Genomic DNA, 72,089 nt, shown 5'->3' on the forward strand with positions numbered 1-72,089 from the left:
TACCAACCGACTCACGTCGACCCGTCAGACTGCCTAGTCTGACCCAGTCGAACTCGTTCGGCTGTACGACACGCTCGAGGCTCCCAAATCGTCTTCCGCGAATTTCCATCCATCACCTGATAATTCCATCTTAGCTGACATGACTTCCTGCAACTTCTTCATGTTGGTAAACGTAGTAATTTCAAAAAAATTCCTACGCACACGCAAGATCATGGTGATGCATACCAACGAGAGGGAAGAGTGTTGTCCACGTACCCTCGTAGACCGAAACCGGAAGCGTCAGCACAACGCGGTCGATGTAGTCGTGCGTCTTCACGATCCGACCGATCAAGTACCGAGCGCACGGCACCACCGAGTTCAGCACACGTTCAGCTCAATGACGTCTCTCGAACTCCGATCCAGCCGAGCTTTGAGGGAGAGTTCCGTCAGCACGACGGCGTGGTGACGATGATGATGTTCTACCGACGCAGGGCTTCGCCTAAGCGTATATTCCAACTCCGAGATGCTTGCACCAGTCCATAGATGGATCGCTGGAGCTTGCACATTTTGTTAGCACCTTTAGTATCGATAAAACCTTCTGGTTGCATCATATACAACTCTTCTTTAAGAAATCTATTAATGAATGTAGTTTTGACATCCATTTGCCAGATTTCATAAAATGTGGCAATTTGCTAACATGATTCGGACAGACTTAAGCATCACTACGGGTGAGAAAATCTCATCGTAGTCAACACCTTGAACTTTGTCAAAACCTTTTTCGACAAGTCTAGCTTTGTAGATAGTAACACTACTATCAGTGTCCGTCTTCCTCTTGAAGATCCATTCATTTTCTATGGCTTGCCGATCATCGGGCAAGTCAACCAAAGTCCACACTTTGTTCCCATACATGGATTCCATCTCAGATTTCATGGCCTCAAGCCATTTCGCGGAATCTCGGCTCATCATCGCTTCCTCATAGTTCGTAGGTTCATCATGGTCAAGTAACATGACCACCAGAACAGGATTACCGTACCACTCTGGTGCGGATCTCGCTCTGGTTGACCTACGAGGTTCGGTAGTAGCTTGATCTGAAGTTACATGATCATCATCATTAGCTTCCTCACTAATTGGTGTAGGAGTCACATGAACAGATTTCTGTGATGAACTACTTTCCAATAAGGGAGCAGGTATAGTTACCTCATCAAGTTCTACTTTCCTCCCACCCACTTCTTTCGAGAGAAACTCCTTCTCTATAAAGGATCCATTCTTAGCAACAAATGTCTTGCCTTCGGATCTGTGATAGAAGGTGTACCCAACTAGGGATGGCAATTTTATCCATGGATATGGATACCCACGGATATCCGACCCGGTTGGGCAAGGGTATGGAGAGCATTTCTGCCCATGGGTACATGGGTTTGGATAGCCGCGATCACTTGGGTTGGACATGGTTATAATTTCTCCTCCTTGGATATCCAACAGATACCCATATGACATGTAGGCACGTATGTTAGTGTGACTAGACTAACCCCAACACGCCTCACAAGAGCACAAAGGCTAGCCCGTCACATGTTCCCTGATCCTCCCCATGTTCTCTAAATAATGTACTTGTTGCCAACTTATGCTTGTAGCTTATGTTGTGATTTGTGAATGAACGGAGATGGATTAATTTGATCTTTGTTAAGTCCTTTCATGGCAATTTTTTGTTCCCATGGAGCTCCATGTGTACCGGATATCCAATGGGTTTGGGCATGGACACAAGATGTGCCCATGGATACTTTAGTGGATGGTCAAATGGTAGGAGATTGGGTCATGGGTTGGATTTGGACCATCTCCACCCGGTCCAAACCCGACCCATTGCCATCCCTATACCCAACTGTCTCCTTTGGGTATCCTATGAAGACACATTTCTCCGATTTGGGTTTGAGCTTATCAGGATGAAACTTTTTCACATAAGCATCGCAACCCCAAACTTTAAGAAACGACAACTTTGGTTTTTGCCAAACCAAAGTTCATATGGTGTCCTCTCAACGGATTTAGATGGTGCCCTATTTAACATGAATGCAACTGTCTCTAATGCATAACCCCAAAATGATAGTGGCAAATCGGTAAGAGACATCATAGATTGCACCATATCTAATAAAGTACGGTTACGATGTTCGAACACACCATTACGCTGTGGTGTTCCAGGTGGCGTGAGTTGTGAAACTATTCCGCATTGTATCAAATGAAGACCAAACTCGTAACTCAAATATTCTCCTCCACGATCAGATCGTAGAAACTTTATTTTCTTGTTACGATGATTTTCCACTTCACTCTGAAATTATATGAACTTTTCAAATCTTTCAGGCCTATGTTTCATCAAGTAGATATACCCATATCTGCTCAAATCATCTGTGAAGGTCAGAAAATAACGATACCCGCCGCGAGCCTGAACATTCATCAGACCACATACATCAGTATGTATGATTTCCAACAAATCTGTTGCTCGCTCCATTGTTCCGGAGAACGGAGTTTTAGTCATCTTGCCCATGAGGCATGGTTTGCAAGTACCAAGTGATTCATAATCAAGTGATTCCAAAAGCCCATCAGCATGGAGTTTCTTGATGCGCTTTACACCAATATGACCTAAACGGTAGTGCCACAAATAAGTTGCACTATCATTATTAACTTTGCATTTTTTGGCTTCAATATTATGAATATGTGTATCACTACGATCGAGATTCAATAAACCATTTATATTGAGTGTATGACCATAGAAGGTTTTACTCATGTAAATAGAACAACAATTATTCTTTGACGTAAATGAATAACCGTATCGCAATAAACATGATCCAATCATATTTATGCTCAACACAAACACCAAATAACATTTGTTTTAGGTTCAACACTAATCCCGAAAGTATAGAGAGTGTGTGATGATGATTATATCAATCTTGGAACCACTTCCAACACACATCGTCACTTCATCCTTAACTAATTTCTGTTCGTTCTGCAACTCCCCTTTCGAGTTACTACTCTTAGCAACTGAACCAGTGTCAAATACCGAGGGGTTGCTATAAACACTAGTAAAGTACACATCAATAACATGTATATCCAATATACTTTTGTTCACTTTGCCATCCTTCTTATCCGCCAAATACTTAGGGCAGTTCCACTTCCAGTGACCATTTCCTTTGCAGTAGAAGCACTCACTTTCAGGCTTGGGTCTAGCTTTGGGCTTTTTCACGGAAGCAGCAACTTGCTTGCCGTTCTTTTTGAAGTTCCCCTTCTTCCCTTTGCCCTTTTCTTGAAACTAGTGGTCTTGTCAACCATCCACACTTGATGCTTTTCTTGATTTTTACCTTCGTCGATTTCAACATCACGAAGAGCCTCGGAATCGTTTCCGTTATCCCTTGCATATTATAGTTCATCACGAAGTTCTAGTAACTTGGTGATAGTGACTAGATAACTCTGTCAATCACTATCTTATCTGGAAGATTAACTCCCACTTGATTCAAGTGATTGTAGTACTCAAACATTCTGAGCACATGCTCACTAGCTGAGCTATTCTCCTCCATCTTGTAGGCAAAGTACTTGTCAAAGGTCTCATACCTTTCGACATGGGCATGAGTCTGAAATACTAATTTCAACTCTTGGAACATCTCATATGCTCCGTGGCGTTTCAAAAACGTCTTTGAAGCCCCGATTCTATGCCGTAAAGCATGGTGCACTAAACTATCAAGTAGTCATCATATCGAGCTTGCCAAACGTTCATAACGTCTGCATTTGCTCCTGCAACCGGTCTGTGTCACCTAGTAGTGCATCAAGGACATAATTCTTCTGTGCAACAATGAGGATAATTCTCAGATCACGGATCCAATCCGCATCATTGCTACTAACATCTTTCAACTTAGTTTTCTCTAGGAACATATCAGAAAATAAAACAGGGGGGCTGAAGGCGAGCTATTGATCTACAACATAGATATGCTAATACTACCAGGACTAAGTTCATGATAAATTAAAGTTCAATTAATCATATTACTTAAGAACTCCCACTTAGATAGACATCCCTCTAATCATCTAAGTGATCACGTGACCCATATCAACTAAACCATGTCCGATCATCACGTGAGATGGAGAAGTTTTCAATGGTGAACATCACTATGTTGATCATATCTTCTATATGATTAACGCTCAAGCTTTCGGTCTCAGTGTTCCGAGGCCATATCTGCATATGCTAGGCTCGTCAAGTTTAACCCGAGTATTCTGCGTGTGCAAAACTGGTTTGCACCCGTTGTATGTGAACGTAGAGCTTATCTCACCCGATCATCACATGGTGTCTCGGCACGACGAACTGTAGCAACGGTGCATACTCAGGGAGAATACTTGTACCTTGAAATTTAGTGAGACATCATCTTATAATGCTACCGCCGAACTAAGAAAAATAAGATGCATAAAAGATAAACATCACATGCAATCAATATAAGTGATATGATATGGCCATCATCATCTTGTGCCTTTGATCTCCATCTCCAAAGCACCGTCATGATCACCATCGTCACTGGCGCGACACCTTGATCTCCATCGTAGCATCGTTGTCATCTCGCCAACTATTGCTTCTACGACTATTGCTACCACTTAGTGATAAAGTAAAGCAATTACATGGCGATTGCATTTCATACAATAAAGCGACAACCATATGGCTCCTGCCAGTTGCCGATAACTCCGTTACAAAACATGATCATCTCATACAATAAAATTTAGCATCATGTCTTGACCATATCACATCACAACATGCCCTGCAAAAACAAGTTAGACGTCCTCTATTTTGTTGTTGCAAGTTTTACGTGGCTGCTACGGGCTGAGCAAGAACCGTTCTTACCTACGTATCAAAACCACAACGATATTTCGTCAAGTATGTGCTGTTTTAACCTTCAACAAGGACCGGGCGTAGCCACACTCGATTCAACTAAAGTTGGAGAAACTGACACCCGCCAGCCACCTGTGTGCGAAGCACGTCGGTAGAACCAGTCTCGCGTAAGCGTACGCGTAATGTCGGTCCGGGCCGCTCCATCCAACAATATCGCCGAATCAAAGTACGACATGCTGGTAAGCAGTATGACTAGTATCGCCCACAACTCACTTGTGTTCTACTTGTGCATATAACATCTACGCATAAACCTGGCTCGGATGCCACTGTTGGGGAACGTAGTAATTTCAAAAAATTTCCTACGCACACGCAAGATCATGGTGATGCATAGCAACGAGCGGGAGAGTGTTGTCTACCCTTGTAGACCGTAAGTAGAAGCGTTATGACAACGCGGTTGATGTAGTCGTACGTCTTCACGATCCGACCGATCCAAGTAGCGAACGCACGGCACCTCCGAGTTCAGCAGACGTTCAGCTCGATGACGTCCCACGAACTCACGATGCAGCAGAGTGTCGAGGGAGAGTTTCGTCAGCACGACGGCGTGATGACAGTGATGATGAAGCTACCGGCGCAGGGCTTCGCCTAAGCACTGCAACGATATGACCAAGGTGGATTATGGTGGAGGGGGGCACCGCACACGGCTAAGAGATCAATGAACAACTTGTGTGGCTATGGGGTGCCCCCTTCCCCCGTATATAAAGGAGTGGAGGAGGGGGAGGGCCGGCCCTCTACTATGGCGCGCCCTGGGGAGTCCTACTCCCACCGGGAGTAGGATTCCACCCCTTCCAAGTAGTAGGAGGAGGAGAGAAGGAAGGGGAAGAGAGAAGAGAAGGAAGGAGGGGGCGCCGCCCCTCCCCCTAGTCCAATTCAGACTAGGCCTTGGGGGCGCGCGGCCTGCCATAGGCAGCCCCTCTCTAACTCCTCTAAAGCCCAATAAGGCCCATATACTCCCCGGCGAATTCCCGTAACTCTCCGGTACTCCAATAAATACCCGAACCACTCAGAACCTTTCCGGTGTCCGAATATAGCCTTTCAATATATCGATCTTTACGTCTCGAACATTTCGGGACTCCTCGTCATGTCCCTGATCTCATCCGAGACTCCGAACAACCTTCGATACATCAAAACACATAAACTCAAAATACCGATCGTCACCGAACGTTAAGCGTGCGGACCCTATGGGTTCGATAACTATGTAGACATGACCGAGGCTCATCTCCGTTCAATAACCAACAGCGGAACCTGGAAGCTCATATTGGCTCCTACATATTCTACGAAGATCTTTATCGGTCAAACCGCATAACAACATACTATGTTCCCTTTGTCATCGGTATGTTACTTGCCTGAGATTCGATCGTCGGTATCTCAATACCTAGTTCAATCTCGTTATTGGCAAGACTCTTTACTCGTTCCGTAATGCATCATCCCGCAACTAACTCATTAGTTACATTGCTTGCAAGGCTTATAGTGATGTGCATTACCGAGAGGGCCCAGAGATACCTCTCCGATACTCGGAGTGACAAATCCTAATCTTGATCTATGCCAACCCAATAAACACATTTGAAGACACCTGTAGAGCATCTTCATAATCACCCAGTTACGTTGTGACGTTTGATAGCACACAAGGTGTTCCTCCGGTATTTGGGAGTTGCATAATCTCATAGTCATAGGAACATGTATAAGTCATGAAGAAAGCAATAGCAACATACTAAACGATCAAGTGCTAAGCTAAGGGAATGGGTCAAGTCAATCACATCATTCTCTAATGATGTGATCCCGTTAATCAAATGACAACTCATGTCTATGGCTAGGAAACTTAACCATCTTTGATTCAACGAGCTAGTCAAGTAGAGGCATACTAGTGACACTCTGTTTGTCTATGTATTCACACATGTACTAAGTTTCCGGTTAATACAATTCTAGCATGAATAATAAACATTTATCATGATATAAAGAAATATAAATAACAACTTTATTATTGCCTCTAGGGCATATTTCCTTCAAGTACATTCAATAATGAATCTAATGGTATTGATTTATTATTGTATATGTTAATATTTTTGTTTATAAACTTTGTCAAAGTTTACAAAGCTTGACTTTGACAAAAACTAATACGGGCAGTAAATAAAAACGGAGGGAGTACTAGCTAGTGCGACTGGTACTAACTGAGTCTACATCCGGCAAAAAAAAAACACTGGCATGCAGGATACCCGGTGAAGCATGACAAGGAGCAAGCGGTCCGTTTGGGTTAGCGGCGGGCGCGCGGACCCAGCAGTGGCCCCTCCACTTGGACACGTGGTTGGCAGTGGAGGCGGCTGATTCACGCGCGTTACCTATCATCCGGAGGAAAGTAAGCGTTTTCCTTGAAATTTGCAAGGACGTGTGAACCCATGGGACTCAGCTTGCAAGCAGAGCCCGCAACGCTTGTCGCTTGGCACACCACAGGACGCCCAACGGCAGCGCAGGCGCGCGTGTGAACCCACGGGACTGCTGCTCTCCTCTCCCTCGTTGCCCACTGGCCACAGGATTGGCAGCGCGGGCGGATGGGCGACGTCACCATTGGCCAGCGTCACGGCTATGCTTGTCACCTAACTAAGCAATAGGAGTACACGTACCTGTGTTGGTGTTGAGCTAGCTTGCAGTTCCGGCCCGGGCTATAAATACGAGTAGACGCACCTGTGTTTCATCAGCTTCCGTAGACAATTAAGTTGAGTCGAGTAGCACCACCACCAGCTAGCTAGCAATGGCCTGCACACCCACCGATGGCCCCACCATGGAGATCAGCTGCGACGGCTCATCCGAACCCACCATGGACGTCCCCATGGTGCACAGAAGCTGCCCGCCCAGAGGCAGCGACGTCTCCACCGATTTCAAGGTGACTTGCGACTTCGGTGGAACCGTGGAGAACGCCAAGGTGAACGTCGGCAATCTGTATCTGCGCCAAATCTTTGCGGGCTGCAACACGAATCAGTCAGACGTGATACAGCCCAATGCTGCGACAGGGCTAGGTAAAACTGTTGTGAACAATTGGGGGATCTATGACGGCACTTGCTCCGAGGCGAAACTGGTTGCCCAAACGCACGGCATGCACACACTTGCCGGCAAATGGAGCAATTGGTTCACCCTGGTGTTTGTGGTCGGAAGGTATGTTGCTTATCTCTTTGTTCCACGGTTTTTATTGTTTTACCTCTAAGGCCAATAATACATGGGAGTCTTTATTAGGGCATGAAACCACTGCTGATGAGACAGGCCTAATTATTATATTGGAACAAAATTGACTAGATTATATTTAATATTGTGCATGCAGGTTCAAAGGGTCCACTCTTCAGGTTATGGGAGCTAATGATGATTGTGAAGAAAGTGAGTGGGCCATTGTAGGTGGGACCGGTGAATTCACAATGGCACGTGGTATCATCAACAGAAGAGTACATAGTGTTATAGGCAATACAACAACACAGGAGCTTACTATTGAATTTTTCTGCCGCATGAAGGAGGTAAGCGTACGTGTAACTAATTTCAGGTTCTCCACTTTGCATTATATATTCTGGTGGTCTCGGTGGTCACTTTGTATTATTATATGTGGTAAAATACTTATCATTTCTTTTCCGTTATTATTTCGAATCGAGCTTAGTAGGGCTCGCAAAATAATATTTGGAGTTTCATTTGTAGCCTTTAGTGGCATTTTTTTATACAAACTGCACCAGGGGTCCAATTGTAGCCCACAGTGGTAAATATAAACCCCACCGTGGGGCATAAACAGAACCCATCTCCTACCACCCATATAAAATGGGGAGAGCTAGGGAGAAGTAGAGGACTCTCCTTTTTTGGCCAATGACTCGTTTGGCTCTCTCATTTATTATTCCTTTGCTCTCACATTTTGTTGGCCTAAACCAACACTCAAAATGCTTGTTCCTTCATATTCAGGTCGTCGTCTGTCCACCTACACAGATCGCACCACCTGCACAGATCGCTCCACCTACAGAGATCATTGCACCTACAAAGATCCCTGCACCTATAAAGCAAGGACCATGGGGTGGAATGACTGGAGGCTCCCTTCATGAGATGGGAGGCAAATCACGTCGTCTGGAAAGTGTAACAATCTACCATCATGGTGTAGTTGAAGGGTTACAGTTTTCCTATGTTGACGAAGACGGGCAAATCCACACCACTGATACTTGGGGTGTCAATCGGGGTCTATTCACAAACGAAGTGAGTAGATTTCATACTTTACCATGCATCCGCGTGCGGTTGTTTTGCAAATCATGTTGGTTCATGCCTGCCTTCATCATAGAAAAGACGATGCAGTTCTTTGTTTGGTTAAAGTCAAACTAACTTAATTGGTTTTCTTGAAAATAGTAACAAACAGTAAGACTCCAAACATAGGTATATATATAGTATAATGAAAATATATATTATAATCCATAAAAATTCGTACTCACTAAGTTTTTTACTTGTCGTATTAGTTTTGTTCTAAGTCAAGCATTTGTATCTTTGACTATATATAGATTCATAACATAAGATTTATGTTTTTAGATTTACTATGGGAAATACTTTTATAGTATATAATTCATATATATGTTGCAAAACTATAAGGATGTTTTGAAATTGATTAGATGATTAAAGATAGTAACGTTTGACTTAAAGCACTGCGACCTATATATATGAATAAAAGTCTGTATAACAGAGAGTGTACGCATACTTGCTTATTTAGCAGTATGATATAAGGTAATATCTTTTTATGTAAATTAAGATAATTTGACCTAACACTATTTTAGAATTATATCTTTTTGGGAGCGATGGAGTTAGTAGCTATATATACATACGCCATCTAATAAATACTTTATGATACATCTAATTTTCCTCTTCACTAATTCTGCGCTGTTTTACAGATAAAGTTTGGCCCATCAGAGTTTGTGAAGCAGATCACTGGGGGTGGGACATTGGGATCCTGGCTGACACAATTTAAGATCGTCACCAACACCAATACGTATGGTCCTTTTGGAACTATCCCCAGCCAACCATTCAGCTATACCGTGCCGGAGAATGCGACCGTGGTGGGCTTCTTTGCAGAAACTCTAAATGTTTTCATCACAAGGATTGGTGTTTACACCATTCCTAAATAATTCAGTATTCGACCCTGCTGCAGCCTGCAGCTACCTGCATGTTCCTCTTAATCATCAGAGTGTTTGATTTCCTACCTTTTCCGCTGTTCCAGCAATAAGATGGCTAGCTAACAAGGGTGTCCCCTTGTCTATGCCTGTTTTGTGGCTCTTCATAAATCAAATCGATCGTGTAACATTTTTATGTTGCTTGCCCTTTGCAATGTTCAATGATGTAATTTTCAGAGTTTGTTTTCCTCAGAATAAAACAGATCTGTGGAACGGTTCATGTGTAAATCCATATCTTGGTATATATAGCATCCACGTCTTCAAGCGTCCCTTTTGCTGTTTACGTATGGCCGCCCCAACGGTGCTACACCGTGTGCGGCTCTACCACTATATCACTGCTATTGTTGACTAAGCCTGGTCTCGTGAGCCCGCGCAGCCTCCTGCTGCACTCATGAAGAGTTTCTGCGAACATCGACCGCAGCTCTATAGCCACTTGCCAATGCCCGCCGGCCGCGTACTTGCTGCTCCAACCTTCGGTTCGCATCTTGCGTGTCCCACCGTGATTTTTGACGCAAGAGATAGAACCAGTCCAAAGTATGCTGACACGCCAATTAAGTATCCCATTGTGTGTTTCCTGCACTCATGGCAGACCTCTCCGTCGACGCGTTCCTCTTCTCCCAGATCTATGCAACCACATGAGATATACTATAGAACATTAACATGCCTGGCGATCCGCGTGCTCTGGCCTGAGGATCGACAGCAAAACCGTTGAGCCACTTGTAGTAGGGCACCCTGAAATTATATAGGGATATGTTGACGTCGTCACTGTCAAGCACAAACACGTCTCTAATTTTGCGGCCATAGACCTGCTTGTTCGGCGGAGGCGGCCGGTAGGTCCGCCGGTGGGCAGTTGGCTTTCCTAGTTATTGCTCCAACATCCACTGGTACCTCAAGCCTTTCCAAGTGAAATGTGAAACATTCACTAATTGCTTGCAACGACCTGCTGATCTCATGCCATATTCCTTATTGTTTCACCATTTTTGTTTCCGCTTTTATCTAGCTTCTTTTTTTTTTGCAAAAATAAATGCTTGAGATGGAATATAGTACGCCAGATATGGTGGCTTCATTATTTTAATTATAATCTGCTCATGATGCGTGAGATGGAACATAGTACGCCAGCTGGTTCATCGGTAATTAGTGCTTAGCTAATGTTTTAAACTCTATTCTGAATATGCTGCTTAGATAATTGTTTCTAATCTGCTCATGATTCGTGAGATGGAATATGCTAGTACGCCAGGCTCGATGAGCTGACCCTCTTCCTTTTCTATCGCTGCAACAGAAGTACAACATCAATCAACGGTCAACACTGACAAATCATGTCGCATGACCTCGATCTCACAGCGTGCTAATCATGTGAGATTCTTCCCCATGCATGCCCAATAGACCTGTCGTAGCTTCCGGATCCACTGGCATCGTCGAGACTGGTCTGATCCAGCACATTATCCCAAGTGACTGGAGATCGGATGACCTTCCAAGATGCCTGCTCATCGTTTTCTTTTTTGAACCAAGGGGCACATGTTGTGCACCATTTTTGTTAATAAAGGAGGTAATAATTACAAGCAATCAATCCTTAGAGGTCAAATAGAGAGAGAGAGAGAGAGAGAGAGAGAGAGAGAGAGAGAGAGAGAGAAACTTGATGAAAAGGCAACTGTTCTCAAACAAAGCGCATGTCCTCCTACGAAACGGCCAGTCTCAATGGGGGTTTCAAAAGACTATCATTCTCATTTAATGCAGTGATACATCAGCGAATTTGCTGACTTGGCAGGCTATTTATGAAGAGAGAGATAGAGAGAGTTTCATCAGTGGCATAGTTACCTACACAAAGCTGATGCTCGTTGTTTATCTTCTTATCTTTTGATGAACAAGTATAATTATTTATATTTAGTTCCTCCATTTTGCTATGCATCTAGATGTAACGTATATCTATATACATAACAGCTATAATTAATATGTTGCTGAAGGTTTATATTAGTTTCTCGAGCATCTTAGCGACCTCAAATGTAAAAAAACATAAAACTACAACTTTGGTATAAAAAGTATGCTGCTGAAGTTGTAGATGTCATTGAGAGCTACAACTTTGGTATAAAAAGTATCTTCATTTGACTCCATATAAAAAAAGAGAATTCTTTTCTAATATGGCGAGCGCTAGTACGCGATTATTATGGTGCTAATTTTTTTGAGCACCTTAATGCCCTCAAATGAAAAAAAAAACTAAAAACCAGAAAGCTGTAGATCACACGTCGTGATTTACAATTTCTGTATAAAAAGCATCTTCATCCGACGTCGTATTGAAGAGTTATGATTTTTTGAAAGTTCAATCTTGTCACGACATTCCCAGTGGCGCAACAAAACAATAGTGTCACGTCTGTGGTAAGTCCATGTCGAAAACACCGTCCGACATGGTAGATCTTGCCATGCCAGATGCATTGACGCGACATCGTTATTTGGTCGTGTCTGCGAGAGTGGCACGACCAACAGGATCAGATCTATAAATATTTTTTGGAGGGGTTATTATTAAATTATTGAATAAAAATGATTAAAAATATATGAAAATCAGATTGGTACCGCCCGGATCCACCGGGAGAGACCGGCGTCCGCTTGCAGGAGTGGACTCCTCCTCGGGTGGCTCTACCTCCACCGAATGGACTCCGATGCTCCCCTACGGGAGCAGGAGCGGGCGGGTGGCTATGCAAAAAGATAGGTATTCCAAGTGATTTTATTTGAGGGCTTTTGCCGGAGCTGCTCTTATGCACCATAAAAATTAATATTTTCTTATATGTGCTTGTTCAAAATTTAAATGTTTGATTTTTCATAAAGTGAGAATGACACTGTGTAATTGGGGGTATGTTGGTTCTGAGATACACTGAAGTCCAATAAGGCGCCTTTAGTCAGCTGATAGAAAATAAACTATTTTCCCTGTGCGTATCATAAAAACTGACAGTGAAATGATTTACCTTGTCGATATGTAACACACTGGAAAATTCATTATTTTTTTCTATCAGTTTTCTTATTCTGACGATAGATCTTCTAGTGTTGGCATGTCCACGGGTCGCAGACGACGAAGTTTGGCACGGAGGGTATAAAGTTCACGTACCACATTTCATCGCAGCATAGTATACGAAAGAAATGCTAAAGCTATCCTATAAAATTGTGAGATGAAACTGTGCATTGAGACATCCTATTTCATTCTTAGTGTTACGTATGAGGTGAAACTTTACGCTGAGACTGGTCTAAAGGCATGGTTGCCAAGCAGCGGCTAAATTAATTGGCAGGCCATTAAGTCCTTCCAAGCAGTAATTGGTTTTTCTTTTTTTTTTAGAAATGGAGGAGGACCCCGGCCTCTGCATCTGGATGATGCATGCAGCCACTTTATTAATTGTTCACACAAGACATTACAAAGTAATACAACAGCAAGACTAAAGCCACCGTCTAGGCAACATATGTCGCTATTCCTATCCAAATGATGAAGAGATGTTGATAGTCTGGGCCTAATACCAAACAGACCTCGCAGCCAAACTTAACATCTAAGACCAGAGGTCCCATCCAGGACGCCTGCCGGGTATGGGGCACCCACCGGTCCGGCGCACTCTTCAACCAGGACGCCTGCCGGGTATGAGGTCGCCGCAGCCACCTGCCACCAATCCATCTTCAGAGCTGTACTGTTGCATCTACCTTGCAAGGTCTAGCTGCCGTTGACGCCACCACGACGCCAGACAGCTTCCTCCTCCTGCGTGAGTCCATCTCCGCGCATCGGACGCCGAGTCTCCACTGCGCCATGCCGCCAAGACCCACCGTCGATGATACTGTTGATGCCACACCGCTCCACCTACATGCCATCTCGCGTCGACTCCGAACTACCAGCAACTCCACCACCCTGAGCAGTCCTCGGCCGACGCCTTCAGGAAGGAACACGACACCAAAGTGCCATCGTCGCCCAAATAGAGGAACAGAGGCTTTCGCCTGCGCTCATGGCAGAGGTGGGGGCGTAGGATCCACATCGAAGCCTCCAAGAAGGGAATCGGCGCGGAGGGCGTCGACTTTGGTGCAGCCGCCACGCCGGCCTGGAGTTTCTCCCGGATCCATGCCCACCCACCAGATCTGTCTAGCCAGCACTGGGTTGGTATTGGAACTACCACGAACCAGAGCAGATCGAGTCGGAGATGACGCTACCGGGATTCATAGCCGGCCGCCGCCTGCCAGATTCCCACCGCCGCGCACGTCCGAGCCGACTCCGAGCGATGCCGGCCTCACGCACACACCTCCGGCCACCCCCAACCACGCCGGTGAGTGGGGGTAACCTCGGCGCACACCGGCACCATCTGGAGGGGAACCGATCTGGGGTGGGGGCCCCAGATCCGCCGCCGCCAGCCGCCATGGCCAGCCCCACGCTGCCCCTGCAGACAACCGCTGCCGGAATCTGATCGGGCCGCCGCCCCATCACGCCCACTCCGCCTCCACGCCGGGCGACCAGGTTCGCCATCAAGTCTCGGCCAGAGGATCCCCTCGTGAGGAGAGGAGGAAGGTCCGCCGTCCGACGGGCGAGCTGCGCTCGCCGGCCTCCTCCGGCGGTGGCGGAGAATCAGGGGGGAGGGAGGGCCTAGAGGCGGCGGCGGCTAGGGCGCCCGAGCCGCCCCCCTGGAGGCGATGCGAGCGCAACTCCTTTTGCGATCTCAGGGAGCAGTAATTGGTTGTCATTGGGATACTGTCATGTTGCCGATGCTGGTTTTGGTTATCAAGCAGTGACAGTATTGGTAAGGCCATTGTCTACACTACATCGACCGGAGTATCAACCTCTATTCAAGACGGTGTGTACGCGGTTGAAGCGGGTGGCCAGGGAGGTCTTCACTTAGCATGGTGGCAGCATAATCTACGGATAGCCGCACCAACTCCTTCGACATAGGCGGACTGTCGGTCCTATATGATCCTACTATTGCTGATATGTCGCCTTTTTTATATTCTTTCAATTTGTTTTTGTTTGGCTATGTGCATCTTAGTTATTCAGAAGCCGGGTGATGCTCATTATGTTTTGTATCCGCTTGATGCTACATTTTGAGTCAATAAAAATGCCCTTTATCGAAAAAAGTTGAAGTTCCATGTGTCATAGTACAGTAGAAATAGTTGTAAATGTGAGCTTGTAAAGTCAAGTGCCAGAATGTCTGAAACATATTAAGAAATCACGAGTTCAGTGGCAATAGGATATGAATGTAATACTGACTTTGCAAATACTCTACTGTAAAACCATAAATATGTACTTACCAACAAATGTAAGTTCAATATTAGGACATGATTAGTCATCCTAAGATAAATGACATGATTAAGGTAAGGTATATTTGTTCTGCAGTTCTAAAAGATACACATCGCGTCGTTATCTTGATGAAGACATCGCAACTGCAGCTACCGTCGACTCGCTTGCGCTGTTCCGGGTGAAAACCTAGACCGGGGTTCCCGGATCGGACGATGGCGGCGCTTTAGGCGTCGTTCTCCCTCATGGGGGCATTGTATTTGGAGCAGCGGATGGATGGAGGAGACAAGTGGTGGCGTGGTTTTTCATTTACCGCATCAAAGACGGCGGATCTCGGCGGCGTGGTGCAGTGGAGATTCGGCGTCCGATGCACGAAGATGGACTCGCGTAGGAGGAGGACGCTGTCTGGCGTCATGGTGGCATCGATGGCAGAGAGGTCTGGCAAGGTCGGTGCATTATTTTCTGCTTTGAAGATGGATTGGCGGAACATGGCGGCGACGACACATGAGAGTGCGTCGTACTGGTTTGTGCTCCAAACCTAGTATGTGGCTTGCTTGGGGCCTCCCGCTTTAGATGTTAGGCTTTTGTGCGATGTCTGTTTGGTATTAGACTCGGACTATCGGCACACCTTCATCGAGTGGATAGAAGTAGCGACAGCTATTGCTAAGATGGTGGCTTCAGACTACATGATGTACTACTTTGTAAGGTCTTGATGAATAATTAGTAAAATGGATGCATGCATCGTCCAGATGCAGAGGCTAGGGGTAATCATCCTTTTCAAAAAACAAGTTCTAAAAGAAAAGGACTATTTGTTCAGTTTACTACTTTTCACACTTGGAAGTGTCAACACTAACTTAGAAATTAGGAAATGAAAAGGCTATTTCTGTTCCTCAGTTGGAAAATTTCAGACAAGTATGGGAAAACAAACAAAATAGTAAGACAATCTACTAATCACGCACAGGATTGATGAGAATAACTGGACAGATAACATATTCTTGTTTCTTCTCTCAACAAAGAATAAAAGTACATCTATCTTTGTTTTCTCATAGGGATTAATCAAGGAGACAAGCACCAAATAAGTAAAAAGCACATGTTCAAATTGTTGCGGCGAGGAAAACTAACAATCTGTGGTCTTGTTCATATTAATTCTTCCTCTCCATATCCTGATATCGTTAGCATGCATGGTCACAAAAGCATCTACACTGTCCCTATAGAGTGAAGCAGTTACTCGGAAAAAGGGCCGTCGTGTTCAAGGTTCATGAGCGAGGATGCTTTCAAATTTTCACAAGACCCTTGAGCAACTTACAGACGTAGAGCAGAAAGGTTACTTCTTTTGTACTTGCTGATTGGCAGGCCATTAAGTCCTTCCAAGCGAGCAGGCCTGCGGTCAAATTTCTGCTGCCGTTCCTTCTGCACCTCCTTTCCATTGTTCATCTTGAAATGGAACGAGAGAATTAATTTGTAAAGCTCCTCAAAAAAGCAGTTACATCTGCAAATGAAGTGTTAATCTCTTTCCTTCTTAAAGTGTCACATCAGATTCCCGTCTATATATATATGGCAAGGCTAAGAGATGGTACAGTCTCATGCTGTAGCTGTAGCTGTAGCTGTCGGACTGGCCTAACTCACGTACAAGCATTACCAGTATGCCAAGATTTACTAGCTTTGAATGAGGAAAAACGTGGAAATCACTCCATGGCTTTTACTCAGCTGCACCCATCTATCTATACCTCTATACCTATACTAATTAGGCACTTCCTACAAATTTCCACGTTAATCTATCTATTTAGGCGGCTGCTACAAATCATCCGACTTATTTCCAGTGAAAATCAGTCGGGTGTGTATCCGTCCGATCTGCCCCGTGAAGCCGTTAGATGGGTCAACACACAATCACTTCCTTCTCTTCCACATTCAGCATAACGCAAACATCATGCACAGAAGCCGCCGTAGCACCGTCGTTCCGTCGCAGCACCCAGCTCGGCACCGACCGATTTGTTGCTCCTGCCTACATCACCGCCCTGCCGCGCAGCACCGCCAAACTTGCCGCCATCGAGTGCAGCGTTGAAGCAAGGGTGGCCACCGGCGACGGTTGTGTTGCAGCACGGGCGGCCGTCGTCGAGTGCTGCGTTGAAGCAAGGGCGGCCGCCGGCGAGTGATGCGTTGAAGCACGGGCGGCCACCGACGAGTGTTGCGTTGAAGCAAGGGCTGCCGCGGCGAGTGCTGCGTTGAAGCAAGGGCTGCCGCCGGCGAGTGCTGTCTTGAAGCAAGGGCTGCCGCCGGCGAGTGTTGCGTTGCAGCAAGAATACGTCGCTGCCGCCGCCGAGATCCAGTGGTTGCATCGACTTGCTCGGCAACTCCAACCGCAGTAGACGGTACTAACGATGCGGCCGCTCCCACCTTTGCAGCGCCGGTCACGGCTGCATCGCCGGCAAGCTGTGCGGTTGCAACGTCGGCAACATCAGACGCCGTTTCGCGCGAATGCAGCAGGCCACGGTGTGTTGCGGCCGCCAGTTGCAGCACCCCCGGTGAGTTTCTCCGGCCACGAGCGGCTCACCCGGAGGCCTTGTAAGCGACGACGGGATTCAAGAGATAAGTCTGGAGCGGTTTGTGGTCAAGCGTGTGGTGTACAGGAAGAAAAGAGTTGTGTGATGCGCGGGCCCGCAAGGACGCCTGGCGAGCGTTAGACGCGGCTTACGATCGTAATAGATCAGCCGGATGATTTCAACACTTCTCCATCTATTTATCTATACCTATACCTATACCTATACCTATACCTATACCTACCTACCTACCTATACTAATTAGGCACTTCCTACAAATTCCCACGTTAATTAGAATTTACGGACCGTTAATCTGGTGGGACCAAATTATAGCGGTGTAGATTAACCCATGTAATTCTGGTGCTGAAAAAAAACACTCAGTTTGGTCAACAAATAAAAATAATGTATCTCCACTTTGAACTCTCTTCTAACAAATAATTAGTGCGGCCCCAAGTTAAACTGTTAGTAAAGAAACAGGACTCCTCATTTATATTAAAATAATAGAAGAAATAACAAGCCGCTTGGGGCCCTGGATAAAAAATGGGTTGGGCAAATAGAAGCAAAGCCCGTCTCAAACTCTCAATCTATCTAAAAAATTCTATCTACAAGTTACAGCGTTCCTTTTCTCTCACCATTGAAAATTCTTTCATCTAGCGATCTTCCTCCATGGAATCTCCATTGCCATTCTGTCTCCCTGTAGAAAACAAGCCCACTGATCTCTCACAAAGTGAAGTCTACAAGTTCGGGGCATGGCGACCCAGGTGCTCTCAAACCCAAACTGAATCCAGAAGGTTGGTGGATGGATCCAGTGTGCTCAAAGAACTTATTACATCAAAATTCTCTTCCTAATTAATCTAAATCTGATTCGTCTCTCACAATAATTTGATTCCAATTTGTCTTCATGATGGTGTATTTTGAATTGACTGTATCTTTAATATTGGATGTGGAATCGACTTCTTAATCTGGATCGAGGCGCCGTTTCCTCACTGCTGGTGCGTGCAATTTGGTTCAGCAGTCATAATTCTTCTCTCCTTCGGCGCGCGAGTAAGAACTGGCTTGATTTCTCCTGAGTAAATCAACATTGCAGAGAGTTCTCTTTTATTTTATTTCCTCTCTCATACCCAATCTTGCAACGCGTGACTCGCCGAGTGCTTTCCTGCCATGTATGCACGTCACGGGTAGGTAGTGACTTATTTGGGTATTTTTTTTTCTAAGCCGATCGACGTTACAGAGAAACGGAAGTATTCAGCGAGGCACATTTCTACCTAAGCAAGCAGGTGGATCGACTCTTCCCTGAGCAAAAACATGTACGTGGAAAACTAGGTGCTGCCGGCTAGCGTAATTGATCCGGATTAGCATAACCTGGAACATGCACACATGCAACATGGCACAGCCACGTGCCTGTTAATTTTTTTCCACCCAATCGGATGATCCTCATATGTTCTATTTCCTCCTTCTCAAACAAAGCTAAGATACCTATTGGCACAAATTTCTGTAAAGAGCCTGGCAACCTTGCACGGAAGCTCTGCCATGGGCTCACGGTCGAACGTGATGAGCCAGTCACTCCATGAACTCAACGTAGACATGTATCACCAAGCCTATACATGCACGTCAAGCACTGATGCAATCAGTTAGCACGTATGCACGAACCCGTGTAAATTAATCTCAACAACCACGACCGGATGCACCAGTGGATCTCACATCTATAGATATGTTCTTTCTCTTGGAACACTTGGTCACGTGTCAAAAGTTTTATATGCTTCTCTAATTTTTAGAAAGAAAACTAAGATTTCTTAACAGGGGTGAACCTATTGGACATATATATCTTGAATTATTTTGAGGTTCAACAACAATTATTTTTTTCAAGCACAAAACTCTTGACAACTATTCTTTTCAAACAGGCGTTGGCGAGGCCATGTTGTGGTCACATGTACTATTTACCGATATGAAGAATGAATTATTGAGGACATGATGAAGTAGAAGTTTGACATTGTCACTACCAGAATAACTGGCGATGCCGACGGCCGAACCTATGCCGACGGCCCCCGTCGGCATAGATTGGCCTATCCTGACGGCCCAGCCCCAGCCGTCGGCATAGAAAAGCCGTCGGCGTATATCCATCTATGCCGACGGCCCCCGTCGGCAAAGCTCAGTCGTCGGCGTCGCGAGAAATATGCCTATGGCGGCTGTCGGCATAGATAAGCCCGTCGGCATAGAACGTGGGCCCGGCTACCCGGACGGAAACGGTCTTTTGACGGCGTCAGTCTACGCCGACGGGCTAACGGCGGCCGTCGGCATAGCCCCCACGTCATCGATCCGCGTCGCCCGCCACGTCATCGATCTGCGTCGCTCGCCAGTCCGTTGGGTGGCAAATCTATGCCGACGGCCTGGCCGTCGGCATAGGCCTGGCCCATGGATGTTGCCACGTCATCGATCCCCGCCCTTTGCCACGTCATCGATCCGTGGCCGTGTGCGCAAGGCCGTCGGCATACCTCTTTTTTTTATTTTTTTATTTATATTATTTACTTTTTCCTGTTTTTTTTTCACAACATAAATGTGCCTTGTCTAACAAAAAAACATACCCCGATGGTATATCGATTGCCCCCCTCACGGACGTTGCTGCCGCCCTGACTCACAACGGCGCCGGTGAGGGGGGCACACCCCGGAGCTGTGTGCCGGGTGCCTGCGCCAGCCACCACGCTTCCACAACCGTAGAAGGGCCCAAAGCAACACCTAGCGGCATTGCTACCCCCCCCCAGGTACACCGTCCCGTCTAATCGGGCCCTCATACATGCGGGGCGGTGTGGTGCCATGTCTGAAGAGGCGGGACGGGGGCCCTGGGGGGATAGCAATACCACCGGAGCGTCGGACCGGGCCCTCATACAGGCAGGGTGGTGTGGTGCCATGTCCAAAGAGGCCGCGCGCATCTCCGGGGTGTGCCCCCCCTCACGGACAGCACGCCGCCGGCACCTGGAGGGGGGAAACGGACGCGTCGGGTCTACACGGAGGGGATCTTGCTGTGGGTCTGGCCCGGATGTTGCTCCAAAGTGTTCCTATGGGCTGACCTAACACAACCGGGTGGAGAGTTCCACTGGTCAAAGCCCGTCCGTGTAAAGTCAAAGGGCTAGATCTCGTGGTCTAACGCTACATGGTTAGGCGGGACGGGGGCCCTTGGGGGATAGCAATGCCACCGGAGCGTCGCACCGGGCCCTCATATATACATGCAGGGTGGTGTCGTGGCATGTCTGAAGAGGCGGCACGCGTCTCCGGGGTGTGGCCCCCTCACGGACGGCGCCGCCGCCGGCACCTGGAGGGGTGAAACAGACGCGTAGGGTCTCCACGGAGGGGATCTTGCTGTGGGTATGGCCCGGATGTTGCTCCAAAGTGTTCCTATGGGCTGACCTAACACAACCGGGGGGAGAGTTCCACTGGTCAAAGCCCGTCCGTGTAAATTCAAAGGGCTAGATCTCGTGGTCTAACGCTACAGGGTTAGGCGGGACGGGGGCCCTGGGGGGTAGCAATGCTACCGGAGCGTCGCACCGGGCCCTCATACATGCGGGGTGGTGTGGTGGCATGTCCGAAGAGGCGGCACGCGTCTTCGGGGTGTGGCCCCCCTCACGGACGGCGCCGCCGCCGGCACCTGGAGGGGTGAAACAGACGCGTCGGGTCTACACGGAGGGGATCTTGCTGTGGGTTTGGCCCGGATGTTGCTCCAAAGTGTTCCTATGCCGACGGCTAAGCTCCAGTGGCATTGCTACCCCCCACGGCCCCCGTACCGCCTAATCCCTAGGGTCCCGGTGTCACAGGCGTCGCACCGGGTACCGGGTCCCATACAGACGGTAAACTAAGAATCTAAAAATGTAATAATTGAATTGATTAAAAACTCTGGTATTCATCATTGAAAATGTACTATCACTGTGAAACCTTTAGTGCTCGGGCACCGGGCCGGCTGCCCGGGCACTGAAAATTTCACAGTAATTGTCCATTTTCTTCATATAAGTCTAATGAATACCGGAGCTTATAACGTATGGATTAGTGAACTATTTAAACAGGTCAAATTGCTTTTCCCTCGGCGAGGTGGGACTATTTTTTCAAAAAAAAGTAGTTGCCATCTATGCCTACGGCATAGCCGTCGGCATAGGCCTCCTATCTATGCCGACGGCCTGGCCGTCGGCATAGAGCCACCCTTATCCACTTGATGGCCCTCTCGCTGTCAGGTGGGACCACTCCTATGCCGACGGCCTGGCCGTCGGCATAGGGCCACCTTATCCACTCCTCCCGCTCCACTGACTTGTGGACCCAGCCTATGCCGACGGCCAGGCCGTCGGCATATGGGTGACCTTATCCACTCGCTATTCATCCTCCTCCACCCATTCCCCCTCTGTCTCACCCCGACCCCAACTTCTCTCTCGACCCCGATAGCCGCCGCCACCCAACGCCGCCGCCCCGCCCCAACCTCGTCCCCGCCCCGGCCGACGCCCCGCCCCGACCTCGTCCACGCCCCGGCCGACGCCCCTCCCTGCCCCGACCTCGTCCCCGCCCCAGCCGACGCCCCGCCCCGACCTCGTCCCCGCCCCGGCCGACGCTCCTCCCCGCCCCGACCTCGTCCCCGCCCCGAACTCGTCGCCGCCCAACACCGCCGCCCCGGCCGCCGCCCCGCCCCGACCTCGTCCCCGCCCAACGCCGCCACCCCGCCCCGAGTCGACCTCATCCCCACCCAACACCGCCGCCGCTCGGTGGTGAGGCGAGGGCCTCCTGCCCGGAGTCGCCGCGCTCCCTCCCCGGAGCAGCCGCCGCCTCGACCTCCTCTCCGTTAGGTCCGGCCCCCTTCCCTCCCAAGAATTTTTTTCTTTTTTTTCATGATTTTGCAGAGGATAAGAGGGCTAAATGTGATAGTTAGACACATAGATGGTAGTTAGATAGATAACTTGTTCATACGGATTTTTTTTGAGATGATGATGATGATGATTGTTAGATGAGAAGTGATAATGATGATTTTTTATGCTTCGATGATTTTGAGATGATGATGATGATATATGACAGATGGTAGATGATGATGTTGATGATAGATGATGATGTTTTTTTATGCATCGATAATTTTTGGATGATGATGATGTTTTTTTATGATTCGATGATTGTTAGACGATGATGATGATATTGTGATGTTCTAATTTTTTGTCGCGATGGAATTTGCAGGCTTTGTGGTGTCGCATTTCATCGGAGTGACCGTTGTCCGACACGTTGGTCCCCCTGAGCATCCCTCTGCTGTTCGACTACTTCCTCTACAGCCGAGGGTGAGCTACAAGTCAATCTCCTCCCTTTTTTCATATCACTAGATTTCATTCTCAAGTCACCTGGCGTAACCTAGGCGTCTCCCGTCCGAAAGGGTTGCATTGATAAATATGCATTCAGTTGCATATTTATCACCGCAGCTCTTTCGGATTGTCCAGCGTTTTCCACGGACAGCCCGAGGATGTGTAGATTGGTTATGTTCTCCATGTTCTACCCTGTTCCGAGACAGGATTTCGGCGGCGCCTCCCCATTGTTCTCCGGAGCACATTCTCTCGGCTATTTGCCGAGACGTGTATCTGGAGAACAGCGGGGAGGTGCTGCCGAAATTTTGTCTCGGAACGGGGTAGAATGGAGAACGTACTCAATCTACACATCCTCTGGTGGGATTAGGACCCATCTTTACCTATTAGAGATGTAGGTGGATTCAACGCGGTAGAAACTGAAAATTTGATGTGATTAATTTAAGTGAATCCTTAATTATGTTGTGTGGCTTGCAAAAAAGCAGAGGATGGCAGATAATCAGTGGATGTACAGTGGTTTAATCCATCGGAATCGAGTAACATCAGAGTGGATCGCGAAAACCGATGTGTATTTGAAGGAGATATTCCGTCGTCCAATGAGAATTATCCCACCATGCCCCTGTGCGAGATGTGCCAGACGTCACCGTAGAAATCAGACGGACATGAGTGAGCACCTTCGCACGCACGGATATATGCCAAACTTTGACATGCCGCCGATAAACATAGCCGAGCAGGACCGTGGTAGAGAGGAGGTGATGCGACAACGCATCGATGGATATGAGGACGACGGGGTGAGGGACATGCTAGATGATGTCATTGTTGCAGAAACGGCGAATGCGACACCTTCAGAGAATGAACCGGAGGAGCCGGAGGCAACCGCAAAGGCCTTCTTGGAGGTCTTGGCCTCGTCGAAGAAACCTCTTTATGCGGGTGCGAAAATATCTCAGCTGGATGCCATCTCGCAACTGACTGCAGTCAAGGCTGAATACGGCTGTAGCCAGAAATGCTTCGAAGCATTCTTGGGAGTATGGGCTAACAGCCTCCCCGAGGGTCATGAACTACCAAAAAGCACGTACGATACAAAGAAAATCATGAAGGCACTATCTATGGATTATGAGAAAATAGATGTTTGCCCGAAGAATTGCCTTTTGTTTAGGCACGAGTATGCGGATGACAAGTACTGTAGGCAGTGCGGTTCGTCTCGGTACATTGAGGTGGTCGGTGGGGATGGTGAGAAAAAGCAGCTAACCATCCCCGTTAAGGTTCTTCAGTATCTTGATTTTATAAAAAGACTGGAGCGCCTTTTCATCACGAAGGAGTCTGCCAAAATGATGAAGTGGCACAAGGAAGGTATAAGGTACAATCCAAAAAAAATCGTACATCCATCGGAAGGGGAAGCATGGAAGTCGTTCGACGAAGAATACCCCGAGGAAGCAGCCGAGGCTGGGAATGTCAGAATAGCCATATAAGGTGATGGGTTGAATCCATATGGTATGTCGTCCAATCCATACAGCTGCTGGCCCGTGTTTGTAATTCCGCTCAATCTTCCTCCCGGTGCCCTAATGCAACGCAAGACCATGTTCTTGTCGCTCATCATTCCGGGGCCTGATTATCCGGGGAAGCAATTGGGTGTGTTTATGCAGCCGCTGGTGGATGCTTTGCACCATTCTTGGTACTTTCCGACGTTGACATACGACCGGGATCTACAGAGAAATTTCTTGATGAAAGTTTGGTTGCACTATTGCATGCATGACTTTCCCGGCTATGCTCTATTCTGCGGATGGTGTACAAGTGGGAAGATGCCATGCCCAGTGTGCATGCAGGCTTTGCGAATGATTTGGCTGAGTAAGGGTGGCAAGTATGTAGCCTTTGACCTGCATCGACAGTTCCTCCCTCCAGACCATCCAGACAGGGAAGACAAGAAGAACTTCACGAAAGGCCGGGTTGTTCATGAAGTAACCGAGATTCCAACATTTTCGGGGGCAGATGTTCTTGCTCAGCTAAAAGCTCTCCAGCCTAAAGTCAAAGGCAAAGGCAAAGCCAAAGCCAAAGGCTTCGAGGGATATGGTGAGACGCACAACTGGACTCACATTACCCCCTTCTCGCAGCTTCCCTATTTCAAGGACCTCAAGCTTCCTTACAATATCGATGTGATGCACACCGAAAAGAATGTGGCCGAGTCCCTTTTCCACACGATCCTCAATATTCTTGATAAGACGAAGGATAACGTTAAAGCTAGAGCCGATCAACAGAGAATTTGTGATAGACCACGTCTGAACATGAAGCCTCCCACAGGCGGTCGAAAAAACTGGTTCAAGCCAGATGCTGACTTTGTCCTTAAACCGCCAGAAAAAAAGGAAGTACTTATCTGGCTGAAACACATTTTGAAGTTCACCGATGGTTATGCATCGAATATAAGTAAGGGAGTCAATCTTTCAACGGGCAAAGTGACCGGCCTGAAGAGTCATGACTACCATGTATGGATTGAGCGGATAATGACGGTGATGGTTCGAGGCTATGTCCCCGAGCATGTCTGGCGAGTGCTTGCCGAGCTAAGCCATTTCTTCCGCACGCTCTGTGCTAAAGAAGTAAGTAAAGACGTGATTGAAAAATTGCATAAGAAGGCACCGGAGTTGATAGTCAAGCTAGAGAAGATCTTTCCGCCAGGCTTCTTTATACCGATGACACATCTCATTCTGCACCTCGCGAACGAGGTATTGTTGGGGGGGGGGGGCTGTGCAGAATCGCTGGCAGTACGGCCCTAAGAGACAGAACAAGCATCTCCGACAGAAATGTGGAAACAAAGCTAAGATTGAAGCTTCCATAGCTGAGGCAGTTATCCTAGAGGAGGTGTCAGACCTCAGGACATCATACTATCCAGACCACGTTCCCCATCTGCATAACAAGGTGCCTCGATACAATATAGAAGAGCCGAAGTATCAACCCAGGCTCCATCTATTCAACGCGCAAGGTGGGAGGGCTGGGGCCTCGAAACCTTATAACATGCCACGACAAGAGTGGGAGGACCTCATGTTCTATATCTTGCACAATATCAGGGAAGTTGAGGAAGTGTGGATGAGGTAATACCACTACACCATTCCTTTATGTCTTCCACATCATAATGTTTTATGTTCACTTAGTCCCGGTCTAACACCGCTTTTCTTTTTTAGTGATTTCGTTCAAGAGGAATGGACGGGAATGAATCCTCCTACTGAGGCGGAGGCACTTACTTTTCTCCGTCATGGAAACCCTGGACGTAAAAATTTTGTTGCTTGGTTCATGGAGAAAGTAATTTTCCACACTCCCCTATTAAATACCTAGTTCAACATTTATTAGTTAACTAATGCACGCAACAATTTCAATTATACTTGTAGGGAAAAGATCCGAACATATCTATGGATGATGAATTGAGATGGGTTTCCATGGGTTTTGACCCTGCCGTCATGACATGTAAAAAGTATGATGTGAATGGGTATCGCTTCCATACAGAGGAGCACCAGAACAGCCGGCCTGATCCCAAAACTATAAATACCGGAGTGTACACCCCCGGTCAAAATTCAGTAGACTACTACGGAAGGGTACAAAATATATACGAGATTAAATTCCACCAGGGGCGCGAGACCCTAAGTCTGCCTGTGTTCAAATGTCGATGGTTCGATCCGCGGGAGGGGGTAAAACATACGCCTTCCATTGGTTTGGTCGAAGTTAAACCATCAACCGTCTATGCCGAAGCCGATCTCTTCATTGCGGCTACCCAAGCTACACAAGTATATTATCTGCCTTACCCATGCCAGAAAGAGTACCTAAAGGGTTGGGAAGTTGTGTTCAAGGTGTCGCCACATGGTAAGCTACCGAACCCGAATGAAGACGATTACTACAACATTAACCCCATGACATACGAGGGAGTGTTCTATCAAGAGCAACCTGATGATGATCATGTGGTTAGAAACGATGACGCTAGACCATTGGGTGATGATGATGTGGATCCAAACGATGACGATGCACGGAATGATGGTGAGACCATTGTCAATGAAAATGACATACTTATGCTAGAAAAGTTAAACGAAGACGCTGACGACGAGGAAGAGCCTCCACCTCCGTCAGACAACGAAGATGATATGATTGATAGTGATGATGTGACGGACCGAGAAAGAGGTTACAACAGTGATGATTCATATGGTTTCTAGCAGATGTACGTGTCAAGTCTTTTTTTCTATAGTTTAGGAATATGCCTTTTATGCATTTTTATTAATGTGTTTATTATCATGCCTTTTCCTTCATTTCATTAATTTACTAATTTCTTATTCTCTTTTCAATGCAGGTTCGTGGAACATGGGCAAGGGGAAGGCCGACGGCGTGGGTTTCCTACGCAAGGTCGTTGGCCTGCCTAGTCGGAGTGGTCGAGCACGTAATCCTCCCCCCGGCTACTTGACGATGACTCCTCACAGGGAGGTCGAGGGAGAGGTGCCCCTAGAGGAGGAGGGGGCGGGGGGAGAGCCCCTAGAGGGCGAGGTGGTGGGGGGAGAGCCACTACAGGGGGTCGCGGCCAGAAAGAGCGCACCCTCACCGACTTAGGGGTGTTGTCTTCGAGGCCATCCTCTAGTGAGGTACCCTCCTCTAGTGAGGTACCCTCCTCTGGTGAGGAGGAGGACGAGGAAGAGGCAGGCGAGGAGGAGGAGGAGGTTCGGGATGGGGCCGAGGAGGAGGTGGAGGAGGACGACGAGGAGGAGGAGGATGAGGAGGAGGTTGGGGAGGGGGAGGCAGGCGAGGAGGAGGGTGGTGGCGGGGAGGGGGTTGACAACAAGGGGTGGCTGCGTGGTAACGCAAAGCTACCAAAGCAGGTTCCTGCTACTGAGGAGCAGAAGTGGCTCATTGAGCCCACGGGGAAAGAGTAAGTGCCACTTTATAATAATTTCATTATTTTGCTTGTCACATGCTCATTCCGGTTGTTATTTATTTTGCTTGTCACATGCTAATAGTTCATTCTTTTGCAGCAACTGGATATATTCTAAAGGGGTCCGTATTCCCAACGGCCTCATAACCGTCTTGCTGAAGTTACACTGGCCGGGGTTGTACTGTCCGGATCCAGTCAGGCACCCGAACCATCGGGTCTTGGCCACGAGCTGGGAGCACTGGGAAGCGGCCCTCCACGCGGACCATGGGACCCATGCCAAGGCCGTGATCACCACTTTCTGGGTGAGTTCTCTTCAGAAGCACAAGTCCATTCTAGTTTCATGAATGATTTAACTCATGGCTTCTTCCATTCTTGTTTCGTGCATGATTGTAGAAATTCTATCGAGTTCTCCCGGAGCACAGGGCCAGAGCGGACCAGATCGTGCTGCGCCAATGCAAGAAGAAGGACCGCCAGATGCAGTACGAGGTGCGCTATGTGGCCATCTCGACATACCATCACGACTATCTTGGTGTGAAGATGACCAAGGAAGACGCGCGGAGGATGGGCATTACCTTGGAGAGGGACGAGTTCTTGAAGGTAAGTATAAAAGATTTTTCATTATGCTTTCATTACCTTGTGGTACATTTCACCGTTTCGTGTTGACATGCCATTATGCTTTCATTATGTAGGTGTTACCAAATTGGTGTTATGGAAAAGACGAGTCCTGGGCGGCATTGGTGGATCTTTGGTGTGATGAGGCTAGAGCCTGGGCGGCTATGAGAGTCAAAAACAAGGCTAACCGAGGGAAGGAGGGAGTACATGCTCAGGGAAACCGAAACCACTATCTCCACAAGGCAGTTAATGTATGACTAACCCCATTAAACATTCTTCTTCTTCTATTTACCATTACTTTCTTATGTATGACTAACCTCTGTTTGGTGGTGCAGGAGGAGAAACTGAAGCGGCCGCTCTCACACATGCAGGCGTGGGAGATCGCCCATACGCGGAAGGACCCCAAGCCTGGCGAGCCCAAGTACTACGGCAAGAAGACCGCGCATAGGAAGAAGGCCTACTCCGATGGGTATCTGGCGTTACATCCTGACACACCTGACCCCATTGCGGCGGATCTGGACGAAAGGGTGGTGGTGGGCATGGGGCCGAAGGAGCACGGTCGGGAGGCGGTTCTCGATGCTGTGATCACTCCTACTATCTCCTACACACAGCTCCGTCGGATCGACCCGACCCTGAGCCAGCGCACGAGCACGCCCATGAGCAGTGCACCGTCACTGTCCCTCTTTCAGGAGCAGCAAACTGTAAGTATTTTCCCTTTTATCTTCATTGCTCACTTTATTTTCCGCATTTAGTAGTTTTATGAGTTTCATCATGTCATACTGTAGGCCTACATGGAGTACACACGCCAGGAGACCATGGCGTGGCACGCTTTTCAAGAAATGGCGGCCGGCAGGTGTCCTCAATGGCCATTAGCAGAGGGTCCTCCCGCACAACCAACGTTGCTGACCTTTGAGGGGTTTGTGGCACAGAACGCTGGCCCCTCGCCGGTTAGTTCATCCCCAATCTATTAACTCAAAGCATATCATGCCTTTCAACACAGTCATATATCCCGTTAATATGTCTTTTCAACATCCAGGGAACCGGTGGATCAACCATTGGCGGTGGTCTTCACAGCACTCCCGAGTCACGGAGCCCGACCACTCCGATCCATGGAGGCGGAGGCGGAGGTGGAGGCGGTCTTGGTGGTACCGCTACCGCTAGCAGTGACGACCTGGGCTTCAGCGGTCTTAGCGGTGACGACCTCCGCGGTGCTCGACGTCCTGGCGCTTAAGCCTTTTGGTTACTTGTATGCTTATGCTTATGTATCTTTAGATGACTTGTGTGTGGTGATGATGATAAACTTGTGGTCTTTGATGGTCCTTTAGATGACTTGTGTGCTTCTTTATATGCTTATGCTTATATTTATGTTGATTATGATGATGCTTATGCATATATTGTTGTGATGGTGACGGATGATACTTAGATGTGTTCTATATGTCTATTTCCATCATATATATCTGCTGATATGTGCTGTATATTTGAATTGAATTGATTTGAAAACAAACAGAAAAAAGAAAAAAATCAAATACAAACTATGCCGACGGCTAGGCCGTCGGCATAGGCTTGCCCCAGGAGCGCCCAGTTGCTGACACGTGGCATCTATGCCGACGGCCTGGCCGTCGGCATAGGTGAGCCACGTGGCGAGCAGCGGGTGGTCGTCACTTGACGGCGGCCGCCGTCAGACGGGAATGTTGCCGACGGCCAGGGCCGTCGGCATAGATGTACGGACACCGTCGGGATAGATCCTATGCCGACGGCCTTTCTATGCCGACGGCCTCCCGAGCTGCGCCGACGGATATGTTGCCGACGGCCCTATGCCGACGGGGGCCGTCGGCATAGGCATGTCCCGACGGCATATCAGGGCTATGCCGACGGCCCTTGCCGTCGGCATAGGGTGCGATTCCGGTAGTGTGTTGTATTCTAACGAATGTTTAGTTCTTTCAGGGACGTTATAGTTGCAAGCTGATGTGTACAATCAGTCATCAGGCAAACCTTGTGGACCTTAGAAGTCCTTTACGGAATGGTAGATTGATAACAAGAGGCATGATTAAGTCAATTTGTTCTTCTATTTTTTATCAGTAATCTATTGGTGCAAGCTGCTATGTAAAATAAGTCATAAGGCAAACCTGGTGGACCTTAGTAGTCTTTGAAGGAATGCAAAATTGATAACAAGGGACTCAATTAAGTTGTTTGGTTGTTCTGCTTTTGATAAATAACCTCTTGGGAAGTTGACTAAGTTGATTGTTGTCCTACTTAATAATTATATGATCTATGGTGTAGCTAGAGTTGAGTGTAGCGTTGGCATGGATTTTTATTTTTCAAGTTACGTGTTTATTTACATCAACACATATCATGCACACAGATACATTGCCAAATATTTCACATGCATCCTGAGGAAATATTTTAGTTATTTTTCATTATCGGGTTTACAAAGTCCGATAGTATAAATCCGCTTGCCGAAATCTGGGCTTTGGACCGTTTCTTCAATATGAATAAAGCGATTAGGGATAAATGTATGATAAAATATATTTCTTATTCTTGCAGGGATCAAACTTGCTTTCAGCCTTAGATTATCATTGATTTTAGGTGACAAGGTTTAATATTAACTATTTTGTTTTTTTATAAAAACATTTTGAGAATTGGAGCCGTAAATGTTTAGTCAATTAGGCCAGTAAATGATAACAGGCCAAACAGAATTACACTTCATATGCAGATATATGTGTGTGGTTCATGTCAATATCTATAATATTAAAACATTCATATTTATAACTATGCCCGTGCGAATGCACGGGTTCACGACTAGTAGACACAACTTTTCATGGACTTTGACTTGAGGCATTAAACGTCAACTTCTCTAGTGCTGGAAAGAATACTTGTCTCTGGAGCACTTAATTTCTCGTCTGGGTCTCTGCTTTGAGTAGACACTGCATGTCTTACCTGCGAATCATTTTCCTTACCCAACTCGCATGGCCAAAGGATTTGACTGAAGAAAACAAGAAAACTCTGCACCAGCAACACTATTTTCCGACGCGATGAAGAGGAAAGGCCTATAAATTTGTACCAAATGCACATTAAATCCATCGTCTTCCTCCCCGGAATATCAGAGAACTGCTTTGCGGTACAGAGTGCTGCTTGCCAGCAACCAACACTATTTTGGTACAAATAGTGTTTTACCTGCGAATCATTTTCCTCCGGGTCTTCGTCGGGGTCTCTGCTTTGAGTAGACACTACATGTCTTACCTGCGAATCATTTTCCTAATCTTAGCTTTGCAACACCACAGTCTCTTCCCCTGAATTTCTTCCGTTAGATAGAGTCAACTTGTTCTGCAGCAAACGAATGCTGTTATACAGAGTACTTTAGAACCAGAGAATCAGTTTAAGCAAAATCATCTCATCGCCATATACTGCCCACTGTCTTAAGTTACCTTCTTTGTATATTCAGTACCATTCACCAGGTACAACTGCCATGTTACCGACGCAGATCTTGGTTGTCTAGTGACGCCAGTACTGGCAACGAAGCCAAGGCCATTCTGCCTCTTTGGGCCAAGCAATTCAAGTTCAGTGGCGATAGGATATGCGTGTAGTACCTTCAAACGATATACTGTAGTTGTTAGACTGGCCTAACTGACGTACAAGTATTACCAGCCTTGAAGGAGACAGAATGTGGAAAGCAGTCCATGTCTTTAAGCTCCATGCACGTAGCTGAGACCATAGCCAAAACTTTTCATGGACTTTGACTTGACCCATTCAACGTCAATTTCTTCAGTGCTGAAAAGAATATAGCACAAATAAGATTTATGTGGCCAAGTCTCTGGAGCACTTAATTTCTCTTCCAGGTCTCTGTTTTCAGTAGAAACTGCACGTCTTACTTGGGCAATCATTTTCCTTTCACGAGTGGCACGGCAAAAGGATTTGACTGAAGGAAGCAAGAAAAGTCTGCACCAGAACCACAATTTTCCGACGCAGTGAAGAGGAAAGATCTATAACTCTGCACCGAGTGCACGGTTATTTATCATCTTTCTCCCTGGAATATCAGAGGAGAATTGCTTTGCAGTACAGAGCACTACTTGCCAGCAACCCACAGATACTAGCACCCTGAAGCAATTATCCTACCTGCGTAAATTGATCGTTCGATCGGGATGAAGATACTCGGGGCGCAAGGTAATCCTTGTGCCACAACTCCGCATATATTTCTCGTGCAATTGCTCCTTCTCTGCCTGTGTTCATTGTTCTGCACCGGTTTCTCCCAATCAAACCCTACAAAATGCCCCGGCAGCTCCATCGATATCCCATCCCCTTTCAACATCCCTGGCAACTCGAGCATCTCGAGGAATCCAGGCTTCGACATATCATGTGATTCAACAGGGCCAATGATATCGCTCGGTCGCAAGCAGTACAGGGTCCTGGGCATCTCGCTGCTCCAGGGCTATGTACGTGTAACCGGTCACACCGTCTACACCCAGTGCCAGCAGAACGCTGGCCCGGTGACCACAAACTTCATCGACCTTCGGGGCACGCCTTTCACCTTCTCACCCACACTTAACAAGTTCACCGTCGTTGGCTGTGACTCCATGGCCATGATACAAAGCCCGGACGTAACGAGTCGGTACAGGGGAGGCTGCGTGTCGTTCTGCGCTTCTGAGGGAAGCATCACCAGTGGCACATGCTCTGGGGTGGGCTGCTGCCAAGCTTCAGTGCCCGAGGAACTCAAGGTACTGAAGTTAGAGTTTACCAGCATACGGAGCCAACTCCTGCAGTCCTCCGGATCTTTGGGGAACATCAGTAAAAGCAGTAGCGCATGGTGCAGCAAGGCGTTCATCGTGGACCAAGGTTCCTATGTGTTCTCCAGGGATCACTTGGATAGAAACCTGACGAACCTGCCAATGGTACTTGACTGGTCTATATCCGGCGGCAACTGCTCAGAGGCGCGTAGTGCGCCTCAGACCTACATGTGCAAGGAGAACACCGATTGTTATACCGTGGCAAATAACACCGCGTACCGCTGCAACTGTTCTGCAGGTTTCACTGGGAACCCTTATCTGGGATGCCAAGGTGAGAAATTCATGTTTGCAATAGATGACACCTTTACATTTTGATTGCCACTAACTTAGGACATATGCCTTATTATGATTTCCCTTTCTTTACAAGATATTGATGAATGCAAAGACAAAAATAAGTACCCCTGCACGCACAAGTGCATCAACAGAATTGGTGGTTTTAACTGTACATGCCCGATGGGCATGACGGGGGATGGTAAGAAGCAGGGCAATGGGTGCAGTAGAGATAAAACACTACTGATTGCCGCAGGCAAGTTTCACATGGTCTTATATTTGCTCCCTTTTGAAATGAACTGCTAAATCTGAATGAACAGGCACTTATTCAGCAAAGTCCCTACTGTCTTTTTCAGGTGGAGGCCTGCCTTTGCTGCTTGTTCTCCTCATGCTCGGATTCTGGACCCATTGGCTTTTCACGAAGAGAAAGCTTGCGAAGATAAGACAGAAATACTTTTTGCAGAATGGTGGTATGCTCCTGAAGCAGCAAATGTTTTCTCAGAGGGCGCCGTTGAGGATATTCACGTCTAGCGAGCTTGAAAAGGCAACCAACAGATTCAGTGATGACAACATAGCTGGCCGAGGTGGATTTGGGACGGTCTACAAAGGCGTTCTATCTGATCAAATGGTCGTGGCGATCAAGAAGGCGCAGCGAGTTGATCAGAGCCAGGTGGAACAATTTGTTAATGAGATGGTCATTCTCTCACAAGTGAACCACGAGAATGTGGTCCAGCTAGTTGGCTGTTGTCTCGAGTCAGAAGTTCCATTGTTGGTTTATGAATTCATCACCAACGGGGCCCTTTTTCACCACCTCCACAACACATCAGCCCCGATGCCGTGGAAGGAACGCCTAAGGATTGCAGTGGAAACTGCAACAGCACTTGCATACTTGCACATGGCTACAGAGATGCCAATTATTCACAGAGATGTCAAGTCCTCAAACATACTCCTCGACGAGTGCTTCACCGCGAAGGTCTCCGATTTTGGTGCTTCGAGGCCAATGGCCCATAATCAGACCCATGTGACGACCTTAGTGCAGGGGACACTAGGGTACATGGACCCTGAGTACTTCCAGACAAGCCAACTGACCGAGAGAAGTGACGTCTACAGCTTTGGTGTAGTACTTATCGAGCTATTGACAAGGCAGAAACCAATATTTGGCGGTAAGATGGATGAGGTGAGAAGCCTAGCATTGCATTTCAGTATACTATTCCATGAGAACCGGTTGTCCGAAATTGTAGATCCTCAGGTAGACGAGGAAGCTGGGGCTAGACATGTTAAAACTCTGGCACAGCTGGCCTTGCGATGCTTAAGGCTGAAAGGTGAGCAGAGGCCAAGGATGGTAGAGGTTGCAGTCGAACTTGAAGCGCTGCGAAGACTAATGAAGCAACACTGCTTAGTCAATCCCGAAGATTGAACAAGAGTGTTGTGTGGCAGACTGCTAGACTTCACAATTTCAGATTCAGTTGGTATATTGATGTGGAAAGATGTGTGAAACAACACCGAGAGCAAATAAGAGCCTCTTCTTGAGAGTCTCAGTGCGACGAGGAAATGGATACTGTTTATGAACTAAGCTAGTTGTTGTAATAATTGGTGGCCCACATATGGCTTGCCGGTATGACCAAAGACAAAGTACTTCTGATCATATAATTGAAGAATGAACAACATTGCATGGTTAAAAAAAACCAAGCAAATTGATCTCCTGTTCATCCTGTAACTGTAATTATGCAAGAGACAAGAGTTTACTTGGTGCTAGAAGGTGAATAAATCATTCCTTGGTTGTATTTCTTAAAATATAAAAGCTTAACATGTCAAGACGGCATTGTCAACTTACTAATTTTTACCTAAATAAAAAGCCCAGATAAATTGGCTCAAGGAAACACCCTTCACAACAACAAGTATCTTCTTATCATTTACATGAACACAACTTAAGTAATTATTCCTACCAGGCTTCTTCCCCTCAGTGTGAGTATTTAGTGAAGTCAAGTAATTTCAATGTGCGGAGGAACACAATATGAATTTACGATTAAACGGATTTCAGCGGTGGCGTATTGGATCTCACCTAAGTGGCCGCCACCGGCGCATCCCCTCCGCTCCGCGGCCCATGGCCCTTCGTTGCCAAGCGCTTCGGCAGCATGGGGGAGGACTGCCGCGCGTCCCCTTTGCCCCCTTCTCCGGCGGCTCCCTCGCCCCCTTCTCTCGTCGCCCATGCGCACGGGAAGATGGGAATCAAATTTTTTTTTGAGAGATAAGATGAGAATCATATGGTGTCAATATGCGGTCCTGAACAGGCCCCACTATAGGACAATTAGTTTGCAGGATGGGCTTTAGCTTTTAGGGCCAGTTGTTTTGCAGGATGTCCAGCTTATTTTTGAAGCCCAACCAAAATTTATTTGGAGAAGCCTAATGGTTGAGTTTTCTTTTTTTCCCTTTCGTGAGAGACACTTTTTTTCCACGAGAGGCACGACCGTGCCTATCTGAAACGAAAAAATCCGCGAGAGGCACTACCATGCTTCTCGGAAACGGCTTTTTGAAAGGGAAACACGTGCTCCTGGTGTGGTTTTTTTGTTTGGTTTCTTTTCATGAAAAAAGTTTGTCAAATCTATCAACACGGGATCTAGTTTTGTAAATCTCGAGGCGAGGAATCCAACAGTGAAAATGGTTCGAGATTCGGATGCACAGTTTAAGAGATAAAACGTTTTGAATAAACGAATCTACGAAAAAAAGGAAAAACTCCCTGATTGTGACAAGTGGCGTACATGCAACAGCCACTTGTCGCATTCCGGGGAGGTGGAAGTGATCTTTGGAAGGAGTACTCCTCAATTAGTGATATCGCTAGTAGTTAAGATTTGACTAGTGGGTTTTTTTTTTTTCAGGATTGACTAGTGGGTTTCTAAAAGAAAAATATGGTTGGGCGTCTGGCATAAGTTTGGGGGGGGGGGGGGGGGAAGCTTATTCTGGTAGCCCAAAAAAGCTAGCAAAAGAACTGGCCCATAAGATGAGTTGTCGTGAATGAAGGTTTGAGACGACCATTTCAAACAAAAGTTCACAAATTTTAGAAAAATGTTTCTGTATTTTAACAAAATGTCACGTATTTTAAAATATATTTACAAATTCTACAAAATTCACATGTTTTAAAAAAGTTTATGATTTTTGAAAAAATAATAAATTGAAATATGTACATAAATTTTAAAATTTTCATAATTTTTTTTAAAAATATAATATTTTAGAATAAATAAATATTCCCGAGTTTGTGTAAATCATGAATTTTTAGAAAATTCACAAATTTTCAGAAGTTCATGATTTTTTTCTTAAAAATGGGAGGGACAAAAAAATTACAAAATAGAAAAAAGGATCCAAATCAAGTTGAGAAACTTGCAAAAAAGATTCCAGAAGGTCCTGAAAAGTGAAAAGTACAAATGTGCTTGAAAACAGTGAAAAGCATAGTTGTGCTTCCTTCTTTTTGACCTTAAATTTTTTTGTTTTTTGTTTTTTCTAGTTCTTAGTTATTTTCTATTTCTGGTTTTTATCCGATTTCTGATATATTTTTTCCTTTTTTGGTGTTTTTTCATTTCCATTTTTTCAAATAAAAAAGGTTGTTCAAACCTATCAACACGGGATCCAGTTTCGAAGATCTTGATATAAGAAACACAACAGTGAAAACAATTCGTCTTTTGGACGCACGATTCAAGAGATAAAACGAGTTGAAAAAATGAATCTAAAATATCGCAAAAACTCCCGTGTTGTGATAAGTGGCGCACATGCAGTGTGTCACTTGTCACGACAATAGAAGATGGGAGAGACCTATGCAAGGTGCACCTTCTAATTAGTCATCTAGCGGAGCGCCCCAATACAACGCATTGTGTAGGGAAGCGCTAGCTAAGGGACGGCCATTTCTCTCAGTTTCGGTGGCCCAACTTTCTTTACCAGATGGTTTTTTCGTTTGGACTTTTTTCTGGTTTTCTCTAGTTTTTGATTGGGCCTTTGTTTGTTTTCATTTTTGAACATTTGTAAAAGTTTACCTTTTAAAAAATTGTGTATATTTGGAAAATTGTACAATTCACAAAAATTTATAAGAAAAGTGAACCATTTTAATATTCGATAACATCTTTAAATTTTGCCAACAACTTTTTAAAAATTTAGTACTTTAAAATTTGCAAAAAATACAGTGTAAATGTTTTTTTCCAATTCATGAAGATTATTTTAATACACAAATATCTTTTTGTGAAATCCTGATATATTTAGAGTGCATTTTTTAAACACCTGAATGTTTTCCAAATACAGAGAACATATTTACAAACATGAAATAAAAAAAAGGAAAATAACTAATAGAGAACTTGAAACATACTAGTCACACTTACATTTTGTGTGTCGCATTCGAGACTCGAGAGTGACCAAGTACACAGTCAGACGAGAAACAATGTTAGCAAACTTTGCTATGATGAGTTTCCTCGATCTTAATTTTTGAATCTTAATTTCACTTGACAGACCAGATGTGCATGTGATGATTTGTTCTCATCTCGGACGTCCTACTTGGATCATGGTAATTCTTGACCAGTGGTTGCCTTAGACCCTTAGTGCTCACATCAGTAGTGCCCTGCAGTATAACTTGTATTATCATTTATGCCCTTGTTGCATTATGGTCATCTGGTTATGCTTGTTACTATTACTTCACAAGTCACGAGTTGCACAATTCTGCAACATCACAATTCAGTATTGATGTGCCTCCTTGAAGAGTTGAGAGTTTAGAAGAAACCGAAAGAAGATATGGACCATCATCTTCTGATGTCCACCCAAGTGGTGTGCACTTCGCAAAACTTTGACCGTAAAACACACCGCTGGCAACCAGACTAACAACAGATCAATTCGGGCATGATGTATCCAGATTCACCGTACCAAGTTGTTGGCATGTGACATATGACGATTGTGTGCAAATATGCAACACGTGTAACATACTAATACAATAACAACGCAAGACGTGAGGAGGATTGGCATGAGCTGGATAGATGCACCTATATCAGAATTGTCTCATTTTTCTCTCAATTCCTTGTGTTGTCACTGGCAAAGAAAGTTTGAGTAATTATTGGCCGGAAGAAGGGCTTTAGATGATTGCTTCATTAAACATGTGTCTATGCAACTAAAAATAGGCAACCCATGTTGGAGGCATGAATGTGGTGATGTGGTTGTTTCAACTATGATGAATTTTGTTGATCTTAATTTCACTTTAATGACCATATGAGCATACCATGACTTGTTCTCATCATGGATGTACTGGTTGCATCATGGTAATGGTTGGCGTGTAGTTCGTTGTTGGTTGAACTTGAGGCTTTTTATCTCTGGCTTGTACATCGCATCCACAGGCTTCCATTACACTACTTTTTTTTCATTAAAGGTGTTTTTTATTGATTTATAATGTCATGTCAAGAGAATGCAAGCATAACGAGATCACACCGTAGATGTATTCATAACTAGGATGTGTACAACGAACAACAACAAATACACACAAAGAACAACAACATAACATTAAAAACACGACCTTCGAAAGTCCTGTTGAAATGAACTCAGGCGTGCAACAACAACCATCAACATCAACCACACCAGATGACAGAATATGGACTATGAGAAAAATGCTCCAACAATGACACCTCCAAAAGGGAAAAGGAAGCCCCCACATCGTCCGAGACGGGCTACTTGTGTGGCCCTTGATCCACTTTTTCTGGGAACGTTTGCTGTGTTGTCTCTCCTTGCCGCCGTCGGCAGGGAATGGGCCATAAGATTAGATTGTAGTGGTTAGGGTTTGGATGGGAAGGAAGGAGAGGCTGTGTCGGGGAGATGTGTGTGCCTGTGTGTCAAACATATTGTGGTAATGGATGGTAGGCTGCAAAAAGGTAGGTAAATTATGGTGATGCATGGTAGGTAAATTATACTGATACATGGAGAAGGTGGAAAAGGAAAGTAAATTATGGTGAGTTACTGTGATGGATTAGCGTACGGGGGAAGGGGTGGACAAAGGGCAAGTGAACCGGTGGTATGAAAAAAGAAAGACACTACCACTGTCCCTCTAACCATCCGACCACAGGTTGGTTCGCACGCTATACTTCTTTTAAGTAGTAGAGAGGTACTAGGGAAGATACAGATAGACATAGAAATATGGTGTACGATCGTACATTCTGTACAATTCCTTCTATCAAATACATCGGCGCAACCATTGTACTTTAGAAAAAAAATGATATCCTCACAACCAAAATCATAGCATTATTTTTTTTCAGCAAAAATAGAAGACATTGTGATTTTCTTCATGATGTTGCTATTTCCTGGCCATGCTAGTTGATGGCATTTCTCATGAGCTGCTCCATCCAGCTTCACACGTTCATGGTCCAAAGTCAGTTATCGAGTTCTCTGCTCTCTCCTTTTTGCCACAAGATATATAGGCCTGTTGCCTGGCTATATATTGCTAGACAGTTGCAGTTTGTATAAGTTTTCATGTCTTTTTTCTGGTCACATCGACACAACTACATAAATCGTCATTATAGTAAGCTCGATAAGTTGCTTCATTTGACAAAACTTATGGTGTGACTGTAACATGCATGTGAGGTATTGGAGAAAACCGAAATCCAATGTTGCCAATGGAGGATATTGCATGGTGAGAAAAACAATCATTTTCATATGTATGCAGCTGTGATGATTGTGTGGTTAGCCATTAACAGCGAGTTAACTGTGAAATTATCTCTGTACAGCCTTAGGATATATGCCTCATTCTGAGTTTCCTTTCTGGCATTCGCAAGAACATTACAGATATGGCAAGCATCACATAATCTACTACATCTAAGACTGGCTCCGGTCAAAAAATAAAAAATACAGAGTATCTACATGTAAGAGGGGTGATATCCACAACGGCTTGGTAGTTTTGCGTAAGAAAGCAAAATTGCATGATTTTCTTCAAGCTGTTGTTATCTCACTGACTCACGGTTATGGTAGTTGACAGCATTTCTCACGAGATTCCCCATTCAGCATCACACTTGCTTCATTCACTTCACTGTTGCTTCAGCTGCGGAAGTTAATGATCAAGCTCTCTGTTTTTTCCCGTCTCCATAACTTACAGTATCTCTTCACGCCTCACTATATATAGCAAAGATCTTTGCAGTTCACGCCAGTTCTTATGGCTTTTGTCAGAATGTTGCTATGTATGTGAGCAGCTACATTCCACGCCACCTGTTCAGCTGTCTTGAGCTGCTACATTCCACAAAAGCTAATGTTGTGCAAGTAACATGCACGTGAGAGATTAGAGTAAACTGATATGTGAGTTAAACAATACAGTGGCTACAAGATGAGGCACTCAGCTAAATTAGAGTAAACTTTTGTTGAGCGAGTCTTCCGGTGGCGGGAGCAAATCCTACTCAAGTTGGTTGCTGCAAGGCGTTTATGTGCCAGATCACTACAGCGGTGTCCTCTTTTGAGCAGGAGTATCACTACCGGAATCGCACCCTAGCCGTCGGCATAGCCCTGATTGGCCGTCGGGACAGGCCTATGCCGACGGCCCCCGTCGGCATAGGACCGTCGGCAACATATCCGTTGGCGTAGCCCAGGAGGCCGTCGGCATAGGCCCTATCCCGACGGTGTCCGTACATCTATGCCGATGACCCTGGCCGTCGGCAACGTTACCTCGTAACGGCGGCCGCCGTCAAGTGCTGACCAACGCCTGCTCGCCACGTGGCAAGCCTATGCCGACGGCCTAGCCGTAGGCATACATATAAACTAAGCCGACGGCCAGGCCGTCGGCATAGGCATGCAACGTGGTGCAAGGCTATGCCGATGGCCTGGCCGTCGGCTTAGTTTATATGTATGCCGACGGCCAGGCCGTCGGCATATACTTGCCGAGGAGCTCCCAGTTGCTGACACGTGGCGTCTATGCCAACGGCCTAGCTGTCGGCTTAGTTTAAATCTATGCCGACGGCTAGGCCGTCGGCATAGCTGCCACGCGTCAGCAACTGGGAGCTCCGGCCAGCCCTATGCCGACGGCATAGCCGTCGGCATAGTTTGTATTTGATTTTTTTCTTTTATCTGTTTGTTTTCAAATCAATTCAATTCAGATATACAACACATATCAGCAGATATATATGATGGAAATAGACATATAGAACACATCTAAGTATCATTCGTCACCATCACAACAATATATGCATAAGCATCATCATAATCAACATAAAGATAACCATAAGCATATAAAGAAGCACGCAAGTCATCTAAAGGACCATCAAAGACCACAAGTTTATCATCATCACCACACACAAGTCATCTAAAGATACATAAGCATAAGCACACAAGTAACCAAAAGGCTTAAGCGCCAGGACGTCGAGCACCGCGGAGGTCGTCACCGCCAAGACCGCTGAAGCCGAGGTCGTCAGTGCTAGCGGCAGCGCTACCGCCAAGACCGCCTCCACCTCCGCCTCCGCCTCCATGGATCGGAGTGGTCGGGCTCCATGACTCGGGAGTGCTGCGAAGACCACCGCCAACGGTTGATCCACCGGTTCCCTGGATGTTGAAAAGACATATTAACGGGATATATGACTGTGTTGAAAGGCATGATATGCTTTGAGTGAATAGATTGGGGATGAACTAACCGGCGAGGGGCCAGCGTTCTGTGCCACAAACTCCTCAAAGGTCAGCAATGTTGGTTGTGCTGGAGGACCCTCTGCTGATGGCCATTGAGGACACCTGCCGTCCGCCATTTCCTGAAAAGCGTGCTGCATCTGGCGATCCCTCTGCTGATGGTATGCATGAAGGCGGTCGTGCCACGCCATGGTCTCCTGGCGTGTGTACTCCATGTAGGCCTACAGTATGACATGATGAAACTCATAAAACTACTAAATGCGGAAAATAAAGGGAGCAATGAAGATAAAAGGGAAAATACTTACAGTTTGCTGCTCCTGAAAGAGGGACAGTGACGGTGCACTGCTCATGGGCGTGCTCGTGCGCTGGCTCAGGGTCGGGTCGATCCGACGGAGCTATGTGTAGGAGATAGTAGGAGTGATCACAGCATCGAGAACCGCCTCCCCACCGTGCTCCTTCAGCCCCATGCCCACCACCACCCTTTCGTCCAGATCCGCCGCAATGGGGTCAGGTGTGTCAGGATGTAACGCCAGATACCCATCGGAGTAGGCCTTCTTCCTATGCGCGGTCTTCTTGCCGTAGTACTTGGGCTCGCCAGGCTTGGGGTCCTTCCGCGTATGGGCGATCTCCCACGCCTGCATGTGTGAGAGCGGCCGCTTCAGTTTCTCCTCCTGCACCACCAAACAGAGGTTAGTCATACATAAGAAAGTAATGGTAAATAGAAGAAGAAGAATGTTTAATGGGGTTAGTCATACATTAAATGCCTTGTGGAGATAGTGGTTTCGGTTTCCCTGAGCATGTACTCCCTCCTTCGCTCGGTTAGCCTTGTTTTTGACTCTCATAGCCGCCCAGGCTCCAGCCTCATCACACCAAAGATCCACCAATGCCGCCCAGGACTCTTCTTTTCCATAACACCAATTTGGTAACACCTACATAATGAAAGCATAATGGCATGTCAACACGAAACGGTGAAATGTACCACAAGGTAATGAAAGCATAATGAAAAATCTTTTATACTTACCTTCAAGAACTCGTCCCTCTCCAAGGTAATGCCCATCCTCCGCGCGTCTTCCTTGGTCATCTTCACACCAAGATAGTCGTGATGATATGTCGAGATGGCCACATAGCGCACCTCGTACTGCATCTGGCGGGCCTTCTTCTTGCATTGGCGCAGCACGATCTGGTCCGCTCTGGCCCTGTGCTCCGGGAGAACTCGATAGAATTTCTATAATCATGCACGAAACAAGAATGGAAGAAGCCATGAGTTAAATCATTCATGAAACTAGAATGGACTTGTGCTTCTGAAGAGAACTCACCCAGAAAGTGGTGATCACGGCCTTGGCATGGGTCCCATGGTCCGCGTGGAGGGCCGCTTCCCAGTGCTCCCAGCTCGTGGCCAAGACCTGATGGTTCGGGTGCCTGACTGGATCCGGACAGTACAACCCCGGCCAGTGTAACTTCAGCAAGACGGTGATGAGGCCGTTGGGAATACGGACCCCTTTAGAATATATCCAGTTGTTGCAAAAGAATGAACTATTAGCATGTGACAAGAAAAATAAATAACAACCGGAATGAGCATGTGACAAGCAAAATAATGAAATTATTATAAAGTGGCACTTACTCTTTCCCCGTGGGCTCAATGAGCCACTTCTGCTCCTCAGTAGCAGGAACCTGCTTTGGTAGCTTTGCGTTACCACGCAGCCACCCCTTGTTGTCAACCCCCTCCCCGCCAGCACCATCATCCCCGCCACCACCCTCCTCCTCGCCTGCCTCCCCCTTCCCAACCTCCTCCTCATCCTCCTCCTCCTCGTCCTCCTCCTCCACCTCCTCCTCGGCCCCATCCCGAACCTCCTCCTCCTCCTCGCCTGCCTCGTCCCCCCCTCCTCCTCCTCCTCACCAGAGGAGGGTACCTCACTAGAGGATGGCCTCGAAGACAACACCCCTAAGTCGGTGAGGGTGCGCTCTTTCTGGCCGCGACCCCCTGTAGTGACTCTCCCCCCACCACCTCGCCCTCTAGGGGCTCTCCCCCCGCCCCCTCCTCCTTTAGGGGCACCTCTCCCTAGACCACCCTGTGAGGAGTCATCGTCAAGTAGCCGGGGGGGGGGGGGAGGATTACGTGCTCGACCACTCCGACTAGGCAGGCCAACGACCTTGCGTAGGAAACCCATGCCGTCGGCCTTCCCCTTGCCCATGTTCCACGAACCTGCATTGAAAAGAGAATAAGCAATTAGTAAATTAATGAAATGAAGGAAAAGGCATTATAATAAACCCTTTCGGACGGGAGACGCCTAGGTTACGCCAGGTGACTTGAGAATGAAATCTACTGATATGAAAAAAGGGAGGAGATGGACTTGTAGCTCACCCTCGGCTGTAGAGGAAGTAGTCGAACAGCAGAGGGATGCTCAGGGGGGCCAATGCGTCGGACAACGGTCACTCCGATGAAATGCGACACCACAAAGCCTGCAAATTCCACCGCGACAAAAAATTAGAACATCACAACTAATAGAGCATATTTAAAACATTTAAACATGCATTCATTTATTTTTGCATCATGTAGGCAAAAAAACTAACAACATTAACAATATATGCATCATCGTCATCACATATTCATCATCATCATTATCACCTATTCGTCATAATCATTGATCCATCTCATCGAACCAAATTTTTTTGCAAGATATGCAACATATAGCATCTCATCTAACCAATTTTTTTACTACCTATCTCACTATCTATCTAACTATCTACCTATCTAACTATCTATACAACTATCTATCTAACTATGTATCTAAGTATCTAAATATCTATCTAAATACCTATCTAACTAGCTACAAAATTACTAAAAACACTAAAAAATACATAAAATTTTCACCTTCGAGAGGGCCGGCCGGAGTTGGGGCGGGGAGGCGCGGAGTCGGGGCGGGGAGGCCGGCGGGGGGTCGGGGCGGGGCGGCCGGCGTGGGGTCGGGGCGGGGAGGCCGTAGGGGGGTCGGGGCGGGGCGGCCGGAGGGGGGTCGGGGCGGGGCGGCGCGGGGTCGGGGCAGGAGGCTGGAGGGGGGTCGGGGCGGGGCGGCGCGGGGTCGGGGCAGGGAGGCCGGAGGGGGGTCGAGGCGGGGCGGCCGGCGCGGGGCGCCGCGGAGTCGGGGCGGGGCGGCCGGCCCGGGGTCGGGGCGGGGTGGCTCGGGGTCGGGGCCGGGAGGCGCGGGCGGCGGCGGGCTCGGGGTGGGGCGGCGCGGGTCGGAGCGGGGAGGCGCGGGCGACGGCGTGCTCGGGGCGGCGCGGGCGGTGGCGTGCTCAGGGCGGGCGGCGGAGGAGGTGGTTGGCGGCGGTAGGGGTCGGGGTCGGGTGCGGTGTGGGAGAGAAATGAGTGGAGGAGGAGGGTGGCCGAGGGGATAAGGTTGGCCCTATGCCGACGGCATGGCCGTCAGCATAGGCTCGTCCCACATGTCAGCAGCCCGGGGGAGTGGATAACGTGGACATATGCCAACGGCCCGGCCGTCGGCACATATGCAAACCACAATTTTTTGGTAAAATAGTCCCACCTCGCCGAGGAAAAAGCAATTTGACATGTTTAAATAGTTCACTAATCCATACGTTATAAGCTCCCGTATTCATTAGACTTATATGAAGAAAATGGACAATTACTGTGAACTTTTCAGTGCTCGGGCAGCCGGCCCGGGGGCAGCCGGCCCGGTGCCCGAGCACTAAATGGTTCACAGTGATAGTACATTTTCAATGGTGAATACCGGAGTTTTTAATCAATTCAATTATTATATTTTTAGATTCTTAGTTTACCGTCTGTATGGGACCCGGTACCCGGTGTGACGCCTGTGACACCGTGACCCTGGGGGTTAGGCGGTACGGGGGCCGTGGGGGGTAGCAATGCCACTAGAGCTTAGCCGTCGGCATAGATGGACATGCCACGTCCGGCGAAAGTCAAAGGGCTAGACTCGGCGGTCGTCTGTGTCAGGGATAGACAGGACGGGGTACCTGTGGGCGGGGGGGGGGGGGTAGCAATGCCGTCCGTGAGGGGGTCCACACCCCGGAGACGCGTGCCGCCTCTTCGTACATGCCACCACACGACCCCGCATGTATGAGGGCCCGGTGCGACGCTCCGGTGGCATTGCTACCCCCAGGGCACCCATCCCGCCTAACCCTGTAGCGTTAGACCACGAGATCTAGCCCTTTGACTTTACACAGACAGGCTTTGACCAGTGGAACTCTCCCCTCAGGTGTGTTAGGTCAGCCCATAGGAACACTTTGGAGCAACATCCGGGCCAAACCCACAGCAAGATACCCTCCGTGTAGACCCGACGCGTCTGTTTCACCCCTTCAGGTGCCGGCGGCGGCGCCGTCCGTGAGGGGGGCCACACCCCGGAGACGCGTGCCGCCTCTTCGGACATGCCACCACACCACCCCGCATGTATGAGGGCCCGGTGCGACACTCCGGTAGCATTGCTACCCCCCAGGGCCCCCGTGGTCAAACGCTACAGGGTTAGGCGGGACGGGGGCCCTGGGGGTAGCAATGCCACCCGAGCGTCGCACCGGGCCCTCATACATGCGGCGTGGTGTGGTGGCATGTCCGAAGAGGCGGCACGCGTCTTCGGGGTGTGCCCCCCCCCTCACGGACGGCGATGACACGGTAGTAGACGTTCTGCGGTAACGATGCGGCGTGAATATTAGTAAATACTCGGAGCGTGATAAAATCATGAGTTTTTTACACGACGTGGGCACATGTGTTGTAGGACTGATGGTAATTTTTCATAATTGTTGGTGATGGAGTAGTATGTGAACAATTCCCTCTACGCGGATTGCTCTTCGCGTGTCTACGACTGTGGCCGGCGGCCTCCGGGGGCTAGCATGTCGCCAAATCTTGCGTAGGCGGCCTCTCACAAGTCTGGAAGTGTTGTAGCGGGTGCAAACTCCCGGCACGCGTCTCCGGGGTGTGCCCCCCCTCACGGACGGCGCCGCCGCCGGCACCTGGAAGGGGGAAACGGACGCGTCGGGTCTACATGGAGGGGATCTTGATGTGGGTCTGGCCCGGATGTTGCTCCAAAGTGTTCCTATGGGCTGACCTAACACAAACGGGTGGATAGGTCCACTGCTCAAAGCCCGTCCGTGCAAAGTCAAAGGGCTAGATCCCGTGGTCAAACGCTACAGGGTTAGGCGGGACGGGGCCCCTGGGGGAGGGGTAGCAATGCCACCCGAGCGTCGCACCGGACCCTCATACATGCGGGGTGGTGTGGTGGCATGTCCGAAGAGGCGGCACGCGTCTCCGGGGTGTGCCCCCCCTCACGGACGGCGCCGCCACCGGCACCTGGAGGGGGGAAATGGACGCGTCGGGTCTACACGGAGGGGATCTTGCTATGGGTCTGGCCCGGATGTTGCTCCAAAGTGTTCCTATGGGCTGACCTAACACAACCGGGTGGATAGGTCCACTGCTCAAAGCCCGTCCGTGCAAAGTCAAAGGGCTAGATCCCGTGGTCAAACGCTACAGGGTTAGGCGGGACGGGGGGCCTACGGGGGTAGCAATGCCACCCGAGCGTCGCACCGGGACCTCATACATGCCGTACGGTGTGGTGGCATGTCCGAAGAGGCGGCACGCGTCTCCGGGGTTTGCCCCCCTCCAAGTGACGGCGGCACTGCCTTGCGTGCAGGGGGGGCACACCGCGGAGCCCCAAGACGGGCGTCTACGCATGCCTCGACACTTTCACATATGCATGGGGACCCGTGTGATGTTTCGGTGACATAGCTACACCCCGAATCCCCCCACCAACCAGAATTCCCTCCGTGTCAACCGTTTCCCCCCTTCGTGACACAGCGATAGCGACGTTCGTAACGGGGGGCAATCGATATACCATCGGGGTATGTTTTTTTAGATAAGGCATAATTATCTTATGCAAAAACAAAAACTAAAATAAAGTAAAAATAACAAAATAAAGTACAAATAAAAAAATAAAGTAAAATAAATGTATGCCGACGGCCTCTGTGCACACACGGAGGTGCAGTCCCACGGATCGATGACGTGGCATGGCACACGGATCGATGACGTGGCAGAGGGGCCTATGCCGACGGCTATGCCGTAGGCATACCTTCGCCATAGATAGTATAAAGCAAAATTAAAAATAAAACTAAATAAACATATGCCGATAGCTGCGCACACGGATCGATGACGTGGCAGAGGGGCATGGGCCCGGTCTATGCCGACGGCCTTGCCGTAGGCATACCTCTGCCATAGATATGCCGACGGCCGCCGTTACCTCCCGTCGGCGTAGCTTCAACGCCGTCAAACAGTCAGCGCTGACCGGGTAGGTGGGCTCGGGCTATGCCGACGGCCGCGCCTATGCCGACGGTCCCCGTAGGCGTATCTCAAGCGGTCCCGACGGCCTCGTCTATGCCGACGGTCCCGTCGGCATAGATGGATGTACGCCGCCGGCTTTTCTACGCCTACGGCCTGCCGTTGGCCGTCGGCATAGGTCCATCTATGCCGACGGGGGTCGTCGGCATAGATGAGGCCGTCGGCGCAAGCACTTATTCTGGTAGTGTATTAGGTTAGTACATGAAACAAGGTGCAACATTTGCGACCTTGCTCTGTATATATGATTGAGCGATTTTCGAGGGCCATGCCGCCACCGCAACCATGTGGGTTTTACCTGGACCGGACACACGGGTTGGGGGGCTTGGGGCCACCTCCTATGAAGGTGGGCCAGCGGCAGGGCTGATGCGGTGGCGGCTGGTTTGTCAGAAACTTAGGGGAATGATTCAGTGAAACCGTGAGTGTTTTGTGTATATCCTTTTCCATGTTTCTGACATGTGGATCCAGGCTTAGTATGGTAATTGTGGACAAAAATTGTTATTATTAGTACATGGTCAATGATTGGTTAACTGATAGTAGTGGCATATGTTTATCTTCAACAATAGTCTGCAGATTGAATCAGACTGCAGTTACGCGGTGGATTCGATCAATCTTGATGACGGCTACATGGACCTGATGTTGCCACAATAGCAGAGTGCAAAGAATTAACATGGGATTTTGCTCAAGTTAATTTCAGACATTGCTTCCGAGAAGCGAATGTTGCAGCCTATATGTGGACTAGCTAAACATTCTTATAGTGCTAGATCTCCTAGCTTTAGGGATGTGTCTATCCCTGATTTTATTTCTTACCTGCATGTTAATGACATATCTATTATCTGAGGAATTCGTTTTGCTATAAATAATTGTTTATTCGGAGCAAAATCTCAGTGGCATATTTGGGCATACAAGCCTCAGTGGCAAATATGCAATTTACTCCCACTCACTCCATAGATCATGGTAATCATTATTGCGCGTCCATCTACGTTCATTAATCTACGAGTAAATAGCATAAAACTACCACAATTCAAGGTAGGTTTCAACAATGACCATTTTTTTTACAAAACACCACAATCTCATGGGTAATACCTTTCGAAAACCTACCAGATTATGTTAGACACAAGTTTGGCGGAAATTGCTTTTGGAGGCAGACCTCCATGGAGGCCTCCAAATGCAAAATTCAAAATTCATATTTTTATATTTCAAACAATTTCTAAAAAATACAGATATAGATGAAGGCATAATGTGCAAGTGTGTAAATTGGAAGGACAAAATACGTTAAAATGAGGGCTGTGAAAAAAATTTGGGGCTTTTTAACACATGATACTATTCATCCTCACATATCATGAATTTGTCTTTTTGTACATGTAGCATTTCAACTTATTTCATCCTAAAATTTTATGCACATACACCTCACATCCTTATTTACTTGTACAAATTGTTTCAGATTCTTTCGAAACTGAAAATTTTGAATTTTTTAAAAAATGAGCCTCCATGGAGGCAGACATCCAAAACGTCATTCTCCCAGTTCGGCCCATTTAAACCTTATTATGATAGGTCTGGCGCACCAGTCAGGTCCACATGGAACCACAAGGTACGACAACTGTTATTATGACAGACGAGGCCTACATGTTAGTCTCTGTAAATGGGGCCCCCAATCCCCACGTCCGACCCACATGCCGCCATGGCCCTATCGGAGCTTACCTATCCAACCACCGACGCCAATGCGCCGGCGCCTGCCATTGATGGGTTGCCATGCCTCGCGCCTGTCTCTCATTTCTCCTCTCACCTCGTGTCTCTTCCCCATAGCCCCGGCCCTGACCTCCGGTCTGCACGGCAACACGGCGTGCTGGCTCTATCGGTTGCCGCCATTGTGGATAGGCATCGCCCACCTCCTAATCATTGAGTCTGGCCGCCACAACCCCCCGCCCGACATTTATCACAGCTGTCGATGACCACTGCCATTGTGGCCCTCCTCGATGCACCTTATCGTTACCACCACCTCCAGCCGCACCCCGAGCAGATCAATTGATGCCATGGTATACCTGTGTCACTGGCAACTGCACCTTATGTACCCCTGCTCGACGGCCTTGGTTCCAACCTTTGGAAACGCGGGCAGTGCTCGAGTAAAAGAAGAGGGCTTGCGCGGTGGGGCCAGGAACCAGGGATGGGAAGAGGATCACGGAGGTAGAGGGGGGTGGGAGAGGAGAGGAAAGATGACGGCGGGATAACAACGGCGGTGCGAGGTGTGCGTCGGGTCGGGCACGAGGGGGTTGGGCCGTTGGGGGCTGTTTATTTAAGGAGACTGACATGTTGGCCGGACATGTCATAATGACCAAAGTGCCGGTCAATCTAACAGAATTGACTTTTGTGCCACGTCAGCGGATAGGCCCTCCTCGTTATACTGGCAATTAGTTTTGGTCCAAAGGGTAGCTAACAGAAAGACGTATTACCCCCGAGGTTGAATGTTTTGTCAAAAAAAGTGGAAGTTAGTGAAAACGCTAATCTAAATTGTGGTAGTTTATCCTATTTACTTTTTCATCTACCTTACTTGGGCACGTGATGCAACTGCAGCTACTAGTTAACGGTGCATGTTATCCGATTTCTAGTAGCTTTTTTGGCTTCTAAATCTGGAGTAACGAAACCACTACTGCGATGGACCCTTAGACAACATCCGGATTATGAGAGAAGTGCTTCAACAACGACACCCGCAAAAGAGGAATGGCGTGTTAGTGTCACCGCTGCCAAATCCACATGATCTATAACCAGGGCATGTCATGCAACTATGGCTCCCAGTTAACTATGCATATTAACCTGGGGTTTAGTTAACTTCTTGGGCTTGTAAATCTAGACTACTCCAATTGATATTGTCTTGGAGCCTTAGCGCTCATGTCAGTAGAGCTCTGCAGTATAACTTATATGGTCCATCGTGCATCTGTTCCATTGTGGTCAATTGGTCATGCTTGTTATAGTCACTGCTCATGAGTCTTCAGTTGCACCATTCTGCAGCATCACACTTGCCGTGTGCTTTCTTTCACTAAAGTTTTGATCCTCACCCACCCTTCCTTGTTATATATACCTCTAGACCATTTGATATGTTGATATTCGCTCGCCTTCTGTTTTTTCTTTAGGTGCCATATTCTGCACTGAACTTTTGATGTACCTCTCTTGAGAAGCTGAGAATTTAAAAGATACTGAAAGAAGATGTGTACCAAGCTCAGGTGTGATGCAGAATTCAGATAATAATGACTTAGTGCATGGTATAGGAATAGCATGCGTGTAGGATTGATGCTTAGGGTTTGTACGTGTATAGTAATCTGGCTACACCATGAAGCAATAAGGCAAAGCGATATGCTCATGTGGCAATAATCGAGCCAAGCGTTTCGCGTGCGTGCATGTGTTACGTCCAGCCAGAATCGATTATGCTTTGTTTACGTGCGTGGCCACCGGTAAATCAATGAGGCAAAACCTCATCCGAGCTAGCTTGGTGTGGTGGATTGATTAGCTAGTTTGGAGCTTTACACTACGGATGGATCGATCAGGAGTCAGCATTACTTCGTCGTGGTGGTCAACACCGCCGTTCATCGTCACTGTCGTTGGAAAATGCTCGACTGGGCCAACAACCCTATCCATTGACAACGCCGGTGACTTGGCTGAGGAGGAGAAAGGCGTCCAAAACTGTTACGAAACAGTGACAACAACCTATGATGGCGAGAGAGGTCACCAAGGACTCACTTCCAAAACTGTTATTAAGTATGAAGAACAAAATTCCGGTCGCACCAGCATGGCGCTGCCGGATGTGTGTTCACAAACAAAATTATTGGTACCCCAATAGTATATCTCTATGTCCTTCACTGCTGCCTGTTGAATTCCATGCAATTATCAGATGCTCTTGTAGTTGCTTCAAAATAACTCTGGTCATGCTTAGACCGTTGCCTGTTAAAAACATTATTGCTGGTTCTTAACTACTCCCTCCTCATGAGTTACACACCTACACCCATTCAGTACTGGACATGGACCAGTCTGGCTCCTTATATATCTCTACACCATTAGCGCCTAACTTTCTTGGGTTGTCAGGTCATGAGTGGTAAGTCTTTGCAAAAGTTCATGATTATATGTTGTTCTTTTTTTTGGGGGGGGGGGGGGGGGTGATTATATGTTATTCGCTGATGAAGCTTGGCAAGCATTTAAAACATTTGACATTTTTGCCGCCAGCTTTTTTTTATTTTTTTGAATTTTTTATATTTTATTGTTCATGGTGGTATCATAAGAGCTAAAACTCGGATGGGCACTTACCAACATTTTTGTCATGAATGCAAGTGACATTGAAATACAGGTGATGTTTTTACGAACATTTTGGTATCTTATTTGCATTTTTATGATTTAGTATGAATTAGTTATGAAGTTTTCAAAGTGACGGCTAAACCGTCAAAGGGCAAAAGCACAAGATGCCAAAGTGGGTTGGGCAAGACCACGTGTTTTCATAAACTAGGGGCAATCCTAACGAGGGGGGCACAACCAAGGGTATAAAACCAATTGTCCCTTTCTCAAAAGAGAGAATCTGTTCCATCAATATTGCTAGACACTAGAACCACAACCAAAAGCATAGCATTATATTTTTCATGCAAATAGAAGACATTATGATTTTCTTCATATTGTTGCTATTTCCTGGTCATGCTAGTTGATGGCATTCCTCATGAGCTGCTCCATTCAATTATCGAGCAACAACACTTGCATACTTGCACATGGTTACGGCAATGCCAATTATTCACAGAGATAGCAAGTCGTCTAACATTCTCCTTCGCGAAAGCTTCACCGCGAAGATTTCCCATTTTGGTGTTTCGAGGCCAATGGCCCAAAATCAGACCCATGTTACAACCTTAGTGCAGGGGACTGGGGTACATGGACCCTGAGTACTTCCAGACAAGCCAACTGACCACGAGAAGTGATGTCTATAGCTTTGGAGTAGTACTTACCAATATATTGACATGGCAGAAACCAATATTTGGCGGTAAGATGGACAAGATGAGAAGCCTAGCGATGCATTTTAGTACAATGTTCCATGAGAACCGGTGGTCAGAAATTGTAGATCGCCAGGTAGACGAGGAAGCTGGAGCTAAACGTGTTAAATCTGTTGCACGACTGGCCTTGCGATGCTTAAGGATGAAAGGTGAAGAGAGGCCAATGATGGTAGAGGGTCGAACTTGAAGCGCTGCGAAGACTAAAGAAACAACACTGCATAGTCAATTTGGAAGAGTGAACAAGAGTGTTATGTAGCAGACTTGCTAGACTTCACAATTTAAGTTTCAAGTAGGAATACTAATGTGGTAAGGATGTGAGAAATAACACCGAGAGTGCAGAAGAGCCTCTTCTTCAGAGTCTAGGTGTCATGAGGAAATGAATAGTGATAATATAACCAAGTATAATTGGCTGTGTGCATCACTCAATGCAAAGGCGGAGGGTAATCCTCCTTTCAAAAATAAATAAATATATATAACCAAGTATAAAACCATGGGGAGTATTCTACTGTCCATGGAGTGATCTATGATGTTAGCTCTGTCAGCGAAACAAATATTAGGTTGTGAACTGTTGTTGTAATAATTGTTAGCCCGCGGAAGGCATGCCAGTAAGATGAAAGGCAAGGTACATCATATAATTACAGAATGAACATCATTGCATTGTTAGACAAAACCAAGCAAACTGATCTCTTGTTCAGTCTAGTTTATTGGGTCCTAAATAGGTCAACTTTGAAAAAGGTGAATGAATCATTTTTCTGTTTTTTTCTTTTCAAAAAAAGACACAATACGGGCCAGTAAGACAAATAATTATTTGCCAATTTACCAATTTTTACCTCAAAATAAACCAGATGAAATGCACAAGGAAACGCCCTCCATATCTTCTGATCATTCACTTTATTACAAGAACTAATTATAGTTACCTGGCTTCTTCCAGGAATTCAAGTAATTTCAATGCGTGGAGGAACAAAATTCAATTTTACGGCCAAACGGATCTCAGCAGTGGCACATTTGCTCATACCTAAGTGGCCGACGCAGGTGCCTCCCTTCCGCTCCACCGCGCACCACCCTTTGATGCTGCGCACTTCAACGGCGTGAGGGAGTACAACAGCGTCTCCCTCCTCAGTCTTCTCACCGCCGGCAGCTCCCTTGCCCCCTCCTCTCGTCGCCGATCTGCACAGGAATATGAGGATAACGTTTTTTTTTCCTTTTGAGGCATAGATGTGCGTCAGGCAGAGAATGCTACGTAGCCGACGACTGCGCACAAGGAGAGGTCAAAGATGAGGCCCCGAACTGGGTGGCCCACTAGCAGGATTGGCTTTAGGTTTTAAGAAGATGGGTTTCCCGAAATCACTAATTAAGAGTACTCCTTTCAACGATCACTCCACCTCCTTAGGTTGTGACAAGTGGCGCATTCCACGCGCGTCACTTGTCACATGCTGGGAGTTTTCCCTTTTTTCATATACCCGTTTATTCAAAATGTTTTCTCTCTTAAACCGTTCGTCCAAATCTCAAACCGTTTTCATCATTGGACTCCTCGCGTCGAGATCGTCAATACTAGATCCAATGTTGATAGGTTTTGACAAACTTTTTTCGTGAAAAAAGCTAGACGGAAAACCAAACCGGGAGCACATTTTTTCCCTTTACGAAGGAGGCACGGCTGAGCCTCTCGCGAAATCACAATCGCGGCTCTCGTGGAAGCAAAATCGTGCCTCTCGCGGAAGGAAAAAAACCAGAAAACACGTTTTATTTTGTTTCCCAGTGGCACGGCCGTGCCTCTGGCGAAAGCACAACTGTGCCTCTCGCGGAAGCAAAACCGTGCCTTTCGTGGAAGGAAAAAAAAAACAGAAAACGCGTTTTTTTCGTTTCCGAGAGGCACGGCCTTGCCTCTCGCAAAAGCACAACCGTGCCTCTCTTGCGGAAGCAAAATCATGCCTCTCGCGGAAGGAAAAAAACATGCGAGTTTCCAAGAGGCACAGCCGTACCTCTCGAGGAAGAAAGAACACGTGTTTCTTCGCGAAATAAAATTCAATTTTTTTTCTTGCCCAAAAGTTAAGTAAGACCGACGGGAAACCAAAAGGTCGAAAAAACTAAAAAAGTACCTGTTTAAAAAGCCGAAAACACGTGCGGAAAAATAAAAAACAAAATTTGAAGGGAGCTCCTAGACAGTGGCGGAGGCAGGAATAGTAAATTTATGTTCTTGAGGGGGGCCCGATTAAGGAAACATAACAAAAAAGTTTACTGTTCACGCCCAAAATACAAAGAAGTGACTAATCTTGGGGAGGGCCCGGGCCCCTGCCTCCGCCACTGCTCCTAGAGAGCAACACGTGGCGGCGGCTGAGAGCAGCCAACCCCCAAGTGATTGTTGGGAGGCTTCCGAAGGAGTGCTCGGTAACTAGTTGCTCTCTGAGTTGCCGCACACATACAGGCAAAAGAGGTCGGCAGCCCATGAATGTTTGGACGTTCAACCATTGATTTTTTTATTGCTCTTTTTTTCTTTTTAGTTTCTTTCTTCCACGTATCAATTTCTTCCGGGGTCCACCTCCAATACAAGAAATTCAGAGAAACTAGTCAGGCATTCGCAAGAACATTGCAGATATGGCAAGCATCACATAATCTACATCTAAGACTGGCTCCGGTCAAAAAGTTAAAAAAAATCTACATCTAATTAAGACTGGTGATATCCACAGAGGCATGGTAGTGTCACGTGAGAAAGCAAAATTGCGTGATTTTTGCAGGCTGTTGTTATCTCACTGACTCACGGTTATGGTACTAGTTGACAGTGTTTCTCATGAGGTTCTCCATTCAGCATCACACTTGCTTCATTCACTTCACTGTTGCTTCAGCTGCAATTGTTAATTATCAAGCTCTCTGTTTTTCCCCCTCTCCTCAACTTATATCTCTTTGTGCCTCACTATATATAACAAAATGTTTGCACTTCATGCCAGTTTTTATCGCTTTTGATATAATGTAGCCATCCAGCTGGCCAGCTACATTCCAGATAAACTAATGTTGTGTCAGTAACATTGTGGCTAGCTGCTGGGCCTGGCACTCAGCTAAATAAGAGTAAACTTATGTTGTGTCAGTCTTCCTATTCAAGTTGGTAGATGCATGGCGTTGATGTGCCAGATCTTTACGATTTGCCAAGCTTAATTTGAACAGCAGTTTCCTTATTTGAACAGGAGTATTAGGTTAGCATATGAAACGAGGTGCAACATTTGGGACATTGCTCTGTATATGAATGAACGATTTTCGAGGGCCATGCCACCGCCGCAACCACGTGGGATCTACACGGACCAGACGAACATGGTGGGGTGCCAGGGCCACCTCCTGGCAAAGGGGATCGACAGTGGGGCCTGATGCGGCGGCGGCTGGTTTGTTAGAAAATTAGGGGAATGATTAAGGGAGACCGTGAGTTTTTTTATGTATACTTGTTTCATGTTTCTGACCTGTGGGTCCAGGCTTAGTATGGTAATTCTGGAAAAAAACTGATATCTTGTTACATCTAGTACATGGTCAATGATTGGTTAACTAATAGTAGTGGCATATGTTTATCTGGAGCAAAATCTCAATGGCATATATGGAAAAATGAAATTTTTAGTGCATGTAGGAACAAGAGCAAATTGTCAGTGGCACATATGGAATTTACTCTCACTCACTGCTTGATCATGGTAATCATTACCGCGCATCCATCTGCATTCACTGATCTACATGTAAATAGCATAAAGCTACCACAATTTAGGTTAGGGTTCCAAAAACCACCATTTGTTTTATAGAACACTGCAATCTCATGGGTTGTACGTTTCAAAAAAGTGCTAGTTTCTATTGATTCGGCAGACTTAAACCTAATTATGATAGGCTTGGCCCACCAGTCATGGCACCACAAGGTCAAGTCCGTCTAGTTGACTCTTAGGGCGGCCATTATTTTATGACAGATGGAGCCTACATGTTAGTCTCTATAAAAGAGGCCCCCAATTCCCACGCCTGATCCACGCGCCGCCTCGTGCATGTCTCTTCTTTCTCCTCCCACCTCGTCTCTCTTCCCCACATGCCCGACCCTGACCTCTGGGCTGCACTACGACAGAATGCGCCGGCTCTGTCGGTTGCTGACATCGCGAACGTATGCACTACCGCCACCTCCTACGCGTTGGGTCTGGCCGCCATAAACGCACACGCGGCCTCTGTCCGCGGCGGTCGATGACCATTGCGATCGTGGCCCTCCTCGATGCCCCTTGTCATTGTCGCCACCTCTAGCCGTACTCCGAGCTGACGTGTTGACGCCATGGTACACCTGTGTCATCAATGGGTGCACCTTCTGCACCCTGCTTGATGGCCTCGGTCCCAACCTCTGAGCATGCAGGGCAGTGGTCTAGCAAAGGAAGAGGGCTTGCGTGGTGCGTCCGAGGGCAGGTGACGGGGACGATCTCTCGATCTCGGGCAGGAGCATAGAGGCAGAGGGACGCAAGAGAGGACAGGAAGGGCGGGGCAAGAACGGCGGTGGCGCAAGGTGCGTGTCGGGTCGAGCGCGAGGTGCATCTCCCTGTGGCAGCTTTTGGCTGTGTGGAAAGGACGGGATTGGGAGGCTCGCGACTGTATGCATGGAGTAATGCTACACATACATAGGTTTACATGGGTTTTACAAAGAGGTGGGTTTTGATTGAACATTAAGGGGGAGGAGGGGCCCACCCCCAGGAAAATCAGAGGTGGAATGGTTAGTTAGAAAGAAAGAATCCTAGTCAACATGTAATTGCGTGTAACTCTTTGTATATTTAGCATTATTGATGTGCACGAGGGGCAGAGGGGGTTGGAGTTGTTTTTTATTGAGACTGGCATCTGGGTACCACATATCATAGAGCCCAAAGTGCCGGTTAATCTGACATATATGACTTTTGTGCCACATCAGCCTTGGCGGATGGGCCCTCCTTGTTATAATCGCAATTGGGTATTTCGGCCCAAAGGGTAACTTACAGAAGTGACGTAATACCCCTAAGGTTGTAATGTTTTGTCAAAAAAAGTGAAAGTTATTGTGGTAGTTTATGGTATTTACTTTTCATCTACCAAACTAGGGCATGCGATGCGATGTGGCCCCCAGTTAATGGTACATGTTATCCAAGAGTTCATGTAGTTTTTCCGGCTTGTAAATCTGGACTAATCAAATCGCTACTGCCATGGACCCTTAGACAACATCCAGACAATGAGAAAAGTGCTTCAACAACGAGACCCGCAAAACAGGAATGCCGGTCGCCCCTGCCAAATCAACATCATCTATTTAACTAGGGCATGTTACACGATTATGTCTCCCAGTTAACTATGCATATTAACCTAGAGTTTAGTTAAGTTCTTGAGGTTGTAGACCTAGACTACTTCAATTGATGTTGTCTTGGACCCTTAGGGCATCTCCAATGTAAGGCGCCTATATAGGCGCTTGTGGCGTGAAAAATAAATATCCAGGAAATAAAAAGGGATCTAGCGCCTCCTCTTCCAATGGGAGGCGCTAATAACAGGCTCTAATTACCAATTAGAAAGAAGGGCCTAGCTCTCGTACGTGAAAGGAAACAGCCTAGCGCTCGATGCTTTTCTTTGCATCGATGCCACACTAGGCGCTGGAAATAAACAGCCTAACCAACAATCTACTGGGATTTCTTTCTTGGCGCCCTGGCCTAGCGCCTCCCATTGGAGATGCCCTTAGCGCTCATGTCAGTAGAGCTCTGCAGTATAACATATATGGTCCTTCATGCATTTGTTCCATTGTGGTCAAACTGGTCATGCTTGTTATCGTAACTCTGCTCATGAGTCTTGAATTGCACTATTCTGAAGCATCACACTTGCCGTGTGATTTCTTTCACTAAAGTTTTGATCCTCACCCAGCGCTCCTTGTTATATATATCTCTATACCATTTGATATGTTGGTATTCACTCGCCTTCTCTTTTTCTTCTTCTTTGAGGTGCCATGTTCTGCACTGAATGTTTGATGTACCTCTTGAGAAGCTGAGAATTTAGAAGATACTGAAAGAAGATGTGTATCATCGCCGTCCAGCTGAGGTGAACGCCAGTAATTTTGACCGTCGAACATGCAGTTGCAAATGAAAGCAGCCATACACCGGTTGTTGCATGATATATTGTGAATGCAATGTAGCAAGCTTCTGTTTCGTTTTATCAATTCGTGGTGAGGTTATAGCATGTAAGGCAGTTAAATTGGGGGTTTCTTGTTGTCGGAAATAAAAATGCATAGGTGTCGTGTTGTTAGTGGTAGTTATGCTGGAAAGACGTGACCTAGTGCACGGTATTAGAATAGCATGTCGTGTAGGATTGATGCTTGGAACTTGTACATGTATACAAATGTACCCGACCGTTCTAATCTGACCACAACGTGAATCAATAAAGCAAAGCGATATATATGCTCTTGTGGACATAATCGAGCCAAAGCATTTCGCGTGCGTGCGTGTGTTACAACCAGCCAGAATTGATCAAGTAGCGCGATTAAGCTTTGTGTACTTGCGTGTCTACGGGCGGTAAATCAAGCAGGCAAAAACTCAACCGAGCTGGTTCACTGCAGAAGGATCAATCAGGAGTTACCTTTGCTTCATCGTGGTGGTCATCATCATCGCTGTTGTCTGGAAGTACTCGGCGTCGACGATGGTGGTTTGGCTGAGGAGGACAAAGGCACTCCAGATGGTCAGAGAGATCATCAATGACTCGCTTCCAAAAACTGTTACTAATATGAAGAACAAAGTTCCAGCCGCACTAGCGTGGCATCGCGGGGTGTGTGTTCACAAATAAACTTAGTTTATCAAGAAAACCTGATCTAAATTAGTTAGTGCTGTGCGCGATAACCGCAGCAAGTTGGAATTTAGTTTCTATAGACGTATTGTCAAGTCAATGGTTTGTGCATTTGTGTGCATGCTTTATTAGGATCCTCCGTTCTGCATTTGAATACATTTGAAGCCCAACTATACACATATGTCCACAGTCGTCCAGATTTCATATGAACTGTAAACAGCGTTTGGTTTGAGCTGTATGTTATGAGATGACTCTGACCTCCCGCAAAAAAAAAAAGATGACTCTGAAGCCACAACTAGTATCTTGCCCTTCACTGCTGCCTATTGAATTTCATGCAATTATCAGATGCTTGTTATTGCTTGAATATAACTGGTCATGCTTATACCGTTGCCTGTTAAAAACATTTCTGGTTTGTTGGGATTTGCCCACAGGATCGATCACATACATGCATACGAACGCAAACACGCACGAAAAAACATTGAACCAAGGGACTTGACAAAAAACGCCCACATGATCGATCACATACAAGCACACGAAAAAACTCTTAGCAATGGGACTTGACAAAAAACGCCCATAGGATCAAATCACATACAAGCTCTGGTTACCTCTTCCAAGTGGACTTGACAAAAATTCGACCATAAATCAAACTGCTCCAACATAGACCTCAATTCTTGTCCGAGTCATCCTTCTGCATTGCACTTTAGCAAACGGTTAGTGCATGACGACTATGGAAAGACTCATTATCTCTATCGGCGAGATAGATGCAGAAGTGATCCGCCTGAGCAAGGACGCTAAATGCATGTGTAAGGGAATGGGGAAGGCCCGACATCCAGATGTGGGTCTTTTCGACCATCAAGCCCGAAGCGTGTGTGTGGAAGTCTGATCAGTCGGGCTTTGACTTAGTGCCACAAGTTTGTTGTTTTACTTGATTTGGTGTCTGGTTGTAATGTTCTGTAAACTTTGTACAATCTTCTTTTTTATTGCGAAAAGTAAAGTTTGTACTAAGTCAAAGCCCGACTGGAGGGTTGAGGATAAGAGGTTCCATATAGCCTGAGCTACAAGGGAACTTAACGTTGTACTAATTAATTTTTTTATAAATACATCGGGGCAAGGTTTGTATTTTTGAAAAGAGAAAACCTCTTCCGTCAATATTGCTAGTCACTAGAGCCTCGCAAGGCACAACCAAAAGGGTTATATTTTTCATGCAAAAATATACTAAGACATACTGATTTTCTTCATGCTGTTCCTATTTCCAGGTCATGCTAGTTGACGGCATTGCTCATGAGTTGCTTCATTTATGGTTGCTTCCGCTGCAAAGTCAGTTACCGAGCTCTCTGCTCTCTCTCTATTCTGCCACAAGACATCTAGGTCTTGCCCTGGCTATATATTGTTAGACAAATATACAGTTTGTACCAGTTTCTATCTTTTGCCTGCAGGTCACATGGACCGATGGACGGAGCCAGCTCCATTGAGTTGTTTCATTCAAAAAAACATATGTTGTGAAAGCAACATGGGTTTTCGAGAAAACTGAAATCCCTAGAAACCAGATGTTAGATGGATAATTTGTTGTTTGCTAATGTATCCAGGTTGGATGATTGCGTGGTGTATACCTGTAACCATCAATATCAAGATAGTGATCCCTAGATGCTTAGGTCAGAATGCACTTCCGAAAAGAATAGGGACACAAGATACGACCACTTAAGTGGATTAGTGTCGAGCTCCAAGCTGATAATAATTAGTCTGTGGCTGTGTGAACTTAGGGTTCGAAAGTAATTGTCATGGTCCACTTGTAAAGAGAAAGGATAAAATGTTAATCCACAATATACACGTCAGCATGCTTTCAGATTTTAAAATAGATATGATTGCCACATTGATACCAGCATGCACGTGTTGTTTATCTAACCTGAGTGTACTAATTGTAAGTTTACTGCAACACAAAAGAATCACAGTATGCTGATAACCTGTAGAGTCAAGGTGGTTTTCGTTGTCATGAACGTACTGTCATGTTGGCGATGCAGGTCTTGGTTATCAAGCAGCTGTGACAGTATTTGTAAGGCCATTGTGACTCTTCGGGCTCTGTAGTTGAAGTTCCCTCTGCCATATAGTAGAAACAGTTATAAATGTGAGCTTCTGAAGTCAAGATCCAGAATGTCGTAAAGGATTAAGAAATCACGAGCTCAATGGCGATACGATGGTCATATTTACATTGCAAATATTGTACCTTGACCAATAAATGTATTCCATATTACGACATGATTAGTCATCCTAAGATAAATGACATGATTAAGGTTAGGTAGTAGTATATTTGTTCTGCAGTTCTAAAAGAAAAGGACATTTGTTCAGTTTACTACTTTTCACACTGGAAAGTGTCAACACAAGGTTAAAAATTACTCCCTCGGTTCCCTAATATAAGACCTTTTAGCTTTTTCTTGATTCGTATGTAACTAGACACATTTTAGTATGTATGTAGTCAATATTATTTTGAAATAGTTAAAAGGTCTTATATTAGGAAACGGAGGGAGTAGGAAAAGAAAAGGCTATTTCTGTTCAATTGGAAAATTACAGAGAAGTATGAGCAAACAAACAAATACTGAAAGACAATATACTAATCACGCACAACATTGATGAGAGAATAACAGAACAGGTAAAAACTAATTCTTGTTTCTTCTCTCAATAAAGAATAAAAGTACAACTACATTTATTCCCCCCTACGCGTCATCACTGCTAGGGCAACTCGGGCGGCGCCCTAAACCAGCCGCCGGGGGCGCACACTCCCTCCTCCCCTCCCTCCGCCGCTGCCGGCCTAAGCCCGGGGGCCGACGGCGGTGGCGGAGGACATCACCTCTCTCCCGCGTCTCTGGGTTTATGCGGGGCATCGCCTCTCCCGCGTCTCTTGGCATCACCGTGTAACTGTTGTCGACCCACTCGTGCTGCTTCGGGGGAAACCCTAGGATCTGGTCTTCCAGATCGGACGATGGCGGTACTGCGGTGCCGTTTCTCTCCTGGGAGCATCGTTTGTGGAGCAGCGCTGGAAGACAGAGGCAGGAGGTGGAGCGGCTTCATCTTGCACGGAGCTTCGGTGGAGCTGTCAAGTCATACATGGCCGACCGGTGTGTCGGATGTCGGGTTCCGGCAAAACCCTTAAGGTTCGAACACTGGGGTGTGCGCGAAGATCTCCCCCTCACCGATCACGCTCTCACACGCTCCGCGATCTCTAGGCTAGGCATGACGAACTCTCAACACACGAGGACACAAGATTTATATTGGTTTGGGCCACCGTTGTGGTGTAATACCCTACACCAGTGTGGTGGTGGTGGATTGCCTCTTGGGCTGAGGATGAACAGTACAAGGGGAAGAACAGCCTCCTGAGGAGAGGTGCTCTTGTGCTCGATGGACTTGTGTGGGTGAGGATTACTCGAGATGAGTCCAAGATGAGTTCCCCCTCTCCTACCGTGGTGGCTAGTCCTATTTATAGAGGCCCTGGTCCTCTTCCCAAAAATTGAGCGGGAAGGGATGCCACAACGGCCAATTCGAAAGGGGACAGCTAGTACAGCTTATCCTGACAAAAGTAGTCTTCGCCTGCCAAAGGCTCTGGTGGTGACGCCATCTTGGGCTCCACGGTGACCTCCGTCTTGTCGTCTTGCTAGTCTTGGTCTCATTGCACCGATATGGAAACCTTTTCTTGATGCCTTGGTACTCCTTGCCTGCGCTTGGCTCCTTAGCACCAAAGAGGAAACAAGGACACTGTGCGCGCTGGCGCCCGTCTGGTCTCGATCGTCATGGCTTGCGTCATGAGATCCTCGCGAGGTTTGCCTTGCCTTGATCTCTCCACCCCTCGCGAGCCAGCCTGGCGAGGCCGCTACCGAGGAGGTCTTGCGTCGTCCGCCTCGCGAGGCTTGGCCCCTCGCGACGGTCTTGAGTGCTTGCCGTTGAAGATGGGCCGTACGGGCCCACTCGCAGAGCCACGCCGTGGGCCGCGGGCAGGCAAGTCTGGGGACCCCCGTTCCCAGAACGCCGACAGTAGCGCCTGGGCCCAAGGCGCGCTCGGACTTGGCTTCGAGGCGATGCCAAAGGGCAAGTGTGGAGCGCCGGAGGCCCCAATAGCCTGCGGCCATGGTCGACGCGTGGCGGTTGATTGGACGTGGGCGTCTCCGCTTCCCCACACCGCCTCGGCAACTGCCCGACTTGACGAGTCCCTGCTGCATGCAAAGAAAAACCATCATTACCTGTGATCGTGGGGGGTGCTAGTTGGTCTTCTCCTGCTATAAATGGGGAGGGGGGCTGAGCCCCCGTCGCCCATCTCTTGCCACTCTGCTCATTTCTCCCCCTCTGCTTCATTGCTAGTAGCGACACCAATGGCGCCCATCCGAAGGTTTTCCGCTGCGGAGAAGGGAAAGACTCCCCGCGACGAGCCAGGGTCGCTTCCACCGAAGAAGAGGCCGGTCCACCGCCGCGACGTGGCAGTGGTGCAGTAGGTGACAAGGCCTTGGTACGAGTGGCCTCCTCCTGGGTATCCGTTGCCCCTATATGCCCAAGCCGAGGGCTCAGGAGGGAGAGTTGGCGGGGGGCGTCGCGCGCGGCGCAGCCATGATCGCCGCACTGCGGTGACATGCGTCGCCGCCCCCGGAGTTCATGCTGCGGATTCTTCGCGCGAACTCGTGCTGTGGGCGGTGATGCCTCCGCGCACTTGGATCCGCTTCCCTTCCTTCTTCTCTGCCGAGACGCCGCCGAGGGGGCCCCTTGAGCTTTGGCTGCAGCACGCCGAGTGCGATGCTCCGGCAACCGGAGCAGAGGTTGAAGTAGTTTCCTCGGGCAAGATCTTCATGACCCGCGGCTGGGGTGAGGTCGCGCGGGTCTGCCATGCTGAGGGCGCCCTCGCGATCCACTTCGAGTATGACGGCGCCTCCACGCTGTCCTTCAAGGTCTTCGACGCAGAAGGCCGCCGCATGGAGTGCTGCCTCGGAGGGGGTCGTGAAGATGGCGCCGCAGCGGGGGCGGGGCCTGGTGTCCGCCCCGCCAGCGGCTCCTCAGGCGGCAGCAGCGGCGCTTGGGAGTCCAGAGATTCTCCTGAGCTCTACGAGACTCCGGAGACGAGCGACGACAGCTACGCGCCCCCAAGCTCTCGCCGCACCCGGAGCAAGGCTGCAGTGTCCGGCCGTCGCCGCCGCTGATCTGGATGGGCTCGGCGCCGGCCTCCCGTGGCCCACTGTTGATGATGGCGTCGGCCGCGGGAGCATGTGTAGACAGGGCTCCTTAAAGTTCTCTTCTTTTATTCCCTGCGAGTAATCGAGAGGTACCCTGTGGGGGCATGTAAAGCGTCTGCAATGTCTTTTGTTCATGTTATCCTTACTATGAAATTGTGCGTGTGCGTCTCCCGTTTCGGCTCGGTTTCCCCTTTCCAACCTTGCGGCGGCTTGGCGCTCTACGCTGACAGGTCCCGATCCCCAGGCAGGCTTCAGCCGTCGCTGGTATGCTAGGTCGCGATGCCGTGGTCATGGCCAGGAGGTGAGCGGCCAGAGGTCCAGTAAGAGCCCCTGAGTCGCGATGCTCAGGAGGTCCCCTTTAGCACGCAAGCGACCGCCGAGAGGTAAGAAAGGGAGACTACGTTGTCGTAACGGGGCAACACAAATGAGAATTCTATGCCGTAGCGATTGGTTAACCCAAGCGTGAAACTTATCTTGGTAGTCCCGGGGCGGTCCTTTACGAGGCGCCAGGCTCGTGCGTGGGTGGTTGTAGCATAGCCAGGTCCGGCACGTACGAGTCTCTTCCTCTTCCCCACGCTCTCCTTGAGCTCTACGTCCTCAGGTCCCGGCCCTCGAGTGAGCTCAGCCACCGCTGGTATGCCAGGTCGCGATGCCGTGGTCAAGGCCAGGGGGTGAGGGCTGGAGAGCCAGTAAGAGCTCTTGAGTCGCGATGCTCAGGAGCCCCCTTTTAACGCGCAAGCGGATTACATTGGAGAAGAGGGAGCCCGAGGTGCCGTTTGTTGTGGTCCTCAGGAGGTTCCTGCAAGCCAGCATGAGGAAGGGTGCAGAATTCCATTATGATTGCCGGCCGGCCATTGGTCGCTCCGCAAGGGAACGAAGGCACTGAGGGCCTAGTGAGGTGACGCGCGCTGGGCGTGCCGTGGGCCAGAGCTCAACCGCTCAGATTTGTCGACGTTGCAGGGACGGACCCATGCACAAGCGTCATGCCGGTGTGAGCAGCTCCCGTGGTGGGTGACAATCAAGCAGGTGATAGTCATAGATAGATTAAGCATGGAAAGCAAACTAGCTCAAGTAAATGCATGAACGAGGATGATGCAGCCCGAGGGGCGCCCCCAACAAGGTAAGCTAAAGGCATAAAAAGGGATACATGCCACAGGGACAGACCCACGCGGCCTAGGAATGATGCAGCCCGAGGGGCGCCCCCAGCTAAATGAACTTGGAAAATGTCACCTGGTTCCGTCGTAGAAGGAGTGTTGGAGCAGCTGAAGACGTGTGGCGAAGGAGTCGCTTCTCACGAGCCACCAGGGTCCTGAGCCTCGGGAGGCCCTAGGGGTCCAGGTGGTTCCTTGAGGACCGTCTCCATCTCCGCCAGGACTGCGTGGTGTCTGGCCTCCTGTGCCGCCAAGATGCTCTGCAGGCTGCGCTAGAAGGCGGACGCCACACTCGGCAGGCCAAAAGGCATGCGAACATAGCTGTGGGGTGGGCCCTCGCAGCTCCCCACGCGTGAAGGCCAGAAGAGCTCCTGAGACGCGGCCCTGTTGAGCCCTAGGACGTTGACGCAGACGCGCAGCCCGACATCCTCGCCTGGATGGGGAGCTGCGCCCGGGGAGCGGCGGTCGCCGCGCATGACTCTCGCGTCTTGCAGTTCTTGAGTGGTCTTGGCAATGAACTCCTGAGCGCTGGGCGCCCCTCGCCCTGTGTTCTCCTGAGGGAGACGTGCCACAAAGCACGCCTCCAAGTGGTGCCCGAGCGCCTCCCTCATGACGTTGGCAAGGTCTGAGGCCCTCCAGAAGAGAGCCCCCGAGCCCTGCCCGAGGAGGGTGCCGGGTGCGCCTTCCTATGCGAGGGAGGGAGGCGCACCAGGTGCGGGCGCTGATCCCGACGAGGTAACAATTGCGACGCCATCCTCCTGAGATCTGGGGACAACCTCAGGAGGGTACCGAGCTGCATTGTTGTCGGGGTCTTTGATTGACGCTGCTTGGAAGGCGCACTCGAGGGAGCACACCGCATCTCTTTCCTCGCAGGGGACTGTGATGATCCCGCCGCTTCCTGGCATCTTGAGGATGTTGTAGCCGTGGTGCGTCACTGCCGTGAACTTGGCCAGGGCCGGGTACCCGAGGATGGCATTGTAGGGCAGGCGGATGTGAGCGACGTCGAAGTTGATGAGCTAGGTGCGGTAGTTGTTGCGTTCTCTGAAGGTGACAGGGAGGCGGACCTGCCCTCACTAGTAGGAAAAGGGTCATCTGTCCCGGTTGGTAAGGGCCTTTTGTCCCGGTTTTTGAACCGAGACTAAAGGGTCGTTACTAATGCCCTAGCCCTTTAGTCCCGGATCTTACACGAACCGGGACAGATGGGCCTCCACGTGACCGGTGCGGCGAGCCCAGGCAGGAGGGCCTTTGGTCCCGGTTGGTGGCACTAAACGGGACCAATAGGCATCCACGCGTCAGCATTTCAGGGGCTGGGGTTTTTTTTTGAAGGGGGGGGGGGTTGGGGGTTTTGGGGGGTTAATTTAGGTGTTTCATATATTGTGTTAGCTAGCTAATTAATAGAGAGAAGTGTCCTCTCTTATCTCCGTGCTTGGTCGACGCTACGTACTATATACGTATAGAGAGGACTAGACACGCTAGCTAGTAAGCAAATGAAGGAAACAGAAGATCATCATGAACATATGCATACAGAGAGAAGTGATATCGACCACCTCTCCTTCTCCGAGAGATTGGTCGAACAACAAGTTCTCGTATATCTATCCGACACTACCGGCTACATATATACAATAATTATCTCTTACAATATAATCTCCTAATTATATATGAACACAGGGTCCACATAGTATTCTCCGTTTTCAGCGATCACGTGGTCAAGGAAGAATGCCGCCAATTCCTCTTGAGTTGCTCGCATACGATCTGGTGCTAGGAGTTCATCCCGCATCCGAAAGATCTAATTTGAAGAAGGGGGTCAATACATACATATATATATATATATATATATATATATATATATATATATATATATATATATATATATATATATATATATGAATAAATGAAACTCAACACAAATGATGGTAATAAAATGAAATTGTGAATATTATTGCTTACGCACTTCATATTGTTCGTCAGAGTAGCCCCGCTCACAGGTTGTGCGGCGGATGGACTCGCAAACGTACTATCCACAGAAATCATTCCCTTGTTCCTGCCACAACCACTTTACAAGAAATAGAGGTCAATCAAACTGATAAGCAAGCATGCTAAATGGTATTGATGAAACTAGCCCTTGAATCACTAGGAGATGCGCGGAACGTGCTACTATAGTACATACTTTCGGGTGTCTAAATTGCAGCTTCTTCGGTAGTCCCGGAGCTTTTTTGGTGAATTTTCTCCAAACCCTGCCAGACAAAGAAAACAATTAGTTGATATCAGGAATTGAACAAATTCGCTGATATGGTGGATAATGATCGATTTAACTTACTTCTCGAGCATTTGAGTCATGTCTGCATAGTCCTGGGGATCTTTTCGTCTCGAGTCTAAGATGACTACTACTTCCTGCTGAAGCTTAATCTCTAGGAGAATATAGTGGAAGCTGCACACGCATGCATAAGTCATCAATTACATTACTATAACCTGGACTAATAAGGGAAACCGAATATGCACAAGACAGTAACACTCACTTGAAGTTGTAAGGAAAGAGTATTATATCTTTGTTTTCATTTATTACCAACGATCGTAGCAAGTTGGCCTCGGTATTTTTGGCATGATATTTAACCTCAGTTGCATCTATGAGATTTGTGTTAATGAAGCCAATATCACCGATTTGTCTTTTCTTCAATTCGGCGATCTTCAATCTGCATAATATAGTGAGGATAATTATAAATACATGCAATGAAAGAGCTGACCTATATAGAGAGACTTAATGACAGAAGTAGTACTACTTACAGACAGTAGCAAGTGACCATTGATTTATCGAGGGCCTTTTGATTGAAAAACTAGAAGAACTCTTCAAATGGAACATTCAACAGTTCAATTCCAACGAGGTCATGCTCCTCTTTAACTCTCAGCGTCAAAGTATTCCTCCCCCCAGACTCTCTGCAGGTTTTCATGTACCAATCATGTAATCTTCGCATCATCGTTGTTAGAGATCTTTCATCTTTGACGAGAGGCTTCCCGTAATGGTATTTGTGTTCGTCCACCTCCAAGAAATCATAATGTACATCGTCGGGCAGGTAATCTCCAAGATTGCTATAACCGGACACCATCCTTGGATCATTAGCGACGATGTCGCTAGACACCTTGAGCGGGGGGCATGATTGGTTCGCTTGTTCGCCGAGCTGGGCAATTTTTTCCCAGCTCGTCGTTCTTTTAACCTTTGATCACTGACAATACTTCCCGACCGCTCCGCTTCGACAAATGCCTTTGCAATAATGCGCTCATAGTTGCCTCTCGGCGGAGACTTTGGTGGTTTTGTCAGGGCAGCCAGAGTGCGCTTCGCTTTCACCGGATCTACCTTCTCCTCCGGAGCTGGATGTTTCTTTGCTTTCACCCCTTCAAAGAAGTTCGTCACTTCGGCTCGCACGATCTTCGTGGTTTCCTCCTCGGTCCTCTCATATGGTAACTTCTCTGGAGTCTTCAGAGAAGGACCGAATCTGTATTGCCTCCCGCCTCTGGCTGTACTGCTAGACGTCGGCAGAGCAGACGGAGCGGCTGCGGCTGTCTTCTTTCCTTGCTTACGAGGCGGAGGAGAAGGACTACGACGTGCCGGAGCAGCCGGAGCGGCGACGGGTCTCTTCCGCCCTTGCTGACGAGGCGGAGAAGGAGGAGGCTGGCTGCTCGGGCGCACCGGCGTAGGCGGAGAAGGAGGCGGAGTGCCGCCACGCGCCGGAGAAGGAGGCTGAGTGCCCTGATCACTCGCCGGAGGAGGAGGCGGAGGAGGAGGCGGAGTGCCCTTACTCGCCGGCGGCATCCAGTTCGGAAGGTTGATGAGCTCCTTCCGCCATAGGCATGGAGTCTTCAGAGCAGAACCCAGCCAAGTCTTCCCTTCACCGGTAGGGTGGTCAAGCTGGAGGTCCTCAAAGCCCTCCGTTATTTCGTCCACCGTCACCCTAGCATATCCTTCTGGAATCGGACGAAAGTAAAAAGTTGCGCCGGGTTCAGGAGGTCGAACAGAGCCAACGGCCGCCTTGACTTTGAAGTTCTGCCATTGCGTCATAAGGTGGCAATGTTGAGACTCCATGATAGCATCCACGAGGTAGCTAGCAGGAGCCGTCAAGACATGCTTCGGCTGAAGCAGCTCAGTGGAAGCCACGCTGCTTCTCCGCTGAGATGGCGGGGTAGCTTCGGGGGTAGTTTTGGCAGGTCGATTGCTGCGAGCTACGTCTCGTTCCTCTAGCACTTGAACCCTTTCGTGCAGCTTCTGAATTTGGGTCTGCTCCAATTTTTTCCTCCTCTCCTGGCTTTTGTAACCGCCTGCGTCCGGAAAACCAGCCTTCCACGGAACGGAGCGTAGCGTGCCTCGTGTTCGTCCAGGGTGCTCAGGATTCCCGAGGGCCATTGTGAGCTCGCCATTCTCTTTATCTGGAACGAGCGTCCCTTGCTGCGCTGCATCGATATAGTGCTGAAGCCTCTTGACTGGTATTCTCAAAAGCTCATCCGTCCAAACGCACTTCCCTGATACAGGGTCCAAGGTTCCGCCAGCCCCGAAGAACCAAGTCCGGCAACGGTCTGGCCAGTTCATTGTCTCTGGTTCGATCCCTTTATCAAGCAGATCATTCTCAGCCTTGGCCCACTTAGGCCGGGCTTTGAGGTAGCCACCTGACCCCGTACGATGGTGAAGCTTCTTCTTCGCAGCATTTTTCTTGTTTGTCGCTGACAACTTCTTACTCTTTTTCGATGTCTTGTGGGCCACAAATGCGGGCCAGTGATCTCTGATCTTCTCATATTTGCCGATGAATTCTGGTGTCTCTTCTTTGTTGACAAGCGTTTTCAGCTCATTCTTCCACCTCCTGAATAGGTCTGCCATCTTCTTAAGAGCATGAGACTTGATTAATTGCTCTTTAACTGGCTTCTCCGGATCCTCCTCTGGTGGTAGGGTGAAATTTCCTTCAGCTCAATCCAAAGATCGTCTTTCTGCATATCATTGACATAAGACACCTCAGGTCTTCCTTCTTAGGCTTATACCATTGGTGGATGCTGATCGGGATCTTGTCCCTAACAAGAACCCCGCACTGAGCATCAAATGCTTCCTTTGTCCGAATGGGTTCAATCGGCATGCCATCGCGCGCGATTTCTATGATCTCAAACCTTTCATCCGAGCGCAACTTTCTCTTCGGGCCTCGTCTCTTTACCGAAGTTGTGCTCGATCCGGAGGGCTAGAAAAAAGAAGAAAGACGAGAGTTAATTAATATGTGTACATACCAAAACAATGAATGCAT

General features: G+C 47.8%; 2 protein-coding genes and 1 long non-coding RNA gene across 3 annotated transcripts; 2 read left to right on the top strand and 1 right to left on the bottom strand.

Moving 5' to 3' along the window:
• Positions 1–7,510: 7,510 nt before the first annotated feature.
• On the top strand, positions 7,511–10,284 carry LOC109783551 (uncharacterized). Its single transcript, XM_020342150.4, has 4 exons — positions 7,511–8,032; positions 8,196–8,382; positions 8,813–9,097; positions 9,778–10,284. Exons 1-4 carry the CDS (start codon positions 7,632–7,634, stop codon positions 10,009–10,011), a joined length of 1,107 nt encoding a protein of 368 aa, XP_020197739.1. The 5' UTR covers positions 7,511–7,631; the 3' UTR covers positions 10,012–10,284.
• A 21,045-nt stretch (positions 10,285–31,329) lies between these two features.
• On the bottom strand, positions 31,330–36,511 carry LOC120969862 (uncharacterized). Its single transcript, XR_006667335.2, has 2 exons — positions 35,767–36,511; positions 31,330–32,421 (listed from the first exon to the last, which is right to left on the bottom strand). It is a non-coding gene; the product is annotated as an uncharacterized lncRNA (long non-coding RNA).
• On the top strand, positions 32,434–35,771 carry LOC109783552 (wall-associated receptor kinase 17). The gene is made up of 3 exons (XM_020342151.4): positions 32,434–33,705; positions 33,802–33,960; positions 34,061–35,771. Exons 1-3 carry the CDS (start codon positions 32,793–32,795, stop codon positions 35,119–35,121), a joined length of 2,133 nt encoding a protein of 710 aa, XP_020197740.1. The 5' UTR covers positions 32,434–32,792; the 3' UTR covers positions 35,122–35,771.
• Positions 36,512–72,089: the final 35,578 nt, after the last annotated feature.

The sequence above is a fragment of the Aegilops tauschii genome, chromosome 7 (assembly GCF_002575655.3).
Source record: "Aegilops tauschii subsp. strangulata cultivar AL8/78 chromosome 7, Aet v6.0, whole genome shotgun sequence".
NCBI lineage: Eukaryota > Viridiplantae > Streptophyta > Magnoliopsida > Poales > Poaceae > Aegilops > Aegilops tauschii.

What these genes read in the sequence shown, in the direction of transcription:
- LOC109783552 (XM_020342151.4), top strand. Translation starts at nt 32,793, where the DNA reads ATGAAGATACTCGGGGCGCAAGGTAATCCTTGTGCCACAACTCCGCAT. An exon ending in CCCTTATCTGGGATGCCAAG is followed by an intron (nt 33,706 to 33,801) that starts GTGAGAAATTCA and finishes TTTCTTTACAAG; the next exon opens with ATATTGATGAATGCAAAGAC. An exon ending in AACACTACTGATTGCCGCAG is followed by an intron (nt 33,961 to 34,060) that starts GCAAGTTTCACA and finishes TGTCTTTTTCAG; the next exon opens with GTGGAGGCCTGCCTTTGCTG.
- LOC109783551 (XM_020342150.4), top strand. Translation starts at nt 7,632, where the DNA reads ATGGCCTGCACACCCACCGATGGCCCCACCATGGAGATCAGCTGCGAC. An exon ending in CTGGTGTTTGTGGTCGGAAG is followed by an intron (nt 8,033 to 8,195) that starts GTATGTTGCTTA and finishes TTGTGCATGCAG; the next exon opens with GTTCAAAGGGTCCACTCTTC. An exon ending in TTTTCTGCCGCATGAAGGAG is followed by an intron (nt 8,383 to 8,812) that starts GTAAGCGTACGT and finishes CTTCATATTCAG; the next exon opens with GTCGTCGTCTGTCCACCTAC.